This window comes from Lactuca virosa, chromosome 5 (assembly GCF_052849685.1).
Source record: "Lactuca virosa cultivar CGN04683 chromosome 5, Lactuca_virosa_CGN04683_v6, whole genome shotgun sequence".
Lineage (NCBI taxonomy): Eukaryota > Viridiplantae > Streptophyta > Magnoliopsida > Asterales > Asteraceae > Lactuca > Lactuca virosa.
The window spans coordinates 300,118,079-300,190,167 of record NC_136430.1 but is presented as its reverse complement, the minus strand read 5'-3'; the positions used below and the strand labels follow the sequence as shown (position 1 = coordinate 300,190,167).

The window sequence follows — 72,089 nt, the reverse complement described above, 5'->3', positions numbered from 1 at the left end:
CAGATATCAAGGGAACACTGGTAGAGCACATTGGACTGCGGTAAAGAACATTCTTAAGTACCTGCGGATGACTAAGGACTGGTTTCTTATCCTCGGTGGGAGTAATGACTTGAGAGTGCGAGGGTATAGTGACGCCAGTTTTCAGACCGACCGGGATAATTTCCGCTCGCAGTCGGGTTGGGTCTTTACCTTGAATGGAGGATCAGTGACATGGAAAAGTTCCAAGCAGGAGACTGTAGCTAATTTAATGTGCGAATCAGAGTACATAGCAGCGAGTGAAGCGTCGGAGGAGGCAATATGGATAAAGAACTTCATCGGAGACCTTGGAGTTGTACCTGCCATAAAGGAGCCTATGGAAATTTTCTGTGATAACGAAGGTGCAGTTGCCTTAACCAAGGAACCGAGGGATCACGACAGATCCAGGCATATCGACAGAAAATATAATTTCATTAGACATCGGGTAGAAGAGGGAATCCTCGTAGTGAAGAGGGTATCGTCAGAGGATAACCCAGCAGATCCCCTTACGAAGGGACTGAGTAGGGTTAAGCACTTGCGGCACGCTAGGAGCATTGGACTGAACGACGATATTAGTTTTAGTGATTAGATAGCTTTTAGAAACTTATAATAGATAATTGTAATTAACATTTGATGATTAAATAAAGGATTTTATTTATAAGTAAAGTTATTGTCTTGTGTTAATTATTTACTATTGTTTTATTTTGCATGTTTTGACTTCCTAAATAATAAGATTATTTAAACTATCCACAGTCGATCATACGTTGTAAGTAAGTATGAATGAAGACTGTCATGAATTGGCGTGTAGGTTGTCTAAGTGTTTAGACATGGAAAAGGTTTGTTGCAACGTTCATGAGTGCTCCTAAAATAAGATTTGAGTATTGGATTAAACCCACACTCACATGAATCACTTCATGGAATTTAATCACAAGTGATTGTGAGATGATAATATCATATAGTCTTTAAACCTAGATATAGGAGTTGTTGTTTACGAGTCGGTTGTGCATTGATAATGCGTAAATGCATTAGTAACTTGATGTTATAAAACGCATTGTTGTGTACGATTTGATGAGTAAATAGTGCAAGCATATAAGTCGAAGTTTATCTGTTCCTTTTATCCTACGAGGTTAGAAGCGATATCTTGGGCCCCTCGATGATTTTGTTTTGACTTATATGTCGGGCCCGGTCAGGACTGAATTGATGTGTTCAATTAAGTTCTATGTCAGACAAATCAGGGATCGAGAAACAAACTGCTGGAAAATAAGTATGACTATGTTCCATGTTATTGTCCAAACGATATCTTGAGAACGGAGGACTATACGATCCCTTATCTAAAGGACGTGTCAGAGTTCGACAGCGGCTTTTGAGAGCTACGATTACTAATCGGATTTTGAAGTCGTACTTGCATTTATAGTTATTAGACTTATCCAAGTGAGAGACTGTTGGATTAGGTGTCTAAGCCCATAACTATATTTGGTATGTACTTGACCTGATTGTATCATGGTCCTTTTAAGTTGCCTTCACCAAAGCAACTTACCTGGAAGAATAATTGAGATAGAGGATAAAAGTGATTTATTAATATATTATATGAATAATATATTAAAAGAGAAATCATATTATTTAATTAACATTGGTCAAGAATTAATTTAGAATTAATTTTGTGGTCAAAAGAGGCTAATTGAATTAAGGGGACTGAAGTTGTAATTATAAGATAATTGCAATATGGGCTGAGGAACCCTAAAGAAGGGATGGATGAATTCTATGGGGAAGCCCACATAGAAATCATCCATATGGGCCTTCTGGAAGGATCCTGTGGACTGCTTAAGGCCTAAGCAATCTAATTAGCGTTTTGACTGAAACCCTAGCAGCTCACCTATATAAAGATCCCTTGGCTTCATGTTTTCGGCTAACACAACCCTAGAAGGATTCCAAGAACCGAAAATAGCCTCTCCCCCCTCTCTCTCTAATATTCTCCAATTGCTTTGGTGTTTATGATCTATTAGAGGCATCACATTTGAGGTGCTAGGTTCTCAAAAAGCTCAAGGATCTCCAAGCTACAATTGAAAGGTAACATTCTTACCTGTTTATTTATGTTGATTTCGACTTTTTGTATGCTAGAGTTAGGGTTTATAAGCTTTGGATGATTATTGCATGTACAATTAGAAAAACTAGATCCAAAGATTTAGGGTTTGCATGTGCACCATAGGATTGATGTTTTGCTCATAACCCAACATCAGGTGTGTCAGAACTCAAACCGAGGAAATGGTAAACCCTTTTTCAAAAGAAACCAAAAGTTAAAGTTTCCTTGAAAACGATTTTCGTAACTAAAAAAAGGGAGAGTGCAATGTGCGTAATCGGCCGAGCTCAAGTAAGTGTTCCCAATGTATTAGCCATGTTATAGTTATGTTTGTAAATTGATGTTGAATTGATTATTTGTTAAGTGTATGCTTTCAAAGTTGTATATGTCTAGGATTGAATAGCCCTAGAATGATGGATTATGCCTTATACATGTTACTTGTTTGGTTGTGGTTTAGGGTAGAAGCTTTATTTGACAGTCTATGTGATTTATGTGTATAACATGCATGCATAGGGCAACCTGCTATGATTAACTTAAGTTTCTGGTTCGGTAAGGATTGAGAAATCCTAAAATAGTCTGGGATTTGATTTTATGTTGTATTCTATGGGTATTTTGTTTGGGTGAATTAGAGGTATCAAGTATGACCTTGGGGAAGGTACACGTAGGTGTGGAAGGTAGTATTAGCCCATACTACTGAAAGCACAGGACTTGTACCCGAAACAAGGACATACCAGGAAGCTCTAAGGAGTCTGGTAAGGAGGAATCCCCTCGAACTTCCTTATCAATATATATTATGTGGTATTTTTTAGTTGAGGATGGTGATGATCACGCGAGGTTCGGGTTCATGATCAGGATTAGGATCAGGTTCAGGCTCTGGTGCAGAGTCCATTGATGAGAGGTTGCACGAGCTCATCGCAGCTGAGCTTACTCGTGGCATCCTTGACGCTACCCCGGTGATCTTTGGTACCGTCAAGGAGGGAATCATGGAGATCATGAAGGAGCGGCTCAGGTCTTTTCGAGCCGAGATTGCTGCAGGTCAGGTTGGGCCTGAGCTCCCTCGTTCTGGGAGTTCAAGGCATGTGGGGCGCCTGAGTTCTTTGGGGTCATGGACCCCATTACTAGTCGATGCTGGGTGGCAGACATGGAGAATGCCCAACACACGAGCTTTTGCCCCGAGGTGGCAAAGGTGGGGTTCGCATCTTGTATGTTGAGGGACCGGGCACGAGACTGGTGGGAGGACGTTACCCGCGAGGTGGGATCAGCGGGTGTGGTTGAGATGACTTAGGAGGAGTTTGTGAAGAGGTTTGATCAGGAGTTTGCACCGGCCATTGAGGTGCAGCGTTTGATGAGAGAGTTCCAGGATCTGTAACAGACTATAGAGACTTTGGCGGAGATCACCGCCAAGTTTCAGGAAAGGGCACTATTGGTTCCGCAGTACGCTGCAGATGAGGAGATAAAGAAGACAAGGTATCATTCCATGCTGAGGGATGATATCCGTTAGTTTGTGAGCTCTTCAGGGTGCAAGAACCTGAATGACATGGTGGAGAAGGCCCAGGAACGGGAAATCGAGTTGGAGCTCCGGACGAAGCGGAAGTCGGAGTAGATTCGGGCAGCAGTGGGTCAGGCTAAGAAGCTTAAGACCTCCGATCCTCCCAGCAGGGGCCAGCAGGGCCGTGGCTGATGTGCCAAGTGTAGCAAGTCGTACAGTGGAGCCTGTCGGGTGGCAGGCTCGACATGTTATGCTTGTGGCCAGCCAGGCCACATGAGTAGGGATTGCCCCCAAGAAGGGCTTGATTTGTTTTCACTGCAACCAGACCGGCCATAAAAAGGCCGATTGTCCGATGTTGACAGGAGGAGCACTGGCGGCGCCTGCACTCGCCACAATGAGGATTACTGATGGCCGCCCGGTTAAGGCGGAGGCTCCTGCAATGAAGAGTCGCGCATTTCAGCTGACCACTAAAGAGGCCCGAGCAACACCAGATGTCATGTCTGGTATGTAATCTATTTATGTCTGATTTATTTTATTATTATGCTTATGTTGTTATGATCTTATATAGGGACCTTTTTGGTCGATGGATTGTCGGCTCATTTTCTTTTTGATTCGGGGGCTACCCGATCATTTGTATCTTTTGCGCTCAGCAAGAAGTTTCAAGATGCTCTGGGGACCTTGGATTCCCCACTCGAGGTGGAGATTGCGGATGACCGTACCGTGAGCACTGCGAGGGTATTTTGGGGGAATGTTCTGAATTTGTTCGGCGAGAGGTTTCCTATTGATTTGGTCCCGATTCCTTTGATAGGATTGAAAGTAATCATCGGGATGGACTGGTTGGGGCCCAATTGGGCCATGATAGATTGTGAGCGTCAACTGGTGAGAGTTCAAAACCCAAGTGGGGGAGAACTGGTAATCCATAGAGAGAGAGCCTCACATGGGCCAACCCTCTGTTCGGCTGCGAGGGCTAGGAGACTCCTTCAGCAGGGTTGTTTTGGGTTTTTGGCTTATGTCTCGGATACGAGGGTGGAGTCCACGTCAGAGATGAGCATGGTACCTATTGTGCGAGATTTTCCAAATGTATTTCTAGAGGAGTTGCCTGGGGTGCCTCCCGAGAGGAAGGTGGAGTTCTGTATTGATTTGATGCCTGGTGCGACTCCGATAGCCAAGGCCTCGTATCGTCTCTCCGCCTGAGCTGCAGGAGTTGTCTACGCAGCTCCAGGAGCTACTAGACAGGGGATTTATTCGCCCGAGTAGTTCCCCGTGGGGAGCATCTATCCTGTTCGTGAAAAAGAAGTATGGGTCACACAGGATGTGGATTGATTATTGGGAGCTGAACAAGCTAACGGTGAAGAACCGTTATCCACTTCCGAGGATTGATGACTTATTTGATCAGCTTCAGGATGCGTCTTGGTTTTCCAAGATTGATCTTCGGTCAGGGTATCATCAGATGAGGATCAGGGATGAGGATATACGAAAGACGGAATTCAGAACTCGTTATGATCATTACGAGTTTGTGGTATGCCATTTGGGCTAACCAATGCTCCAACAACGTTCATGGATCTCATGAATCAGGTTTGCAGGTCGATGCTAGATCGGTCTGTGATCGTTTTCATTGATGATATTATGGTCTATTCTAAGACCAAGGAGCAGCACGAGCAACATTTGAGGAAGGTGTTGGAGTCCTTGAGGAGGGAGAGGCTATATGCCAAATTATCCAAATGCGAGTTTTGGTTGCGTGGGGTGCAATTTATGGGGTACATCATCAACCAAGAGGGTATCTTGGTAGATCCGGCCAAGATTGAGGCGGTAATGCATTGGGAGGTTCCGAAGAACGTATCCGAGATCTGGAGTTTCTAGGATCTAGCAGGGTACTATCGGAGATTTATCCAGGATTTCTCCAAGATTGTTGTACCTTTGACTCGTTTGACCAATAAGAGTGTGACCTTTCTGTGGGGTCCAGATCAGCAATTGGCATTCGAGACCTTGAGATAGAAATTATGTGAGGCCCCAATTCTAGCCATACCAGAGGGGGCATGTGATTGCTTACGCCTCGAGGCAGCTGAAGCCTCATGAGGCGAATTACCCCACTCACGACTTGGAATTGGGGGCAGTGGTGTTTGACCTCAAGATTTGGAGGCATTATTTATATAGAGTTTGATGCACCATCTTCACTGATCACAAGAGTTTGAAGTATTTGATGGATCAACAGAATATGAATATGCGGCATAGGAGATGGTTAGATGTCGTGAAAGATGATAACTGCGAGATTTTGTATCATCCCGGGAAGGCCAATGTGGTGACCGATGCTTTGAGCCATAAAACGACAAGTGCTCCGATCCAAGATTTTTGCTTGAGGATGACGGTCACCTCACCTTTGATGGATATGATCAAGGGGGCATAGGTGGAGGGATTGAAAAAAGGATAATAGGAAGACTGAGCGAATTCGGGGGCAGATTCCATTGTTTGTTCGAGATGGTCAGGGATTATTGACTTAGTGTGGCAGGATTTGGGTTCCAACATTTGGGGGCGTGAAGAAAAAGATCTTGGATGAGGAGAATAAGTCTAAGTTTTCTATCCATCCGGGGGCCACAAAGATGTATCGAGACCTGAGATCGAGCTATTGGTGGCCCAGCAAGAAGCGGAAAGTTGTTTGGTTTGTTGAGCAGTGTTTGACCTGCAGGAAGGTCAAAGCCAAGCATCAGAGGCCTCACGGAAAGGTTCAACCGTTACCCATCCCCATGTGGAAATGAGAGGAGATCACCATGGACTTTATCACGAAGCAACCTAGGACGACACAAGATGTTGATTCCATTTGGGTTATTGTGGACATGTTGATCAAGAGTTCTCATTTTATTCCGATCTCCGAGAGTATCTCCGCCGATAAATTAGCAGATATTTATGTGCGGGAGGTGGTGGTTAGGCACAGAGTGCCGGTATCTGTGGTCTTGGACCGCGATGTTCGATTCACCTCCATATTTTGGAGGAAGTTTCACGAGGAGTTGGGTACTCAGTTGCGCTTCAGCACTGCTTACCACCCCCATACTGATGGTCAGAGCGAGCGAACAATCCAGACGCTCGAGGATATGCTTCAGGCATGCGTATTAGACTTCGAAGGGAGTTGGGATACTTATCTTCCACTAGCATAGTTCTCATACAACAAAAGTTATCATGCTAGTATTGACCGACCCCCGTTTGAGATGTTGTATGGTCGGAGGTGTAGGACTCCAGTTTGTTGGGGGAGGTTGGACATCGAGTCATGGGAAGCACCGAAGTGGTGCTTAAGACCACTGAATTGATTCAGCAAGTGCAGGATAGACTACGGATTGCGCAGAGCCGTCAGAAAAGCTATGATGACCGACGCCGATCAGATCTCGAATTTCAGGTGGGAGATTTTGTGTTGCTAAAGGTGTCACCTTGGAAAGGTGTCATTCGGTTTCGGAAGAGGGGCAAGTTGGGTCCCCGATTCATTGGTTTATTCAGGATTTCTGCCCGAGTTGGCAGGGTTGCTTATCGGTTGGATCTTCCAGATGAGCTCAGTCAAATCCACAACACCTTCCACGTGTCCCAGCTGCAGAAGTGTGTATCCGATGAGGTTGCGGTTATTTCATTGGATGATATTCAGGTGGATGAGAGCCTGAACTACTTTAAGAAGCCCATTGCAGTTTTGGATAGAAAAACTAAAGCTCTACGGAACAAAGTGGTGAAGCTAGTAAAGGTGCAATGGTAGCACCGGAAGGGCTCCGAATGGACTTGGGAGCCGGAGGACGAGATGCGAGAGCATTACCCAGATCTATTTGCAACAACGGACTTAGAGGACGAAGTCTAATCTAAGTGGGGGATATTTGTAACGATCGAAGTTGAGGTAATTACTTTTTCCCATTGAATGAAGTTTTATTTGCAAAAAAGCCCTACGTATGTTAGGCGTACATAGGCGTACGCTTAGCGTACTGGGGGAAAGCTGGTCGCGGGCATGAACCACATACGTGGGGTGTACGTGGCTCAGGACTAAAACCCTAATCTTAGGGCAAGACCCCTATTTAAACACTTTTATGTTGCTTGGACCTTACCCTAGTAAACTTCCATAACCTTTTATCGTCCCAAAATCCCTAGATTCTCATGAGAGTGTACTCCTTGAGCATAAAAGTGTTTTGGTGGCCATTTTTAGTGGGTTTCAAGAAGAAGAAGGTGGTAACCAATCCTTGGATCTTATTGACCTTCTAGATCCTGCATCTAGTTCATCTTGAAGAACTTCTGGAGGTAAAAAGTCATAACCTTGCCATCTCTTTTGCTAGTTTGAGTTAGGGTTTTGTTATGAAGTCCATTTTTGGTTCTTGGACCCTCTTTTGTGAGTTGAGCAACTCCAGAGACTAGGATTGTTAGATATAAGCTCATTGAGCATGCTCGATGCATAAAGATGCCATCTTGAAGGTTGTATTAAGACCATGCATGAATTTAAGGTCTCAAAAGTGGTCTTAATGGTAGAAATGAAGTATTGGGGACCCATATGGCATGCAAGGGCATAAAGTTGCTAACATTATATCCTAGGACATCTTAATAGACTCGGATGTGAAGTTAGACGTTGAGATCTCAAGCATTAAGCACTTAATAGACTTTTATGCATGGATTGTTTGTACGTTGGGCGTAAAGTTCCGTACGCAGCGCGTACGGCCAAAGGGTTGAGTACGCTAAGCGTACTGATGTGGTACGTTGGGCGTACACACCATAGAAGAGTTGGGCTTCATTGGGCTTGCAAGCTTATTGGGCCCTATTCAGCCTTGGGCCTGGTCCCATTCAGAGTTATTGGACTTTGTTCTAGTTTGGGGCATTGATGTCATGATTGGGCCTTATTGGGTGATGTGGCATTGATGTCATGGTTTCCTGATCTAATTATAAAAGGAGGATACGATCCATATATTCAACCGAAGCTCATAAAGTAAGTGATTCCCATTATGCCCATATGGTTATGTATTTGTGTTATGGATAGATAAACATGCTAGAATATAGGCTAAGCATCTATTTTGGAATTGCATGCTATAATTGTCTAATTGTATAGATTCCTCTTATACCTTTCATGTGTTGTTTGCAGTATGTGATATGGAATCTTTTTTTGGTATTATTGAATTGTTAATCGAATGTCATTAGGGTTGTACATAATTAGAATCTGATAAACTTAGAATTTCTGATTCGACCTTATTACATGTTCCTTGTTTGGTTGTGGTTTTAAGGTAGAGACACTTATTCGAATGTATATCGTATTCTAGATTGTGCATGGATGTGCATTCGTGGGACATTTCGGTGATGTTAGTAGAGGTCTATTTGATTTGCAGATATGTGGGGAGGGAAGAATCCTAAAGAGAGTCTAGGAAGTGTAGTATCATGCATATGGTTAGACGTATGCATGCGTGTCATGCGTTTAGTGGATTGATGCGAAGTGACGTGGGAGTCTTGGAACAATCCTTAGAGCAGGTATGGATATGTGTGGAAGTTAGTATTGAGCCCGTACTACCGAAATCATTATATCCATACTTGGGTCAAGTATAGGAGTACCAAGAAACTTGTAGGTGGGTATGCATAGTGTTGGTTAGCACTGTGCATTGATTTTGATATGTTCATGTTACCTTTCAGATTTAGGATGTTGACTTTTTATGATGGAGGTTCAGATATAAGTGAGAGGGATATCTATGACATCATCGTTGCAGAGGTTTCGAGGTTAATGCTAGAGGATTAACCTGGTATGCTTGAACAATTATACATCTTTTTTTACTTCATTATCCATTTTTAAAGTTCATTTTATTTCTTGACAAAATTGAAAAAATTGTCATTGTGGTTTGTTGAAATTTACCACTTTGGTCCAAAAAGTATTGGACTAACATACTGGTACAAAATAACATTTTTATTGTGGTTTTGGTCCCTATAAAAATTAAATGATTAATTTGCTCTTATTATTTGTTTTTCCTTTTCTTTTCATCATTTCACCATTTTTTTAATTAAAAAAAATCACACTTACCTACCCACCCCTTTGTCCTATCAATGACCCAATGTCTCACACAAATAAGGACCAACTTTTCCATCGTCTTCTGCACCTCTCTTCCTAATCGTGAACAACCAATGTTAGAGATTACAACCACTACTGGAGATCATATCCATCAGGTCGAACCACCTTTGCTACCAACAATGTCCAACCCAAAGTTAGTTAGGTTTTTTCGGTGATAAAGGAGAGAGAAAACGAAGGAACAAATATAAAGTTTTCAAAATTTGTACCTAGATCCGCCACGATATTTATCAGTAACCTAATAAAGTCGTCATCTTAATCAGCTACCCTAACTTCGTCGTTATCTTCATCGATGGAGGCTCAGACCAATTGGAAGTTTATTGGAGGCTCACACTTGGAAAGACGAAGATGATTCCGAACGAGTTGTAGCCACCATTGAAAACTAAAGTGGAATAAGGGGAGAGACGTCTTGGTGATAAGTGCTCAGGAGAAGAAAGTCTAATGACACAGGAATTTTGGTGACGGTGGAGACCGGGTGATGACAAAGGCTAAATATATGGTTTGTAGGTTTAGTGTTTTAGTATTATTTGATATATATATATATATATATATATATATATATATATATATATATATATAGAGAGAGAGAGAGAGAGAGAGATATAGATAGAGAGAGATTAACTTATTTGAGTTTTGTTTTAAATATTCATGAAATAGAATTATGGATATTGTTTTGAATTTGGTTCTACTCTGGTTTCAAGATATCTATCTTGTTCATCCTTGTTTGTATGTGTATGGATCAGGAAGAGAGAGATGGGGGAGTTTTACGGTAGTTCTTGAGTTTGAGTTGCAAATATGGAACCATCTTGATTGTTTTTGTTATTCAGATATGAAAAAAATATGTTTGTGCTCATCAGATCAGATGGCGGTGGCAATATTGATCGTTGGTTGGTGGCGGTGAGTCTCTTAAAGATGAACATTATAAGAAAGAGAAAGGGGAAGAGGATGGGTGGGTTTTTTTTAATAGTTTATGCAATAAAAAGAAAATAGAAAAACAAAATAAAAAGGTTAAATGAGTTTTTTTTTTTTTTTTTTTTTTTTTTTTAAATAGATCAAAACTGCATTAGAATTACTGTTTTGAATCATTGTTATTCAAAAATATTTTGGATCAAAATGACGACTTTCGATAATCTATAGGAACATTTTTGCAATTTTATCTTCTTTCTTCCTAAAAGGCTAAAACTCACATTATACAATTAAACCGGTCGTTTTCTACGATTTCCAAATTCATTACTTTCTTCACTCTCCAAATTCACGCACACTCTCCGCCAGAAATACAGGTAGCTACGTCACTTTGAATATCTCTTGAAATTCACAGATCTGTTTAAACTCTCGTTACAGATCACACGACTATAATGCTGTGTAGAGATGTGGAATCTAGCATATCATTTTGGTTGTGTTTGCAATAGCAAGTTTGTTTCTTTGGATTAATTTTGTCGGCAGTACTATGAGTTACGCATTTCCATAGATTTTTGTTCGTGTATTTCACTCACTACTCAAGTTTTCTAGGGTTTTACTTTTGCAGCATAAGAGATGTTGTTAGTGATTGAATTAGGACTGTAATTTGACATCTTATACTTATTAGTCTCGCTCCTCGTCTATTCTTAGCTACCTGATCTCCGACGCTCCTTTCTTTTCCCGGTGTTCCAATGATCTTGTCTTCCCTGTCTCCGGCGTTCTCACACAGATGAGATGTCGCCCTGAATACGTCCCAACAGCTGCTTCTCCCTGCTCCCCTCTCCTTCTCCATCGGCAACGATCTTCTGTCTTTTTTCCTTTAGGTTTGTTCTTTATTTTGATTTGAATTTTGTTTGGGTTTAGTTGTGAATGATTTGGTGTTTGATTTTGATTTTGATTTTTGTTTAGGTTTACGTGTGAATTGATTTTATTTTGGTTGTGATATCATATGTATCTGTTTGACGTCTGCAAATTTTAGATGTATGTGTTCAATTGCTACTGTTTTCGTTCAACTGCATTGCCTCCTCTCGATTTTCCTTTTTCCCCTGATTTTAGTAACCGAAATCATATGTGTTTGTTGCCTGCTGTCACTGCAATGGAATATCTGTTCATTTGCTGCCTAGGTGTTCATAATTATTCAATTGCTACTGCTCATAGCAGGAAATACACATTGTGTTCATATAGAAATAAACAGTGGGTTTTTAACATTTTTGATTCACTGTTTATCTCACATTCTCATTGCAGATTTAGATGACAAATGATGTGGAAAACCCACAAAAAGATCCCCTCCCTCCTCCACCTGTCATTGAATCAAAAAACTGGTATGATTACGATACTTTCCTCCATCAAGTTTCAGTATACGGTATAGCTGTTGGATACTGCTTATCTGCTTCTTTACTCTCCATCATCAACAAATGGGCAGTTATGAAGTTCCCTTACCCTGGTGCCCTAACTGCTTTACAATACTTCACAAGTGCATCCGGTGTATTCCTTTTCGGGTCCCTCAACTTTCTCCAACATGACCGATTAGACCTTCAAACAATGTGGCGTTTCCTTCCAGCTGCCATTATATTCTATCTTTCCCTCTTCACAAACAGTGAACTCCTCCTTCATGCAAATGTTGACACCTTCATTGTATTTCGTTCAGCAGTTCCCATCTTTGTTGCCATTGGAGAAACCCTTTACCTCCACCAACCATGGCCTTCACTCAAGACATGGCTTTCACTTTCCACCATTTTTGCAGGGAGTCTACTTTATGTCATCACAGATTACCAATTTACCCTCATGGCATATAGCTGGGCTTTAGCATATCTTATAAGCATGTCGATAGATTTTGTCTACATAAAACATGTGGTGATGACAATCGGTTTGAACACATGGGGTCTTGTTCTTTACAATAATCTTGAAGCTTTGTTACTTTTCCCATTGGAGTTGTTAATAATGGGGGAATTGAAGAAGATAAAACATGAAATCAAAGAGGAGACAGATTGGTATTCTTTTGAGGTGATTTTGCCAGTGGGTTTATCGTGTTTGTTTGGTTTGGCAATTTCTTTTTTTGGATTTTCTTGTAGAAGGGCAATTTCGGCAACGGGTTTTACTGTTCTTGGGATTGTGAATAAGCTTTTAACTGTGGTGATTAATTTGATGATTTGGGATAAACATTCGAGTTTGATTGGGACAATTGGGCTTTTGATTTGTATGTTTGGTGGGGTTATGTATCAACAGTCTACTAGCAAAAACCCTAATTCCAAAACTTCTTCTGATGTTAAACAAGTTGTTGTACAAGAAGAAGATGAGCAACAAAAATTGCTTGAAATGCAAAATGTCACGACTTCAGAGGAAGCAAAATGAGATACATGTGTTGTATACTGGGAAATTGTTACTTTACTTACAATATTGTAGAATAGGTCAAAGATTCATTTTTTTTTATTTTTATTATCAAAGGAGGACATCGTATTTGGTTATGCACATTAAGATTTATCAAGTACCAAATGTTTGGTATCATTTTGTTAGAAATAGTTCTTTGTTTCTTGTATAATTTGCATTTGTACACTATTTCTGTGCTTTATAAACCTAGTTCTACTACATGCTTTAAGAACATAATAGATATGTTGGTTTTGGTTGCTTTTTTTACTTAACATGAACTGTTTCTTTTTGATGCAATGATTTTTTCGGAATATAAGGATAAAATGGTCATTTAGTCTCATTCAAACAGTTTTCGGTCTAAAAGAATAAAGTAAACTGGCTTTATGTTTACACCACTTTACTCGTATGGTTTGTTTCTTTTGTTTGAACGAATAAAATGTTGAATGGATGAATGATATAAATCGTTTTGTATGGATATGGATAAGGAACTTTCTTTGGACCGGTTTGAATGAGAATAAATTACTATTATACACTCCAAACATATAAATGTGATTTTCTTGCAAGCATTACGATTTTCTTGCAAGCATTACTATAGTGTAAAGTAGACGTTTGAATACATAAAGGCTCCATTATTCGCTTACTTCATCAAGACATACTTTATGTATTTAAATAAAAAAGAAACATTTGTATACAAAAGATGAAGTTGGATGGATTTTGTTTATTTTGACTTGGTAGATGAAATAAAGTCGAGAGTAAAATGGTCGTTTACTCATGTTCGTTAATTTTGACTTGGTAGATGAAATAAAAGCAATGGTAAAATGGTTATTTACTAATGTTCAGATAGTTCATTCCGTGTTAAAAGGAAACAAACTTTATTTATGTATACAACATTAGATCCATATACATCACTTACCCATTTAATGAGAAAATATATATTCTTAATCTTGTAAGTAGCTATAAATGAGTGTTTCTTTTTAGTTTGACACATAAATACACCACCAAAATCCTAAACTAATAACAAGATAGAAAAAAATAATAATAATAATAACACAAGATAATTTGATTGATAAGTAATTTGTTGGTCAATCTTTTAGTAAAACACTTATTCAGTGCACCATTGCAAATCAGATTTGGAGGCGGGTTAGTCTTTGGCTTGATTTGGATATCCCTGTTTTTTTCTCTATGAGAGACATGATGGACTGGATCGATGCGAGGCCGAATGTTAGGCAACAACGGGCACTTGTTGACTCGATTTTTTCTGTGGTCATTTGGGTGCTTTGGACGTTCCGTAACGGTATTTTGTTTGGTAGTAATAAGCCTAGAAAGGATAGAATTTTTGATTCCATTGTTGATATTTCGTTTCGGTGGTTTTCGTCCCGTAACTCTAAGACTATGATTAATTGGAGTTTGTGGCTTCAAAATCCTACTCAGTCTTAATGGTCGGTATTTCTAGCGTCTTGCTAGTTTTCTTTTAATTTAATTGGTTGCCGCCGTTCAAAAAAAATATTTTAGTAAAACACATACATTAAATGTAAAAATATGAAGAAAATGTTCATGACCTTTTATATGGTTTTTATTATTATAAAGATTGGACCAATAGACCATTTAAATAGTATCTAAATTGAGAATTTTACTCCACGAGAAATGGAACAAAAAGCTGTTGAATTGGCCTATTTCTTGCGTGTACCAATTGAAGTATTTTAAGAAATGAGCCGCTTTCTCAGCAGGAGGGCAAAAACGCAAGAATGCTCTTTTTCCATAACATAACTTAATTGAGGTTTCTTCAGAACATTCATTCGAGTCAAAGCAGACATATATGGAACAAGTATAAAAAAAACTATTTTGGGATCTTTTAGATGTATCGATTTAGATGTATCGAAATATACATAACTCAATTCAATAAAAAAATAAGAAACAAATCGAAATATCTCATAATCAACCATTTAGAAATAAGGAAATTCCACCCTTTTTAACTATAATACATTTTCTACAAGTATATTTCTTTAGCAATAATAACAAACACTATGGAACAAATAAAGTTATGTTAGCAAAATGTAAGTATATTGCTATAATAGGTAAAAAAAAGTTCGTTGTTATTATAAGTAAAATGTAAGGTACATTTCAGTTATCTATAAAAAAAAATTATAAAAGGAGAATTTACACTTTCCGTATGTTGCGATTCTCTCCAATTTGTGTGCAAGTATATTCATTTCTTTGTATATTATTGAATTCTATTTCAGTTTTCTTTCTGTTAAAACTTATTTTCATTGTAGTTTAAAAAATCTACCCAATTATATATATCATTACAATTTCACTTTTCCCCATTTTTAGGACATTATATGTTAAAAATTGGCAAATTATATATATTTTAGGCAAGTTTGCAGTTTAATTGCTATTGCTTATTTTGTCCAATCAAACATTAAAATGGTTAATTTGGAAATTTAAAAGTGAAACACGAAAACCTATCCAAAAAGGTTAATTTGGAAAATTACCAGTGAAACTTGGTCAAAATGATTAATTTGAAAAAAAAAGGTTATGATTTAATTGCAACAACGTAATATTATTAATGGTTAAACCGGCCAAAATATAATGTTTTCTTTTCCTGTAATTTTCCCTTGAAAAGTTTACACAGTAATGTTATGATCCTCAAACTTCTCATACTTTACACGTACATTCAATCGTGCCCTCAAAGTGTTGTAGAAAAGGTTCTACATTCTTATGTTATCAGTCTAATTCCACAACGGAGTGCAATATAAATGAAAAACCTGAAAATTTACTATTCAAAGAAATTATGAAATTATGTTAACATGGTCTTGAAATGTAATAAAAATATACTAAATAACGGTAATCACTTTTATTAACCTATAAATAAATATGCAACACAGGTAATTAGAGTCTGGTAAAATGTTTGTAAAAAGATAACATGGAATTGTGGAATCAGGTCTTTTGATTACAACTCTAATCATCCTATACTCTATAGACTACTAAATACAATTGCAGGGGACTAATATGAAACTTGCAAATTTTCTATTTTGCAATGCCTTGTAAAACATTATTACTAATGTTCAATGTCTTTAGCAATTTGTCTCCAAGTTTATAATCACATAACAAATTCAATGTTTACAAGAGTCTAAATCTTTTTTTCACGCTAGTATTTGTGCATAAACTAAACAGAAGGTCTGATCAAATTCAAATTCAAAAGCTAAAACTCCCTCTGTCATATCTTTTCACAATTAACACTTTCTGATAGAACCTTAAACAACCCATCATATAGGTTAATACATTCTGGCTATTCAATGTATTGAAATCAAAATCCAATTTTATGATAATATGGTATAAACAGAGCCAAAGACGAGATAAGAAGTAACAAAAAGTGAAACACGTTTTTCACATATGATGGAGCTTGAAAAATTATCATGCAACATGTTGGGGTAGTGTTTATGCGTGCGACCCTAAACAACCTGCAATGGCTCCACGGCAAACCCTAAACACCCATCGCCAACAAAAATTGAATAGAGCAAAAAGAAATATAATGTTGATGGTGTTCATATATTTTATATTTGCAACTTTTAACGTACATTAGACCTATATATTTTGTTTCTTATGATTTCTATAAATATATTTTATAACACAAAATCAAATTTGATGTTCCTCCTTAATTACAATCTTTATTATTTTCATAAATAACAAAATGAATTCTAAGTTACAAATTTTATTATTTTCATAATTAATAAAATGAATAATCGTACATATATTGCACAAAAAACTAACATAAAATTCAATATTGATATTATTTTGAACCGTACGTGAGATCTTTTAGCAATATATATTATAATATTATGTAGATATTAATTAGTAGTATATCATTTTCTAAACAATAAAGTTATATCCAAGTTTAGAGTATAAACTATAAAGAAAACAAAAACAATTATCTTAAGTGGGAAAAGTAAAATTTTGATGTATATAATTCTTAACCTAATCGAGATACACACGTACATTTAAAAAAAAAGTTTTTATTAGTTGAAATATTATATTGGAAAATCTACTGAAAAATCTTTATGTTTAGACTTTATAATCGATTTAGTATTAAACGATTTAGTCATTATGTATAAGGAAACGATTCACTACTTCTTTGTGTGGTTTATTGTCTTTAGCCGAAAGGGTTTGATAGGTCGATGTCTTGTTAAAAGTATAACATATAAAGTATTTGAACAAAATTCATGTCGTAGTTATATTATGAAATGTGAATAGTTGCTAATCCATTAAAACTGAACATTATTTCTTATTGGTTATTTATGGAGCATGTGTGTGTAATTGACACATAAATTTGAGAGGTAAGAAGAAAATGATGTGAGACTTGTGGTTGTGGCTTGTTGGCGGAACGTATATGGTTAACCGACACATTAACATTAAGACCATAACATAATCAAGGGGTCACATGGGTTTTGCATGGTTGATTCAATTCGCCATTTTATTTGTGAGACCTTGGTATCCCATATATATATATATATATATATATATATATATATATATATATATATATATATATATATATATATATATATATATAGAGAGAGAGAGAGAGAGAGAGATTGAAATTGATATATAGTTTTATCTACCTAAAATAATTTTGTGATATTTCATAATTCAAATCTAAAATATGGGTGCTAGCTTTAATATAAGTTGGATAGAGATTTTTTTAAAAATAACTTATAGCAATTTCATACATTTAATAATTCTTTTTTGATAAGTTACCCACATGTAACTTATCAAAAACTATTTATTTCACCTTATTTAAGAATTGATCAATATGCCCTTTAACCTAATAAAAACCTTACCTTAATACTTAGGGGTGTGAATGAGACGAGCCAACTTACGAGAAACTTGAGACCGACTCGAAAAATACTCAAAGTCCACTTGACTTTAATCGAACTCGAGCTACCCGAGTATCTTGTCGAACCAAGCTTAAGTAATAAAATACTCGAATTGTAAAGCTCACAAACTTAATTAGATTTAAAAAAAATTACATTTATACACTTGTATATATTTATTTAAAGAAGATATGGAATATCCTAGAAGGTTTTACACTTCCCTAGATCGAAAGACTTTAATCATATTTCATATTTGGGTTAGTGTCATTTTAACTAGGGTTGGCAAAATTGTACCACGGAAAACCAACCAACATGTTACCAACCGAACCAAGAAACTTGGTAGCCAATACATTTGGTAGCCAACATGTTTGGTTGGTAGTACCGTACCAGTTAATCAATGTTGGTACGGTAATGGTACAAAAATTTGAATACCATGGTAATACCGTACCAGCCAATTCATTTATTATATATATATATATATATATATATATATATATGAAATCGTATATTTCAACTATTAATTGTGTTTAGTGTTTACAGTTTTAATAACATTATATTAGTCATTTGATTGTATTAGTCAACAGTTATTACCACGTTAAAGCACAAAATTAAAACGTTACTTTAGCATTACTTTAGTATAATTCTTTTGTAAACAAAAAGAACTACGTAACTAATTTCTATACTAAACATCAAAATCCCGATGTCTTCGCTTTAGTAGAATTCTTTTGTAAACAAAAAGAACTACATAACTAATTTCTATACTAAACATCAAAATCCCGATGTCTGTGCTTATTTTTAAATCTTACAATAGAAAATTAAAAAAAGTTGGTATATACCATTACCAATTTGTACCAACCAAACATGTTGGTAGCCAAATAAATTGGTACCAAGTATACTCGGTACGGTACCGGTAGAAATTTTTTTATACCAATTATAGTTGGTACGGTACACGATTTAGAGAAAAATAAATTGGTACCGTACCAATTCCACCCCTAATTTTAACCCTACAAATCTTTTTCATTTGTTTTAAAAGACCGCACAATTGTTGTTGTTGGTTTTTTTTTGTACTTTAGGGCAATGAAGTCGATTTTTTTCATGCTAAAATTATCATTATTCTCCATTTGAAGGGGTCACCCGGTAATCTCATAGCTAGTCAACATATTTGACTTTTGCCTGCCATTCGACCTTTACATCTATCATCATCATCTTTATACCCAACAAATTGTTTATGTTTGAAACCATTCAACTCATTGGCAAAATACCCAACATCCATCTTTGTCCCCATACATTTCTTTATATTCGTTAACAAATTCATATCTTTAAAACTCTTTGAAGGATAATATTGTGAGAACAAGAGAAAGATCATGTGATTTGTAAGCAAATGGCTATAAGGTAACAGTGTTGGATGGTGCAAGGTGAAGATGATGAAGGTGGATAAATGGTAAGGGTGATTGATGGTGGTATAAGACTACGACTATCTGTTATACATTAAACGGGCCACAAACCACATCCACCTCCACCTAGACATCACGAACCACAAAGAAACTCCGGTATACATATCACGACCACGAAGAGAGAGAGAGAGAGAGAGAGAGAGCGAGAGAGAGAGAGAGACCCTCTCTCTCATTGGTCGTTGTCTTTCGTCTTTCCCACCATGAACCACCACGAAAACGCCCGACCATAATAGGCCGAGGTGGTGTGCACAGACAACGCTCGTGGCCACATAGACCATGAGCCTGGGTATACTAGAAGGCATAATAAGGAAGGATGGGGTCTTAAAACTTGTTAGACCGGAGAGTATGGGAGGGAAGCTTCCCTCACTTTTTGTGGGCCATACCCCAATTTCCCTCACTTTTCTTTCCCTCACCTAAAACTCAAGGAATTGGTGGAAAGCCCTTCCCTCACTTTTTTTTATTAAATAAAATTAATTTTTTTTTATGATTTATAATTTTTAAATTAATACTAAACATAAAATTTAATTAAAAATAAAAAGCATTTCATTAATTAAAATAAAAATTACATTAAACCTAATATTTAAATAAGTAGAAAAATAATTAATATCCTAATTTTATATAAACCAAAATATGTCATTCGGAATCATCGTCTTCGTCATCGCCCCTCATCGTCCTCGTCATCGCTTTGATCGTCTTCATCATTCTCCCCAATGTCACTTTCGTTGTCGGAATCTTCACTCTCGACGAACATATCAGAATCCTTGTCTGATTCGTCAAACAAATCATCGTGAGGAAACTCTAACGGGGGCTGAATATGAGCCCTATAAATGTGCTCCACCAAATCAGCACGAAGGGCGTGATGAATGTCACGATTGTGTACTTCTCTTCTATTCACCCTATACTCTTGTGTACCAACGGCTACTCCTTCGACATTTGGCAAAACTTCATTTTCGTTGTACCGGCATATCACTCTTCCTTCGTCTTCAAGAATTATATTATGCAATATGATACATGCATACATTACGTGCTGTAACCTTTTCACCTCATATGACCTTGCCCCGACCGTTAGTACTTGCCAACGTCTCTTAAGTACACCAAATGTTCGCTCCACATCCTTCTTAGCTGACTCTTGCGCCTCTTTAAACTTTTTCATTTTCGGGTCGTTAGGACATGTAAACGATTTCACAAAAACAGACAAGGTAGGATATATACCGTCAGTAAGATAGTATCCACGCTTATATGCTACCCCATTTGCTTGAAAAGGTTCGTCGTGCGACTTTCCAAGGTAGATATCGTTGAATACCGACGACTGGTCTAGCACATTGATGTCATTGTTTGCACCAGCTGGACCAAATAATGCATGTCATATCCAAAGATCATGTGATGTGATAGCCTCTAGAATGATCGTCGACTCTTTGTGGTCGCCTCTCATGTACTGACCACGCCATGCGTTGGGGCATAATGACCAACTCCAATGCATGCAATCGATACTACCAAGCATTCCAGGGAATCCATGCTTGCCTTCATGCACCGTGTACAATTGGTGAATATCGTTGATAGTTGGTTTGCGCAAATATCGTTGCCCATAAACCAAACAGATCGCTTTGCAGAACTTGTACACACAGTCCCGCACGGTACGCTCTGACATCCTAAAATACTCGTCCCATTTATCTGCGCCCATATCGTATGCTAGCTGACGAATTGCAACCGTGTATTTTTGAACGGGAGAGAAACCTTTTATCCGCCTTGCATCCATTTTCCATTGGAAATATGGAAAGCGGCCTTCCAAATCGCCAACAATACATAAGAATAGTTCCTTCCTCATCCGGAACCGACGTCGAAACTTTACAGCGTAGATGGCGTTATCTGCAAAATAATCTTGTATAAGGCGATCGTGTCCGGCTTGGTGATTTTTACGCAACCGCGGCTTTCTTGGCTTAGATCGTGTACGTGATGTTTCGCCTAGTCGGTTTTGATAGTATGCAACCGTTTTCGCCATGACGGAATCGATAAACTTAGCCTCCTCTACAGCCGTCGAATCGGATGATGAAGATGATGACATTTTGAATAATATTTTTTGGAGAGAAGTTTATGGTATGGGTTAAAAAAATGGTTGGATGTTGCGGTATTTATAGTTTAAAAGGAAAAAAAAACAATTTATATATATTAACAGCTATATAGCCGTTGGAATGGAATCAAACCCGTTGCAATAAAAAAAATAATAATAATAAAAAAATAAACGGACCAATCATGTGAGGAGTGAGAACGCGGGATCCCTACCCCCACCCTCTTCCTGCGCCTACCTTCTCGCACCCACGGTGCGGTGTTCCCCTGTACGGGAAACGTCCTGCACCGTCTCCCCGCACTCATACCGTCCGGCCTTATAGCAAGTAAAGTGACCTTGTTAACAAGTGACTTTAAGCCCTTAAAAATTTACAAACGTTCTAAAAAAACCTTGAAATTTTTGTAGGGTTTGAATAACATTTACCGTTCATATTTCCCATCCATCATCTCCCACCCAAGCCGTCACGTACTACTCACGCCTTAAATCCCTAATCGCCATCGGTCCACCACACTCCAGCACCCCAACTCGCCGGTCTCCGCCGCTCAAAACAGTCCCTTCCATCCTCCATTTCTGTTTGACCAAGAGGAAGAAGCGTAGAAGCAAGCACCAAGCAGTGCACAACGGATTTCGACTTTCAAGAGGTTTTTTTCTACTGTGTGTAGTTCCGACTTCCGACTTCTTTTCCATTCCTTTTGCTACTGTATTTAGTTTGTACTTCTACTTCTACCTTATGATTTGTTATTTTCCAATCTTTTTTTTTCCTATTGCGTCAGTTCCTACTTCTACTATATGACCAAAGACATTTCTTGGTTAAAATTGAGTTTTGATTAATGAAAAGCGAAGTATCTTGGTTGTGTTAGTGTATATGTGAAGGAACATGTACTAGTTTGATGCCCATGTATGCTACAAGCCTACAACATTGTGATAACCATCTGGTTATCAAGATTCAAGAATGACAAATAGTTTGTGATACGAGTTGGGATGGTTGCCCTTGCAGACAAGCTATTTGATCAAATGCCTGAAAGGGATGTATATAATACTTTCTTAATATGCATGTTTTCACTGATTGATTTTAATATACATGTTTTAACTTTGAACTTTTGAATTTTGATGTTGGTAACTTGGGAATGAACAATTTTAATTCCAGGTAAACATTTTCTTTTGTTTTTGGTGGATTACATAACTTTGGAGTTCCATTTCATTGATTTAAGCTCGACTTAATCCATGCACAAATAACATGGTTGCTTATCAGCTTGTATTGCGTCTAAATCATGCAATTAGTCCTGATTAAGTTGAGATGTTATTGTAGTTACATGATAAAGTTTATTGCTGTGAAGAGAATTGATTTTAGCTGCTGTTTTTGTGGGGTTTTGAAGCATTCTGCAATGTTGGATGAAAGCAAATTTGATGTGCATTTGAAGTTGTGGGCACTTCGAATCCCTAGAGAGTTCTGCAAGGTTGCAACTAAGCTTCTTAATGGGTATGATATTTTGTTAATTTTTTTGAATCTTGCTTCGTTTGATCACCCATATGTCCCTTGTTTTTACACCCAAATTCCATAGAAATCTTTTGCATTTCCAGTTGTCAAAGTCATGAACTTGAGTAGCTATATACTTACATATATATATATATATATATATATATATATATATATATATATATATATCACCATATGAAGACTGTTTGTCCATGTAATTTGCAGAACTCTTAGGATCTAATTGGATCTACTCTTGTTAATTCACAAGCAACTTTGAGTCTATGAGTCCTTGTGAGGAAGAATTTGGTTGTATTATGTCAATTCTCATGAAGTGTTGAAATTTGATCTTGATATTTAGTATCATGTAGACTTTCACATCATATCATTTATCATTTTTGTTCTTTATATATGTAGACATATGCTTGATAGACCACGTATCAAGCCCATCACTGAAGACCCAACTAGTGAAAAAACGCGTTATGTTATATTATCTGAAAGGGTTCAAAATCCAGGTAAGAAATTCAATATTACTCTTATTAAAGTAGTAATCTTTGCATGTTATGTTAGTTTGCACTCATTGCCTTGTAAGTTGTAATAATGTTGATGCATCTCATTAATGAATGAACATCTTGTCCTTTCTTTTTGCATAATCTTGCAAGTTTTTATTGTTTTTTCTTGTTATATATTGAGATTCATATTTTGTAATTGTGGCTTTTTGGAGCAGATCTGTCAGATATTCCAACCAAGAATCTTGATGAGTTAAAGAAACTATGCAAGATTGAAACAGTTCCATACTCACTGACACTTGGATATTCATACTGGGGTGCAGGTGACTTTTTCTTGAAATTTACACTCAAAATTGTTATCTTTAAGCAAAAAAAAAAATTTATATTTATTAAATGAGTGTTGTTCTATTACAGACCATGTGCTGAAGCAGATTCTACCTTCTGGACTTGAGGTCCCTTCATCTTTTGAAACAATAGTTAAGTATTTTTTCTTTATGTCTTTAAATTTCTATTTAGCCTTACTCTCTAACTCTAATGGGAATTCAAAATTGCATAAAATACAAGTAAATTGCTATTTCTTGGATCTATTATTTGGAATTAATTGTATTGGATGAATGAATTGAGCTGAATTTATTTATCATTTTCAGGTCACATTGCTCATCTGAATATACCAGATGAACTCCTTCCATACAAGGATGTAATTGCAAAGGTCATCTATGATGTATGTATGACATGTCTCAAACTTCCATTACATTTTTAGGGTTTTTCTATACAAATCATCAAAGATGCTGTTATATTACTACTATTCTGTCACTTTTAATCATTTATTTTCCAACTTAACAACAGAAAAACTATCCCAGAATCCAGACAGTTGTCAACAAAGTGGGCAGCATTGCAAACGAATTCCGGGTCCCACAATTTGAAATTTTGGCGGGAAAACACGAAATGTCTACAGAGGTGAAACAATATGGAGCAACTTTCAAGATGGATTATGGATTGGTGTATTGGAATTCAAGACTTGAGCATGAACACATAAGATTGGTGAATAAGTTTGAGAAAGGAGAAATCATATGTGACATGTTTGCTGGAATTGGTCCTTTTGCTATTCCTTCTGCTCAAAAAGGATGCTTGGTGTATGCAAATGATCTGAATCCAGACAGTGTTCGTTATCTCAAAATTAATGCAGATGTCAACAAGGTTAATCACACTCTTCGTGCTTATAATTTGGATGCAAGAATTTTCATCTCTAAATTGATGCAAGTGTTGCCTGTTGATGATGATATGAAAAAACCAGAATCAGAATCTGAGAAAAGGAATGGAGGTATGTTGTGTTTGCTTAAATTTAAATTTATAATTTATTAATTTGATATTCATTCCTGGAATTGGAAACAAAGAGGGGGATATGAACAAAGAATCAAATATAGTCACTTCTGAAAGCTGTATAGAAGGTATGATGATGTTTTCATTGAAACTTTTCAGTAGTGAATTTGTCATTTCTGTGTAAAAGACGTAAATACCCTTGTAATCTTTCATGCTGAAGCTCATGTAGCTGTGAAGACAAAAGGAAGCAAAAATAAAAGAATGAAAACTTTGTTGACTTTTACTGATAAATCATGGGAACATATTGATCATGTGATAATGAACCTTCCTGCTTCTGCTTTACAGTTTCTAGGTAAATATGGATTCTGTAAATTTATCTTTTCATTCATGTTAAATGAAAATGAAAATGAAAATTTAATTATATTTGTCTCAGATGTATTTAGAGGACTTATACAGATGAAATATTGGAAAGGATCTCTTCCATGGATTCATTGCTATTGCTTCATTCGATCAAATGAGACTCAAGAATCAGTGGTTTCAGTAAGCTTTATTATATATTCATTTCTTTCTATCACAACATTCTTTTCTAATTTTAATTATAGTTTGACCCATTTTGACTAATTACCAAACTTTGCAGGAGGCAGAATCTCTCTTGAATGCTAAGATACACGACCCCTTATTTCATCGAGTCAGAGATGTTGCTCCAAATAAGGTAAATTCCAAATATAAACTCTTATACAAAATTTCAACACTTCATTTTTTTTTTCTTTTAAAGATAAAGTGCTATCTCAATAATTTGTTTAAAAAGAGTAACAACTCAATCTTTTATCTTCACTTTCTCCATTAAGACGTTCTTTCTGCATTAAGTAGAAAAAAGATAGCTTACCAGATTAAGTCATGTCTTGCAGGCGATGTATTGTTTGAGCTTTCGATTGCCCGAAGAAGCATGCATCAATGAAGTTTCTTGATTTAAATATTGTAACTTTTTTACATTGTTATTTGGATGATAATTAATTATCCATAACTTTTTTTTTGTGTGTTTTAGGATAAGAGTTTTCGATAAAGTATAATACTCTTCTTTTTCGCGATGGTCTATTAAAAACCTTAAAAACAGACACGATAACAAAGATCAAAAAACAAGTAAAAGAACAATTAGAATTCCACCATTGAAATTGAAAGATGCAATCATAAACTTTAGGGGTAAAGAATATCCTCTTGACTGGAATTGCATCATATAGTCATATTAGTATATACGTATTGCTTTATGCTTTTTCTTCAAGTGGGTACAAAATTCAAAAAGACAATTTTTTTATTGGAGCACACACCTAGAAAATATAACAAATAGTCATAAAATAACATGTGTTTTATCTTTATTTGTATTATATTTTATGTTTATGTTTTTTGTACATATCTACTCCTATAATCCGGAAAAGAAAGTCTCATTATGGTCATGTATTAACATTTAGATTTCCATTAATTCATAGTCCATGAGAAAAAGACAAATAACCAAAAATTAAGCCATGATCATGAGTGCGTAGTTTATGTCAAAATCTTCTATTGGTCACAAGCTATTGCTAAAAAACAAAAAATTATAAACATGCAGTCATATTTTTCGGATTTATGGGTATATTTGGTAAAACTAGGCAACTAGGTGTAAGTTGTAAAATTTTTAAATAGTTACAAAATGATGTAAACTAGACATGTTTGGAAAGTAAAATAATTAGGTATGTAGAAAAAAAATGATGATTTAAATGGAAGAAATCTAAAAAACGTTATTGATTTTTATAAACTTATCCTGAAATAAAGTTGAAAAGGTTAAAAGCAAACAAATGAGAGGACAGGAATGAAAAATATATAACACGTAGATTCAGGCTGGAAAGCTTAATGAAAACATGTTTGGGGTAATCTTCTTTTTTCCCTTTTTTGCCCCTTGTTAAAAAGATAGAGTCAACTTTTCTTCTTCCCTATCTTCATTTCACAACTTTCTTGTGTTGACCCTTTTTGGTGAACATTAGGACCCATACATATATATGGTGTCATGGTAACGTAAAACTTTTAATAAATGATGTCTAAGTTTATATTTTAGATATGTGATTTTCCTACTTTTAAAAAATACAATGGTGAAATATGTGTATTTTTGGTATGTTGGTTTTGGATGAACCCTATCCGTAGAATCAATAAAAGTTCATCAATCGAAGTCAAATACTTTACTCTTGTTTTCGATAAAGTTGAATGTATAATTGTATTGTCTATTTTCACTTTTGTATAAGAATTGTTACGTAATTAGGGATACTTAATATTCTAGTAGTTTTATAGAAGATGTTGTTTGATATGCTTCTTATTTTGTTTTGTAAGAGATGGAGTCAGACTCTTTTTAGATTTATAATGTTTTATATCACATTTAACTCGGTTTTGGCTCATTTGAAATGCCTCTTACCCTTTCGGATTCAAGGTTGAGCCTTACTAAGAGGTTGTTTGATAGTTGGTGTTTGAGTCTGACCTGATTGAGTTAATGAATGTCTGACCGAGTAACTCAACCCTAAATTTGACCGGATAACAGACATTTCAGAGGAACCAAAGACCGAGTCAAAGACTCTTAAGTGTGATATCAAACAATATGAATCTAACTGAGTCAGATTCAATCTCTTACCAGATCCAACAAGATGAGTAAGAGACATATCAAACAAACCCCAATATTTATTTTGATGTGATTAATAACTATCAAAGAGCCCTTGTTTTTTAGTAACTTGATTTCAAATCAAAAAGTAAGGATATTTAGGTAATTTATAGAATCTTTGTTAACTAACTATACATTTTGTGAAATGTGTTTATTTGGTTGTAAAAAGAGTAACAAATTGTTTATTGGACAGTTAAATTAATTATTGCAACTTTCCGAAACAACCCTTTTTACCTATTGAAGTTGACTAGAGATTTAACGGGGCAAATCGGATAAAACCAGCGGACGTGTATTAACTAATAATAGCATATGGTCGTTTAAATAATTTTATTAAAAAAAAAAGTTGTTAGCGTAGCAGTATACTTTTTGTAATTACATAATATTAGAAAAATGTTTGGGGACAGGACAATCAATCTATTTTAATTCGCATCAAGAATCTTCCCGTTTTAAAGCATTACCATGAGGGAATTAAATCATAAAATTTTGAAGGAACAACCTAATTGAATTAAAAAGGTAACATAATGAATAGTTATATTTATGGTTAGTTCGAATAAATAAAATAAAATAAACTTATTTTTATGTGTAATTAGAAGATATAAACTAAATTGATAAATACAAAAAAGCGTTATTTTATCAGATAAATCACATTAAGGTATATCTTTAAATAAATAATATATACACATATATCATGTTGTTTAAATATATACGTTGTATTTTAGACAATAAAAAAAATAATGATAAATAAAATAAAAATTAAATACCATGATATCTTAAAATGAAGTTATAAGAAAAGTATTTTTAATTATTTTTCGAAAATAAAAAACAAAATATTTTAATTTCACTTTTTTAAAAGTTCTAAACATATTATTAAAAGTTATCTAAATAAAAAAAAAATATATATATATATAATTGTAATATATTATTTCATTTTTTTAGTGACTCAAAAAAATTATTGAAGCTATAATCAGACCATAAGAAAAAATATCGTTAGGAAAGTGTGTGTGTGTATGTGTGAGAGAGAGAGGGATGTTAATGACGTGTGTATATTAGAGATAGCAACGGGCCTCGGGGAATACAGAGGACCCCAATCTTCATCTCCATCCCCGGATCCTTATTACAATCCACATCATCAGCCTCATTCTCATCGAAAATATAAATGAATCTTCATCTCTACCCTCAAAGGGGAACGGGGATCCCAAGAGGGGAATCGGAGATTTTATTTTTAGTTTAATATGAAAACTTATAAGTAAGAAAAAACTCTAAATTTTAATTTTACCAGCATAAGTTTAAACATTTTACAAAAAATAAAAATATTCATAGATTGCATAAAAACTATAAATAAACTTTCTACCAAATTTAAATACATACATGGAAAATTAAGTAGAAAAAAATTTACCATAGTTTTAGACCATAAAACTATGGTAAATTTCTTTTTCATCAAAAACATTTCATTTTTTGCAAAACATAGTTTTAGACCATAAAACATTTTAAAGCATTTTCAAGAAAAACTCTTTTCATACACATCATAAATATTATTTCATATTTTATCATTTCATTTCTTTTCATTACAATTCAAAAGACATCTTTCTAAATTTCTTTCTATTTTATCAAGGGCTGATTCCAGTATTAAACCGTTGCCAATTTTTATACTTAGGGTACCCCCAAGTCTAGACTAAGGTGGAAAGAACAAATCAATCCACTAAGGCATCGTGCTAACTAGGACATCTACTTCGCGAAGGGAAGGCGTCACCCCAGTAGATTCCTCTAGACCTCTTACGAGACATCATGGCCCGCACAGCTTTCATTCTTTCTTTACTTTCCAATTCTTGTCATTACTTTCGTTTCTTATCATTACTTTCCATGTTTTGCACATTTCATACTTTAGTATCACAATACTCATTTCAAAAGCAAGACATCTATACTTCAAACATGTTATCAAAACATTTTTTATTTCAAAAATGTTCTTTAATCTTAAAACATTTTTGCCTTCAAGGCATTCTTTCAAAACATTCTTTCCAAAAACATTTAACACTTTCTTTTCAAAACATTTCATATATCAACATTTCATTGTCATAAAATAATTTTGCCATGTACCCCAAAGTGGGAAAAATGTCAACACGTACTCACCTAATTCTCCAATGTAGATTAGCTAGTCATCTTCTAGTTCCTTTGCTTAGATCAACACGTCTCAAAAACCACCTATATCACATAAAGGTGAAGGTCAACAAAATGACCAAAATACCCTTCTAATATTTCTAACATTTAGATATTCCCCACAAGCTTATTTACTTCCCATTAGCTTATGTATAAAGTTTGAGGGCAATCGGAGGTCATTTACTAGGTTTTCTATGAAAACCATACACTTAATAGAACCTTTGACACGGCCCGTGTCAAAAAGACACGCCCACGTATCATGTTTGACACGCCCTCGTGTCACGACTGCAGGTCACTATTTTAGGTAGAATCTTGCTAAAAGCTTTGTAACTTGTTCCTTGGACTTCTAATGACCACCAAACTTTACAAAGTGGTTATTAAGGACTAAATGAAGGGTATCAACTTCTCAAATACTCAATTAGCCCCTATCCTCATGATGAATTAATAATTAAGACATTTAAATGTCATCAAAGCTATATGAAAACATAACATGACATCTAAGCACCCCCGTGAACAATTAAGCTCTTAATAACCAATGTACTCATTCAACATCATTGTAAACTTAATTGAATGTTGTTAATTACTTAAAAGCATAACTAAACTCATTGTAAAGTACCTAATCCAACCTTGGATTCATGAATTCCATTCCATATTCCCAAATTGCCCTTATTGCAAAACAATGACTAGGATACTTATAGATCAAGAGATCTTTCATGTTTATGTTCCAATTCCATCTCTAAAATGTCAATCCATATCCATGAATGTCATTCACCTCTTAGTTGTCAATCATCATGTAGTTATCCTTAGATTTTCCAAAATTCCCTTATGGCTAATTATTCCATAAATTCAACTATAGATTATTAAATCTTTCATGTTCTTGCACTCCAATCATATTGTTGGTATCAACTAATGCTTATGAGTATCATTTACTCATCAAATTCTCAATTACAAAGGATCCATTGATTTCATCATATTGTCCCTAAATCCTTTTCAATCCACGCCTATACATGATTCTACCATCATGGATGAGTTTGATCATTCAATTTGGAATTATTGTTGTCAAACGTCATCTAGGTCATAGAATCCAATCCCATTTCATTATCCATTGCAATATCCCCAATTTGGGTTTTATAGGGTTCATGGAGCTTTTTACCCAAATCATCAAATCCATCAATGAGATGATTGGATTGAGATTAGAACCATGGAAACCAATCAATGGAGGTTAGAAAACCAAAACCTAATCAATATATCCTTTAAATTTCGACATTGGGTTTTCCATAAACATTGAATTCGAAAAATGGAGCAAGAGGAAGAGATGTTATACCTTGTAAACCCTTGTTTCAATAACTCCTTGTTCCAATGCGTCAACACTTATTTGGTTTGTACCCTAGTTGTGAAGGAGGAATGACATCACCACTTTTGGGAGCTCTCAAGCTCAAATTTCCGTTCATATGGTTACACAAGTGAAGACTCCTCGTATTTCCCTCAATTTTACACATTTGATCCCTCTAGTTTTTCCCTTTTGGCTAAAATTCACCAAACCACAGTATTTGTGATTTGAACTTATGTTTTGACATAATAAGTCCTCCCACATCCACTATATAACTTTTATAGTCAATTTGATTAATTGAGTCAACCGTTTGGTCAACTCACTTTGCCAACTTGACACTTTTAGGCCTTTAACTTTTGAAAGGTTACTATCTTTGCTTTTAATTTTATAATCTCCCTTTATTTATTTACCTTATTAATTTAAGAACTCAGTCTTAAATTTTAGGATGTTATATATATATATATATATATATATATATATATATATATATATATATATATATGCGTGTGTATGTAGTGAAGTTCAATAAAGAACCATTATTAACAAGGAACCAAAGAACCAATCGTGAGCGTCAGAAATCATAATGATCAACAACCACGGGATTGGATGTACACTTGTACATTGGACGTACATACATTGGATTATACCATAAAACTCACATCTTTACCAAAAAAACCCACCTTTTTTTTGTTTAATTTTTTAAGCCACGTTTTTTATCGAAAAAAACCCCGAATATACCGTTGTCCACGAGTTTTCGTCCTTTTTCCATAGAGATCCATGTTGATATATAAAAAACAATTTTTTTTTCGAAAAAAAACTCACTTCGTTTTGTTGTTTTTTTTTAATATTTAAGTTTATTTTTACCCGAAAAACTAACTATACCAAAAATCTCATTTTTTGTCCTCTATTAATAAACATCAATATCAATTAAAAAAAAACTCAATTAGTTTAGATTCACACTGTGAATCTAAATTGTAAATATTTCAATTTTAACATTCACAATATGAATCTGACTTACTATTTCAACTTTTTGATCATTCACATATTAAGTGAAATTTACATATGAATCGAAATATATTTCTATGTAGTTTTATAATATTTTAACGTTTTGATTACTAGTAAATTAGTTTTATGCATATAATTTAGTTTTTAGAATTCACAATGTGAATCTGACTTACTATTATTCATATTGTAATATGAGTAGATTCATAATGTGAATTTGTACTGAAATTTTGATTTTTTTTTTAAACATCAATATGAATTTATGTTTAAAGTGTACCAAAAAATATGAATTTTGATATATTTTTTAACCTTTTTCGATAAAAAATAGACCTTGACTTTTCAAAAAACAAAGAAAGTGAAATGAGTTTTTTTTGAAAAAAAAAGTTCATTTTTTATATATATATCAATATGGATCTCTATGGAAAGAGGATGAAAAAGCATGAACAACGGTATACTCAGGTTTTTTCCTATAAAAAACATGGCCTAAAAAAAATTAAACTAAAAAAGGAAGTGAGTTTTGTTATAATCTGATGTATGTGCGTCCAGTGTAAAACTATACAACCCTTCTTTTTGTCGTTGATCCGACGCTTTGGATTGTTTACTTGGTTTCTTGATTAATAATATATATATATATATATATATATATATATATATATATATATGTTTAAATGTGGATGAACATCTATTGTGCGGACAATGTTATTTCTGTAAGAATAACTAAGAAAATATATTGTTTGGTAATGTGAATATGTTCAACCTCATATACTATTGTCATTATCACGCACTCTCACTAATTAAAACGTCTATAAGGGTATTATAGATTTTGTTTTATGATTCTCATTCTGTAAGAATGTTGTCAGAATGTGTTATTGATAATCGTATTTTGTAAGAATAAAAATAAGTGAAAAACAATACGTGAAGAAAGAAAATGAATAAGAATTAGTAACAATTAATGAGAATGAATGATAATGATGATAATTGTGTGAGGTTGAACGTATTAACATTACTAAACAACGTATTCTCTTAGTTATTATCATAAAATAGCATTGTCCACACACGTTCGCATAATAAATGTCATCTACATTTTAACCTAACCATATATATATATATATATATATATATATATATATATATATATATATATATATATATATATATATATATAGGTTAAGAAATATTAGTTGTTTAAAAAAATATTGAACAGAATATGATCGTAAATATGGTGATTCAAAATATTTATGATTAAAAAAAACTTTTGATTCAACTTGTTTATGATCCTTAGTTTGCTATGGTTTAAAAATATTTATACTTCAAAATTTTATAATCATTAATTATATATTTTATGATTAAAAATTAAATGATTCAAAATATATAATGATCCATAATTTTTTTTGAACAAAAACTTTATTTAATTGAATATATTATTGATCAATAATCATATGATTGAAAAATGATTTGATTCAAAATACTATAATTCAAAATAATTTGATTCAAAATTTTATGATCTAAAAATAATATGATTCAAAAAAGTATGAATGAAAAATATTATGATCCCCAATATTTTTCTTATTTAAAATTTTATAATTGTTAAATAATAAAAAACTTAAACCGATATTTAGTTAAAAAATCAAAAAAACAAAAACAAAAATAATCAAAAAATAAAAACAAAAATAAAAAAAAACACTATTACCTTCAAGTATGTAGTAACGGTGTTTATAAAAAAACAAAAAAAACAAATATTAATATTTAAAAAAAAACGAAAAAAACGAAAAAAAAAATTAAAAAAAACGAAAAAAATTTTAAAATGTTAAAACCGAGAATATATCTATTTATTTTTTTAACAAAAAAATATAAAAAAACATAAATAAATAATAAAACCCACTTAAATGACGTTTCATAGAAGTTCGCCCCACGTGATTAAATTCTCGAGTCCGTATTAGTTACCACAAACGTGGATCGAATGCGAACGCACACCGACCCAGTATTTGGGTTTGACGTGTGTGCCATTGACGAAATGGATGGTGGAGAATTGTCATAGCAGTCTTCAGCATGTTTTGAGTCCATACTGAAACCGAACCTTTTATATATATATATATATATATATATATATATATATATATATATATATATATATATATATATATATAGAGAGAGAGAGAGAGAGAGAGAGAGAGAGGTGGGTTCAATTGAGAAAATAAAAAAGGTTGAGAATGGGGGAATCATTCTCAGCTACTCATTTAATCTAAGCATAAAAAGACACGGTGACAAACTTGTAAATATGATAATAACCTTCAATCTCAAATACGTAACTGTATAGAAATAGATAACAGTTCAAACCCATTTCTAATCGATCGTTCATCATCCAAATTTCTCCTCCAACCTTCAACTATCATCCAGATTTCTTCAATTAAACAATCATCAACATCATCCAGTGTTAATCAATCATCGATCTTCGTCAATAACATGTTTATCAACACGATTCAATAGTTAACAACAAAAATTCGTTTTTGGTTCTTTTAATCCAACCTTCAATTCTGCTTGAATACGATCAAATCTTCAACATCTACGATTAATTATACTCCCAGCGTCATTAGATCAACATCATCGATAATCAACAAAAAATCCACTTCATATCATTCATTTAACATCGATTATCAAATAAAACTTTAAAATTGAGGTTAGAAAAAGATCAAATCGTTTTTTTTTTTTTGAAAAATTTCATATAATTTCTCTATCAATCTACTATTTTGTAATATTTAAATAGTCAAAGTATCATGTTTTTAACATTTTTAAAAAAGTTAAATTGTATGCACTCCAACTGTTTGATGAAATGCATAAACTAAATTACCACGTTATATTCATATATGAATATGTTTTCCCACCGGAATCAGTATATGATTATTAAAACAAAAAAAAAACAAATATGCAAGTCTGTATGTTATTCATATGTGAGTAACATATAAAAATTATATATATTTGTGAAAATACCTTGTAATATTCATATGTGAATATATTGTGTAATATTCATAAGTGAATATATCATCTAATATTCACAAGTGAATATACTATGTAATATTCACATGTGATATACCATGTAATATTATGTAATATTCAGATATGAAAATATTATCTAATATTCATAAGTGAATATACCATCTATTATTCACAAGTGAATATACTATATAATATTCACAAGTGAATGCATCGTCTAATATTTAAATATGAATATACTATGTTTATTATATGCTATATTCATATATGAATGATACTTAAATCGTAAAAGAAATTAATTATAGTTTTTATTCATAAGTGAATAACGAATGTACTGTAGTAAAAACCTGATTCATTTTTATTCACTTATGAATAACGATAGCTGAAAATATAAAAAAAAAATTATTTTATCTTAAAACTATATCAATATGAATGTCTATTTGTAGAGAATAAAAAATCATGAATTTTAGTATATTTAAAATCATTTTTCGATAAAAATAGCTTCTTAAAAATTAAAAGAAAAACGAAAAAACTATGTTTTTGTATATATTAAGGTAATGCTTAGCATAGTTTAGGAAACATGTTTTGTTCGAAAACACATGTCTATTTCTTTCCCATTTCCGCTGGTACGACGGAGGTTTTTGCGGCAAAAATAAATGAGTGGCTGAGAATGATTCCTCATTCTCAGCCTTTTTTCTCTCTCTCTCTCTCTCTCTCTCTCTCTATATATATATATATATATATATATATATATATATATATATATATATATATATATATATATATATATATATATATATATATATGATTTTAGCTTTAAAAATTCTAAGTGTCAAAAGTTTAGTGTGGGGGCGGGGTCCATATTTGTTTTCACACCGACCTTTTTTTTAGTCCAATAAATATTCAACAAATGCATTTCAAAGTGTACGTCAAAACTATGTAATGGAGACTTAATTCCGTATTAACTAAAACCAAAAAAAAAAAATCGCATAGTAAAAGAAAAAGATTAGGTGATGTAGGTGTGCACCTTATTGAAGTTAACTGATTGTATCGTAAAAAGACTTATACTCCAGTGGTATACGGTGTTTTTCTCTTTTTTTTGAGATTTATGGTTCAAGTCCTGCAGTGGATATATGTGAAATAATTTAAAAGTAGTTTAGTATAGTTTTCGTTTAAAAAAATATAACTGATTGAGGGTTTTGTTCAAAAAAATAATTTAGTATATTTGCCGTTTAAAAAAATAGATTGAGGGTTCAAGTCCTGCAGTGGACATAGGTGAAATAATTTAGGAGTAGTTTAGTGTATTTTCGTTTAAAAAAATATAACTAAATGTGGGTTTTGTTAAAAAAAATAATTTTGTATATATTCGTCGTTTAAAAAAATAGTTGATTGGGGGATTTTGTTCAAAAAAATAATTCTTTTTTCTCTTCACCATCCTCTTAATTTTGTAAGAATTTCTTTTCCATAAACAGGATCTATTCCATCAATAATTATTTATTTGTCACTTATTTCTAATAATGTTTTATTATTTCCTACGGGTATACTCCACCACTAGCACATTAGCCCGAGGGCTAAGTCCCAAGTGCTATATTCCTGATTGCGTCATGGATCGCCCAAAGTCCTCCAAATAGATGGACGAACCTAGAGATTAAGTCACGAAGTTCGGATTAATTAGCCACATGCACAACCATATAAATCAAGGAAAGGTTCAACTGTAATCGATATTATGACAAACCACGCTTGTTTGTCATACGAAAACAAACGACTCCATCCCGCTACATGAATTATGGTAAAGGAAAACACACCCAGAATCACAATAACCACGAACAAGTATTTGTAGAAACAGATAACATTGTCACACTAGACCATGTTTAAATTTATCACTTATAAATATATTTATTTATCCTAATTGATAATAATAAATTTATCACTTATAAATATATTACTTACACTTAGTTTAGTGTTCTTTGTGTGAGATCAAATGGGCTCATATAAAAAAAATCTTTGTTTTTTGCACACTAGACCAAGTTTAAGCACTTCTTGAAGCAATTTGCGAGTTTGTAAAATAAAGAGCCCATGATTCTAGCTTGTTAATTTCCCATAACCTTTAGATATCAGGGACACTAGTATTGTCATTGATGCTAGAAAACCACACGGGAACCAAAAGCAAGAATGTTATGATTAAACTCACACATATGGGTTCCCTCCCGATATAACTATGGAAGGACGATGGTGTTCAAATTAGGCGTGATTGCAGTGAAAGTACATGAACTCCTCAAATTCTATATACCATACAAAGTAGAAACATTCATCAGTGCGCCCATGCATTTTGTAACCAGATTTTAAAACCCTATGAGATAATATAAGGAGATAAAAGTCCAAGCCAAGATTGCTCAAAAGAGAAAAAAGTAGTTAACGACATATATCTCCAATTGGCAGTCCCAGTTGGGATTAACATATTAGTCGGCGTAGGGGAGGGATAAGAATGCTCCCTAAACGATATCAACATGTCTTCGTTTTTTTTAGGGGGGGGGGGGAGACAATCATGGTGTAGCCGTGTAGCTCAGCACAACTTGAACATCAATGCATCATGTAACACGATCTGATAGTAGCGAAGGGGTCAGTCTTGAGATAGAAACATAATCATTAATTTATAAGTAGAGATATTGGCCAAGGCATGGATACCCCATGAATAAGTTTTCTTGTATAGATCGCAAATACACTCATGGTAAAGAAAAATGAAGGGTCTTGGAGGATGTGTGTTGACTACACTAGTATGAATAAAACATATGGAAAATGACATACCAGGGTAATCATATTTATCGCTTTGTTCATATTTAGGTAACTTTTTTATTTTTGTACATATTTGACCATTTAACTTGTTATATGTGTTCACATCTTGCCATTATCACCAGCTATAGCAGGTGACAATGGTAATATGTGAACAAATTAACAAGTTAAATGGTCAAATGTGTATGAAAAAAGAAAGTTGCCTAAATGTGAACAAAACGAAAAGTTAATTACCCTGATAAATCATTTTTCCTACTTTTAATAGCGATTTTAATTTCATATTTGTTTGTATTATTATTTTTCAAACGTTACTTTTAAATATCCATAATTTCCTAAATATTAATTAAATATTGATCAATTTTAAACTTTACTTTGTAATTAATAAATATGTTTTTGTTTTGTGAAATATTTTATATAGCCTCTTATATATATATATATATATATATATATATATATATATATATATATATTGTCTTTAAGCATTACGATATTTTTAAAGTGAATAGTATCTAACAATAAATTTAAATTAATTAATTACATAAAAATAACTATGGAGGGTCTTTTAAAAAAAACATTACTTAGCAAATAAAAAAACAAAAAAAATCTATACAATGTAAATGTTTTAAAACTATTCCAACTTTTTAATACCTTTTAATTAGAAGTTTATTAACTATTAATTTTTTTAATACAACGTTTTAAATTAGCATTTAACGAAAGTATTTTAAAATGTTATAAAAAATTTTATACTATCATACAAAATCTGTGAAACACTTCAAAAATGTTGTAAAAGAAAGTTTAGAAATAAATATATGAAAGTTATAAAAAAATTGTATGAAAATGTAATTAAAAAAAAGTTAAATACTTGTAAGAAAAAATTAAAACAATTATAAAATATTTGGTTTAAAAGCACTTGTATTAAAATTATACGAAAAAAATGAAAAAAGTTAAAAAAAATATAAACAAAGATTTAAAAAATTGTATTAGAAAAACATTTAGGTAAAAAATCATAAAAGTGTTGTAAGAAATTATAAAAAATTTTAAGAAATTTATAAAAAAAATATTCACATTTAAACAATTTTCTTTTTTGGTACAGATTTGATCATTTAAATTGTTAAATGTGTTCACATATTACCATTGTCACCTGCTATAGTAGGTGACAATGGTAATATATGGACACTTTTAACAAGTTAAATGGTCAAATGTGTACAAAAATATTCAGGTGGAAAGTGATTTCTCGATTCGGACAAGGGATCTCATCAGATAATAAAAAGGATGAAGAGAAGACCGCATTTTACACCGTTCACGACATGTTATGTTACTAGAAAATCCCAAGGATTATCATCATATACGTACAAATAAAGATGATGAAGAGAAAACTCTGACATAAAAAAAAACGATCATCGAAAGTATACATGGTACATTGAAATATATTAAGAAAATTAAAAAAAAAACAATTAAACCCGAAAATGACGTTCACTTCAATAATCTTCAAATTTTGAGACTTGATTTTAATCTTCTAATATTATAAATAGATATGACCAAATAATTAGTTATAAAATATTGTTTGTAGGCATAATAAAAAAGGGAAATAACTTAAACAATCATTTTTTTCACATTTAGTGATTTTTTTTACATCATTTACCATTAAACTCTTATTTTATATTCAAATTATACTCTTACGATCGGTTTTAGTAGGTTAACGCCCAATTGACCTATACTATACATAACATCTACCTGACATAGCGATTGAGAAATTGAATTAAGAAAGTAACATTTGATCCCATTTTTATATAACATTGGCCATTAAACTCTTATTTTGTTTTCAAATTATACTACATACAAATTGTTTGGATCATCAGTAATACTCGTTGAAATGGGCTTTGGGTCTTAAAAGTATGGATGTTAATCAATAACATGACATGACAAAGATACACAATACAAAACATAATTAGGACGAATTGAAATTCAAATTCGTGTTTGTATCGTGTTCCTGTCAAGTGTAAAAAGCACGAGGTCATGTCGTGTTGTGTGTGTGTTCAAAATTCCACACAAAATTGACACGGTATTAACACATGTTTGTCGTATTTGTCATGTTTTGTAAAATTAATTATGAATTAAATAAGTTAAAGGTTTGTTTTATTTATTTTTTTCGTTTTTGACCTGTCGATTTTGTTATCGTGTTGTAATTGGATCATTTTCGTGTTAGTAAAACAAAATACGATATCATGTCGTGTGCTATATAAAAATTGTAGTGTCGTGTCGTGTCATCTAAAAACACGACATAACTCTCCGAATATAAAAAAATGACCGTTATCACGTTTGGGGGTTTCATCGTAGCAGTTGTGTTCTACAATTTGACGAGATGAAACCGACAATATGGTTTATTGCCGGTCATAAGAGTATAATTTGGGCACAAAATGAAAATTTAATGGTCAATGGTGTACAAAAATAAATCAAATGCGAACAAAAATGATGATTGGTTACCCTCTTAACTCATTTTTTCTCAATCTTATATATGTCATGTAGATGTCACATATATACCAATTTGACTTTAACCTACAACAATCGGTTGAAGAATATATCATAAGAATATAATCCCTATTCTAATAAATAAATAAGTTTATTCTCCTATTGACAAGTGTCATAATATTAGAACTCATTATTAATATTATGTGTAACATATCATGCCATTTGTCAACTTATTAATTATCCATTTCAAATTTCAAATTTTAAAATTTTCACTCTATCTATATTAAATTAATAATTGATTTTCCATTTTAAATTTCAAAATTTAAAGTTTTTCGCTTTAATTATATTAAATTAATAACATTAGAATTAAAAATAAAATAAAATTAATAGGGATTATAATGTGATATAACTTCACTTATTTATTTAAATCAACGACTATAATTTTATATAACTAAAAAAATATCTCTTAAGTAATAATTTATTTAAAATAATTGATTTATAATTTGATTTTTTAATATGAAAGTTTAATTAATTTTATAACCGTGGTTCTCACGGGTTATAAACTAGTTTAAACATAAAATAAGAGTTTAGAGTTTAATGGCCAATAATATTTCAAAAAACTAACCAAATATAAATCCTCATATAAATAATGGTCAATAATACTAAAAAACGATAACCAAATATAACAAAAAATAACAGTTTGATAAATCCTCGTAGCCTAAACAAATTTAACTTGTATATCTTGTTTCTCGATTGGTTATCGGTAATTATTATATATATATTAAAGTTATGAAAAATTTTAACAGTAAACTTCATTAGGAGTTGGCAGAATGGGTCCTTTGATTATGGTGGGGTTGCAATTGTTTTTTTTTTCTTTTAGGGTCATATTTTGACATTTTGTTATTTTATTACCTGCTTGAAGCTTCTAGCACCGCTTATCCCATCTAATATAATTCTTTCCTTCTTCCTTTCTCATCGCCGCTTTGTCTTCCCCTCTGGATGCTTCCCACCGCCTCTCCAAAACCCTCTACGTGTTATTCACTGCTCCCACCTCACTTTTTAACCGATCATATTGTTACAAAAATCCCTTCCCACCGCTTTCTCATTCGTTCTATTATCCACCACCTGCCTTCCAAAGGGGTACGACGATGACCAGGAAGACGAAGGTGGTCTGGCAAAGAGGGAGTGGACGTGGGGGTTCTCTGTCTATCGCCTCCGATTGTTTCCCTTTTCTCCGTCTGTCATACCCCTCAGATTGCTTCGATTTCAAAATCCAGACCCAAGTCACGTAGGGTTTTTTTTCCAATCGAAAGGTACGCAGCCCCTCACTGAGGCAAAGCCCACGAGGTTTTCACACTCAATTTACGTTTCTTATTTCATCATGTATCGTCGGTTTTTTCCCTTTTATTCACTTACTCCACCAACTCTTCTCACATCTTGCGTTTTCCGGTTTTTCTCATGCCCTAACTTTCGCTCTATAGGTCGATTATGGAAGATGCAATTTTGATTTTGAAGTTTTCGATTTTTTTTGAATGATAGATCAAATTGGGGAATTTTTTATCTTATCTGACCCTTGATTTATCGTTTCTCACATACTCTGGCGTATGAGAAGCGGAATCCAACCGCGGGCACCATCGCATCTTCTTCAACAACATGTAAAGGTATTTTTCTATCCCTATTAATGAAGTGTTCAATTACTAATGGTTGTTTCCAGTGTTGGTTCAGCAGGAAAACAAGTGACACAGGTTAAAATTTGAACTGATATTTCACCAATTTGAATTTAGGTACTTCAAATTGTAAATTTTATATGGATTATATAAAATTTAGAATTTTAACTTGGGCCATTTTAACTTTGGTCTTTATGTGATTCTGAAGATGGCTTGGCTGATTCGGTTAGCAAACAATATCTGTTCTTCAAAACTCACGTACGTGTTACCCTATTTGTTTGTTTAACATATAGATGAGTTTTTTTTACTATGAATACTAAGTGTTTGGTTAAATGTCTCAATGAACAAACAAAACTTAAAGTGTGCGTTCAGTTTGAAGTGGTATGTCATCGGTTGTGCACTTTATTGTGCACGTCTCATATTAAAATTAAGAGATTGTCTGTCCAAAATTTAATTTCACATCCAGGTATCTTCTTTTATGTTCCAGCTTGGTTACTAATTAATCACATCACATTCTCCTTTTAATGATGAAGCAAATCACTTATTAATGCACAGAAAGTTGCGTGCTGTGAGATGGGTTGGTGGTGTTGAATTAGAGCTTCTAGCAATAGCCACTGGTTTGTGTCTACTAATTATCGCATAACAACTGATTATTGTCTATTTTACCCTTTTGATATGATTTTGGTGTTTATTCTTTATTTTCAACAGGTGGAAGAATTGTCCCTAGGTTTCAGGAATTAACAGCAAAAAAGCTAGGCAAGGTATAATTTCTCATTTACTATTTTCATTGGTTGTAATCCTGAAAAATACATAATAAATGACTTTTTAAATTTTTTATTAAATTTATGGGCAGGCTGGTTTTGTTAGAGAGAAATCATTTGGCACCACAAAAGATCTGATGTTATATATTGAGCATTGTGCTAATTTTTTCGTAGGGGTAAGTTAACATTTTTTTAGGACTTGTATCTTTTTCTTTTTTAAGTGTTGTATAAATAAAGACTTTCTATTTTGGACTAACTGCATGAGGTCAGTTATTAAGAATCTCCCACACAAAAAGCTTTTTACCAATGGAAAGGATAGCTTTTTAGGTCAATTATATCAACCACTTTCATTATACTAAATGGTCTTGTGAGTTTTGTATTTTGTACAATTGACCCGCTTTATTCAAGAATGTTCCATTTTACTCCCCTGGTTATGTTTAACCTTCAAAGCTTTATCATTTTTTTCCTGATTAAATGTTGTTGGATAGATAATCATAATTTTGTGATAAATTAGGTAACAAGATGATGATAGAGGAGACTAAACGCAGCATTCGTGATGCATTATTTATTTATTTATTTTTAATTGTTCTCATGCACTCATATATTAATCTTAGTAGGTGTGGTTCGGATGCTGTCACATCTACTAATTTTTTAGGAAGTATTGACTTATAGGTAATCTTTAAAAAAAAATTATCTAGGATCATACTTTTATATGAAAGAAAATGTTAAAAACTTAAAATTGATTTTAATGACTTGCAAGAGTTTAAAGATTTTAACTAAAAACATTGTATTATGAAAGGAAATACATGTAGCACTTTTTTTTAAAGTGGGACAAGGACTATTCTTTCGATCTCCCATCTGTGCAAAAGGACGAAAATGCCCTCAGGCCTCATCGTCAAATGGTAAAATTGCTTTACTAAACTAATATGATTATATTAATGTCTTTTTTTTGCAGAAAATTGGTGCAGACCCGATCAAAATACACCAACAGATCCTAAAACTCATCGCACATTTTACTTTCTTCGAGTCTTTTATTTTTATTTTTTTGTATTAAAATTGCATTTTATGAAGTGAAGCTTAGGAACAGTAAAGTTGCACCCGATATGTCTATTCCACCCCTTCTACTTACATTCCTAAATTCTGACCAGGGTAGTGTTCCTAGGTTGGTTACTTCACCCGGGTTGGGTTATGACGTTGATGAGATTTTATATCTTGCCACTACTCATCATGCAACATAATTCTTGATTCCTGCTGTTTGATTTAGGATTTAGGATATGAGGATTGGTAGGTTTTTGTTTACGAATTAGCTATGTTTAGTAACTACTCCCTTCGTCCCAATATTATTGTCCACAGACAAAAAACACACATATTAAGAAAAGCATTAATTACCACTAACTTTATTTAATAAAATGACAGTTTTGTCCTTACTTTGTATTTAATGTTCCATTAAATGCTTAGTTGGTTAAGTAATAATGATGGGGTATTTTGGTAAAAATGTTATTTATTTTTAGAAGTGGACTATTATTTTGGGACAAACCAAAAAGGAAAGATGGACTATAATTTTGGGAGGGGGGAGTATGTTTTATTTCTTAATGTAGACAAGGGTAAAATGGTCTTATCTTTGGAATAAACGGAAATATTAAGATCCCATTTGGAATGTTAATTCTTACAGCTTGAGAAAGTCACTGAAGCTAAAAAAACAAGCACAAAAACATTTACTTCGGGTAAAGAAGAAGGAAAGAGCTTCATCCATCACAAACATCCATCGGTTTTTGTTCCGACATTATCTCCACCGGTTGAAGTGATGCTCCGTGCACTTGAGGTATGGATAGTTATCAGCTTTTAAATAACAATGTACTTTTATTGCTTTGTTTATAATGGATTTGTACATTCATTTATTATCTATCTGAAACATTAACGTACTTACATGTCTGTACAAAAACAACAATGTAGTCTAAATTTTGCTACAATGTACTTAATTTTCCCTAAAAAAAATTTGTTTTTGCTGCAGTTATTTCTGCCACGTGGGGTTCAAGTTGAGAATACCATCAAAGTTTCTAATATTCAATACCTTCAGTTAGATTCTATTTGTGGTCAACAAACACGTTTCACTTAGCTTTAATTTAAAAAAATGGCAATTAGGGAAAATGGTCCCAAAAGTTTTGTTTTGTTTTGTTTTTTTAAATAACATATTCTTGATGGATAAGGGTAGATATTGTAATCTTTTTAGTATGCACAATTGCATCCAAAAAAATGTCAATACGATAATAATAGAAAATATGTTTTCTTTTCTTCAGGTGGCTTTATTCAAGTTATGAGGAATGTGATTTCGACTAAAAATGTTTTTACTATCAGCCAAAAGCGTTAAATGCAAAAAATAGCAACGCACACTAATTTATTTGTTTACTTTCATTTGTTACATTAGGACATTGTACTATATTCAATCTATCCAGTTGCTAACTATTTGAATGACACTATAGCATCCTACTTTCGTGAGCTACCAAACATCAACAAAAACATCTGACCCGTGCAACGCACGGGCCTCATTTCTAGTTAGAATTAAAATCATAAATCAAACCCAACCAAAGAATCAAACATATTTCTAGTTCAGTTGGTCAAACAACAAATCATAAAAGGAACAATATTTCGATTAAACTAAATAACCTTTTTCCACTGGATTTATTATTATTACCAGGTGTGAGACCCATGTATTACATGAGTTTATTTAAAAAAAAAAAACAATACAAAATTCTAAACATTTGAAAAGTATGAATTTATAAGAAAAGTGAGAAAATATTGAATTATAATAATTAAAGTATTTTTTTTCTCTTTTAAATTTAAACAAATAATTTAGATAAATAAATAAAGAAAATTAATGAATCTTTAATTTGGTAATTTTGAAATTAGAAAGAAAGTTCATTAATGAAATTGATATGTATTTATTATTGAATATAAATACTATCTACAATTTAATAAAATGAAAAAACCATAAAATGACATGTGGAATAAAAATTAATTTAAAATAACCACAAAAATTACGTGTTTCAAAATAAATGAAAATGAGACATATGGCAAAAAGATCTTTATTTATTAGGGAGGATTATATATTATTATTATTATTATTATTTACTAGTTAGAGCTTATAAACCTTCAATCAACTAATTCTCTATTCTCAAAATTTCAAACAGTATTTTCACATCTTAACATTAGAGTCTTCAAAATATTCATTCAAACAAACCCGAAAAACTGATTATTACTTTTTCCAACAAAAAAAAACGATTATTGCTTTAATAAGTTTTTGATTTTTGAAAAAAATAAAAATAAAAAAAACTGTTTAACAATAATAAGTGAATAAATAGATATAACGTTTATTACATTTATATTGAAATAAAGAGAAAAAGACAATTATCCTCTTATGGAGTGTGACTGCACACAAAATTGCATGGCATCCTGATCCTGCTACATAACTGAATAACAGATTCAAAAAAGAACCGAATCTTTTACTATTTTCATCTCTCCTTCACACACACAAACACACACACAATCTCCTCCAATTTCCTCCGATTTCCTCAAAACCCAAAAGAATCAACAAATAAATCAACAATCCATCACCGAAATCCCCCAAAGAAATGATCAGAATTCCGTTAAAGCCATGCCAATCGATCATCACAATCATGCTCTGTATCTCGACAGCATTCATGGCGATTGTCACTGGTTCTGATCCCAATTCGAATATCGGCGTGGGAATCAACTGGGGTACCATGACCAGCCACCAGTTGCCGGCGGATAAGGTGGTGGAAATGATGAGAGAGAATGGGTTCAAGAAGGTGAAGCTCTTTGAACCAGAAAAAAGGATCATGGAAGCCCTAATTGGATCAGAGATTGAGGTGATGGTAGCGATCCCTAATTTCATGCTGTTGGATATGAGTCAAGATCCAAGCTATGCTGATTATTGGGTTGATGCTAATATTACTAGTTATGCTTATCCTGGTGGTGTCGATATCAAGTAAGCAACAACAATTTTGTGATTTCTCCTATTGAAATAATTCCAATTTCGTATTGAAACACCTTCGATTTCATGATTATAGTTCGTTTTTTCGCGCTCTAGTTCTTCCTGATTGTTTGCTGCTGTAAATGTTTAGTTTTTTCAAACACCGATCATACATTCGAGGGTAAATACGTAATTTCATGTTGATTCTTTCGTAAATTTCAGGTATGTTGCAGTCGGAAACGAGCCATTTCTCAAAGCATACAATGCTACATATCTCCAAATCACATTACCGGCGTTAAAAAATGTCCAAAATGCCCTTACCCGGGCCGGTTTCGGTAACCAAATCAAAGCCACCGTCCCATTGAACGCCGACATCTACGAGTCGCCGGAATCAAATCCAGTCCCGTCGGCCGGCGACTTCCGTTCAGAAATCAAAGACAAAACCATTGAAATCATCCAATTTCTTTATTCCAACGACGCCCCTTTCACAGTCAATATTTACCCCTTCCTTAGTCTCTATGGCAACGCTTATTTCCCCATGGATTTTGCGTTCTTCGATGGCTCAAATAAGCCCCTGAAAGACGGAAATTATCTCTACACCAATGTCTTCGATGCAAACTACGACACATTAGTCGCTTCCTTAACAAAAGCCGGATACCCGGAGATGAAAATCATCGTCGGAGAAATCGGGTGGCCCACCGACGGCGACATCAACGCAAACGCAAAAAATGCAAAAAGATTCAACCAAGGTGTGATTAGACATGTGTTAAGCTCAAAAGGTACACCAGTCCGAAAAGGACCACTCGAAATTTATCTCTTCAGTTTGTTAGATGAAAACAAGAAAAGCATAGCTCCGGGATCATTTGAGACACATTGGGGGATTTTCGAATACGATGGAAAACCCAAATACGAACTGGATTTAACGGGATCGAAGAAGAACAAAGGGTTAGCTCCGGTTGTCGGAGTTCAATACATGAGCCGGAGGTGGTGCGTGTTGAATCCACGTGTGAAGGAACTGGATGGATTGGCTAAAGAGATTGACTACGCTTGTAGCTTATCGGATTGTACGTCTTTAGGTTATGGATCTTCGTGCAATCGGTTGAATTTAGCGGGAAATGCTTCTTATGCTTTTAATATGTACTATCAACTTCAAGGTCAGAATGATTGGGATTGTGACTTTTCTGGGTTGTCGATTGTTACTGGGGAGGATCCATCGGTGGGGGAGTGTCGGTTTCCGGTGATGATTGCTTTTGGGTCTTCGGTGGTGGTTCACCGGAAAATTTTCAAGGTTTTGTTGGGTGTACTTGAAGCTTGCATTGTGTTCTTGCTTCTTGTTTCTTAGCATTTTCATTTTTGGATCATAGATTTTTAGATTGTAATATAACTGAAACGAATACGAATGAGTAATCCATCATTTTTATCTTCAGGCTAATACGACAGAAAAAAAAAAAAATACTTTATTAGATGTTATTTGATTATTTAATATAATGGTAGTTTGCAATTCGTGATTGATATTTATAAATTTTTGTTAACTGGTTTTATTTCTTGTTAGAAGATGAAAATATTTTTTTGGCATTTTTTTAGGGTATTATACATGCGAATGGAGGACAAAAAACAAATAAAGTTTCAAATAAAGTTATATAAGCAATTGTGTACTTTTTTAAAAGTATTGTTTTCTATCTGGCTAATGCTATTTTGAAAACTTAAAAGAAATTAGAAAGAAAACAAAACCATTGATAATGGCTAATGATACCATAATTGCACGGAAAGTATTATCTAGATTTAGTTAAATACTTAAATTATATATGTGTTGTAGGACATACTTTTGAGATTTTTTCTTTTGATGATTTATATTGTAAATTTATGATACAAACTAGATAGTTACTTGGTTACAGTTAATGCTTATATGTACTGATTTGCGTTAAATTTACAACCATGTAGATATGGACCATATGGTAACAATTATTAGTGATGGATAATAAATAATTAAATGCATTAAGACGGTATTTTACATTTGAAAATTTAAATATTTTCATATTTTTTATGTCTACTATCTTTCTATCTATTTTAAATTATGACAAATATTATTTAATTTAATTTAATTTAAATTTGATTGGGATGTTAAATTTGTATATTTGTCATCATTTTTAATAGGTAGGAAGAAAAATTAAAACAAAAAATAGAAAAATATTTAATTTCTCTTTGCATTTTTACTGGAGTTTTGTATCGTAAATTTATGTAAGATTTGTTAAATTCATTATGCTGGAAGATTTTAATAAAAAAAATATAGTAACGCTAGAAAAGTACAAAGAATCAAAATTGCTTCCGAAGACATTTTCAGAAGACAAAAAACTTAAAAAAAAAACTTTTTGATATCTTTTTTCTGGAAGAGAAAAAAAACAACTTACAAGTTTGGAATACATTTTTTAAGTTAATCTTAATGTGATATTTCTTTTTTTCACCATAGACATAAAAAAAGACATAAGAAATTTCACCTCTTCCGAAACAAACATCACCTAAATCCAGTGCATATTATACTTTATCTTTTAACCATTGAAATAATGTTTGTTTATTTAACTACTAAAAGTTTGTTTTTAATAAAAACACCATAAAGGTTTTCCGGCAATAATTGCAAATAACCATAAGAAGAATTGTTTCTTGGTTAAAGTTGTTCTTTTGAAACAATTCAAAGTTTCTATAATTCATAGAAAAATCATATGTTAAACCGAACAAAATCCAAATGTGTTTACAGAATTTATGCATTGTTAGTAAAAAATATCTAAACTAAAATTATTTTTATAAGATTTTAGTCAAATTAGAAAAAAATATTAGTTTTGAGATTTAAGCATCTAGGCAGTTAACCCCTTGTATAAAATCATATCTTTATAAATCCTCTCGACTGAAAATAGATTTTTCATTAATTATCCTCATCTTTTTGGAACATGTTAACTATTTCATCTAATTTGTTGTTTGTAACCAAACACCATATTTGAGATTACTAATATTTTTATAAACTATATAGTTATAAAAAATAAATGACTTAAAATATTTATATTAGTATTTAAAAATTTAGATTAATTATTCAAAAAATAACATAAAATCAAATAATATATAAGGTAAATAAAACGAAAATGTTAACAAAAATTTGGAAGATACAACAATAGATAACTAAGTAGTTAAAAAATATTAAAAATTGATGAACCATAACAAAATAAGTTATATATTCCAATGATATTAAATAATTTTAGTTGGTTGATAAAGAGTCATAACTTATATAACTTTTATTGGAATAGAGGTGTACATAGGTCCGATAATATGTAGAGCTGACAATGGGTCGACCTGGGTTGGGTTCGGGTTCAACCCATTTATTAATTGGGTTGAATATTTCAACCAAACCTAACATTTTTATTTAAATTGATGGATATTTCCAACCCAATCCAACCTTTCAGATAAATGAGTTGTCATCGGGTTGACCCGTTTATGTAATTCCCAACTCAACCTATTATATAAATGGGTCAATCCATTTAAAATAAAAAAGTAAATAAAATAACTAAAGATTACACCACTTAAATTAGTTTCAAACTTAACTAAACTTTCAAAGGATAATAAAAGCATAAGCTTAATTCATAAATACAAAGAAATTGTACAAATAAGATTAAAGATATGTAATTTCGAAGTGATTTTGAAAAGTGACTAGTGTTATAGGTGCAAAGAAAAAATATAAAAATTATGAATGCATTTTAAAAAACAAATAAATAAGAATACAACATTTAAATTTATAAATTAATATTTAGATTAATATATGATAATATTTAAATAATTATTGAATTAAATATATATTAAAGTTAAATGGGTTGGTGGGTTGAAAATGGGTTGATAACTTTTACCCAACCCAACCTATTTAATTAAATGGGTTAGACGGGTTGACCCATTTAACCTAAATGGGTTGAAAATCTCAACCCAACCTGCTAATTTTGGGGTTGGGTTGGTGAGTTTGGTCGATTTTTGCCAGCTCTAATAATATCTTATCCTATTCATATAAAATCCAAAAATAAACAACCTAGTTTTTATCGACATATTGATCGGATTTATCCTTATCTATCTCAATCGTTGGAGGAATAACGAGTGCAACTTCTTCTTTATGCATGTATTGCTCGCATGATTCTAGAAGGTTGCATTCAAGCAAAAGACAAAGTTATATCATTTCCATATCATTCAATTAATCATTCATCCTTCAAGCAAACACACTTCTATTAATGTGGTGGTAAGTCTTGACCTTCATTTCGATATTGACCTACCACTAAGAGAAAAAACATATTCCAAAAGTATCATATAAGCTTAGACAATTACTAAATCATGGGTCATGGTGGCTAGAATTAGAAATTGATGTTCCTTATCATTCCACCGAGCTAAAAAAAAACTAATTCTTCAACACTCATGCAGACCAAAAAGATTGAGGTCATGTAATTCCTCAATTCGCTATTTGAGATGAAAGTTCATTGTCATTTACTAGCATCATTTAATAAAATATTATATAGTAGAATATTTGTATCCCGGTCACAGAAACCACTAGATGACTCCCCTGAAGTCTCCATCCACATATGATCAATTATTTGTTATGTTGAACATATCAATTATTTGTTATTTTGTTGACCATATTTGATGGAATATATATGAAATAACTTTTGAAAAATATCATTGGAAATAACAACTTGATTTTGAGTATAACAACTTGATTTTGGGTAAAATTATATTCTTTTTTCTTAAATCTAAGTTGTTGGGATTTGTTTATCTAAAGTTTGTATGCCGCAAACATTTATAGTAAGTTCTAAAGTGATATCATAACTAAATCCGGAGGTAACTCCCGTAATAAATATTTTAAATTTGTGTTTCATTTGGTTAATCATATAAAAAAGGAACATGTCATACTGCAACTCTTATTCCTTTAAATTTTTGTCATCGAGTAGATTTTATTGAGAATGGCCTATATAAATTGGAACCGGAATTGCATTACCGGATTATAATGCAATAGTTGAAAGCTATTGTGACTTTTTAAATCGTTTTTAGCTTCCAACGGTAATATTCCAAATCTGGATTTTAATCGGATAAAAGTTCGGGAGTAAAATCCGATTTCAGTTTTCTGGGGTTGTTGTCCAAACCCGACTTGATAAAATATCGCTTGATTCGGATATATCTTATAAACGGATTTGAGGATATAATTTCGGATAGCCACAAAACCGATTCGGTTTGTGAACCACTGGTTTTGGGTAATTATTTCGGGTCGAAAAGGAGACCCGTAACGCATGATCGCCCGATCCATCTCAACATTCAAATACACACAGTTTCTTCTCGGTTTCCATCTCGACAGATCTACGTTCACATAAATTCATTGTTCTCTCTTGAAGATCTGAACAATTCAGATCATCTAGAGTTTTGATTCGATTCAATGCATAGTCAAACATCCAAAAGATGCATATTCTAATATTAGTTTTATTTTAATTTCGATTGGATATAGAATTTTCGAGTACTCTATGATTTCATCATGCCCCCTGAAATCACTCAGCTAGTTTAGGATTTTTAGGATCAAATTCCCCCTTTTCTTCGATCCAATATAAATACACATTATTATACGATGAATGTGAAATCCTCGCAAGGTTCGTCGTATAGAGATCGGGCGCAGGAGTTTTCTAGCATAGCTGAGAGGCTAAGAAAGTCGTTACCATCTCTAAATGCGTCGGAGAGTGCGAATAACGGGGGTGTTGGGGTTTCTACCAAAGCTGAGGGGCCGAGATCAAAGGTTGCAATCCAGACGGAATTCAACAAAAGGGCTTCCAAAATTGGATATGGAATTCATCAGACGTCGCAGAAGCTAGCGAAACTTGCAAAATGTGAGTTATTAATCAATATATTGGGAAATTTGTATGCACGTGTGCTTTAGCTTCGTATGAACATGCATTATACGAATTAGAACTCTTAAGGAAATATTAATGTCTAAAAATATCAACAGAGAAAGTTTGCATTTACTATTGGTGCTTGACATGTTCATAGATTAAGCTTCCCAGATGCCTTAATGTTGCTCCTTATTTGATCAGAATCTGTGATGTTGCATTTGCTTTTAAATTTGCAATGAAAAGTGATTTTGGAAACTGGAAACCCTATCTCTCTCACAAATCCATACTATGTGTATTGGCATTTGTGTTATGTAAGGAGATAGAGTTTCTACATGCATCATTGATTGTGTAAGATCAACAAATTAGATCACCCCTTATAAATATTTTCAAGTAATTAATCAGACTTGATAAAATCTAAATTAATACAACTACATTGATATTTCTTACATGTAAAACCCTAAATCCTTTTGTTTTTCCAGTGGCAAAAAGGACCTCTGTCTTCGATGATCCAACAATGGAGATTCAAGAATTAACAGGTGTGATCAAGCAGGACATAACTGCACTGAATGCAGCTGTGGTGGATTTGCAATTAGTTTGCAATTCACAAAATGAAAGCCAAAGCATTTCAAGTGACACAACTACACATTCAACTACAGTTGTTGATAATCTCAAGAATCGTCTCATGGGTGCCACAAAGGAATTCAAGGAAGTTCTTACAATGAGGACAGAGGTGTAATTTTGTTTCATTACACATCCAAGAATCTAAGGTCCCATTTGTTAATAGGACAAAATTTGCAACGTTTTTTCCCCACCCAAAAGACTTAAATGCCCTTGTCCCATGTGACAAACGTGGCCTAACAACCCATGTTTTTTTTAAGAATCTTTCTTTATGTGGCTTATATTTGTCATGTTTGTGATCTTTTTGAGTGCAGAATTTGAAGGTTCATGAAAATAGAAGACAGTTATTTTCTGCAAGTGCTACAAAAGAGCCTGTAAATCCATTTGCACGCCAACGTCCATTGGCTAACAAATCAACAACTAATTCCTCAAATACCCCTCCTCCTTGGGTTACCAACTTCTCAACTTCATCTCCACTATTCCCCAGGTAAATGATTTTTTTAAAAAAATATTTTAGAAAATAACTGCAGACTTGGGAAATGTAAAGAAAAAGTAAATGAGGGTGAATTTGTAAAAAGTTTAGACATAATGAGAAAAGCCTCATTTTCCTGACTTTTTCTATTAAGTCATTCTTTCTATATCAAGTCAAAAGTTGGATTTAATAATTTGATAAATAACATACCCTTGATTCTGTTTTAACATTCCAGGAAACAGGGAGATGGAGAATCTCAACCATTGTTACAACAGCAACAAAGTCAAAGTCAAGAAATGGTTCCATTACAGGATAATAGTTACATGCAGAGTAGAGCTGAGGCTCTTCACAATGTTGAGTCAACAATTCATGAATTGGGCAACATTTTTACACAATTGGCAAACATGGTTTCTCAACAAGGGGAGCTTGCAATTAGGTACCTTTTTTTTTCATTAAATAATGTCTGAATAAATGAAGGAAAATTACAAAATGAGAGTAAATCCGTAAAAGGTTAAGAACTTAATGGGGATAGCTCAAAAGAAACACAGAATACATAGCTTACATTTGAACAAATTACTCTTTCATATTATGTGTTTCCATTTTGGTATTATTAATAAATGAAAATTGAATAATGTGATAGGATTGATGAAAATATGGAGGATACACTAGCAAATGTAGAAGGAGCACAAGGGCAATTAATGAGGTACTTGAATGGTATATCATCAAACAGGTGGCTAATGATAAAGATATTCTTCGTATTAATTGTATTTCTTATGATTTTCCTATTTTTTGTGGCCTAACAATATCAATGTCTCTCTCAGTTTTCATCTATAACAACAAATTAATCAGCCTATTTTTTTTTTTTCCAAAAATTCATGACAATAAATACAACTATTTCCATTAAAATACAAATTAATCAGCCTATACAAATACTTTGAAAATTTTACCTTTTTGTTTGAAAATATTATAAAGCTTTTATTTAGTTGTGTGATCTACAATATTGTTAATGTCTCTAGGACCCAACAAGTACAAGTGGTCTTTATAACATATTTGAATTCATTTAAAAAAGTCGTGCTAAATCTTCTCATTTTGTGTCTAAAAAACTTTTAGAAAACAACTTTTCATTTTCAGTATTTTATATTTCTATGGAAAATTCATATGTTTCTTCTTTAAAAGGAGTTCCTTACTTTGATGTGCATCACATTTCTCGTTTGAGAAACTTGTTTATGATTCGTCTTCAATCTATTAATTCTCACATTCTAAAGATCATTTTTATTGGTACCCATGAACCTAAAGCTTCTTGTTAAAAAGGATAATGAATCATGATCCAAAATCTCATAGATCAAATAGAATTAAGGTGATAAATACCTGGTAGAACTTGTCTCAAATTAGAATCATGATTTGTTGGGGTGACAATTCTCGACACGACACACAAATAAACGAGTTTTCTGACCCTTCAACCTCCATAACTCGATGGGTTAGTACTTGGGTTTGCAGGTCAACCAGCCAACCCGATATTATATCATGGTTAATAAAACATTTTTTCTTATATTTCTTCTGTTCTTTTCTTAGCTTTGGCGTATTTTCATTTGTCCTAAATCTTGAATACAACTTCATGTTATATGTCTCATTCTTTCTCTCTAATTAATGATGTGAGTTTGAAGCCATAAAATACTAAATAAACGAGGTATGTAATATGATTTCTGATTAAAAATTTCAGACTTTTCAGTGTGTTTTATGGAATTTTGATGTGTGTATCAGTTTATTTTTTTGGAATTCGGATGTGTAAATTTGTTTATTTTTTCTGGAATTTTCCCTGATTATGATCAACGAACATGATTTTGACATGTGAGGCTGTGAACTTGTACTCGTGAACCCGTATAATTAAACGGGTTTGGCGGTCTTGTGCCGGGTTGGCTTATCTGGGTTAGGTTTGAACAATACGACATGATTATTTATATGGGTCTTGTTATGGTTGAGTTTTCTAACTCACGACCCACCATCCCGAACACGGCAAAATCGTTACCCTTAATAATTTGTGGTAACATATCCTATTTAGTATATGTTGCTATCAAAAGCTGTAGAAATGTCAAATCTATTTTTCAAGTCTCGACATATATCTATTATATATATATATATATATATATATATATATATATATATATATATATATATATATATATATATATAAAAAGAACAAGGTGATTGGTGATGAGAAAAAAGGTGGGACGATGATTGTCGAAAAAGTAAACCAGATGTAGATGCAGAATTGCCTTAGGGCTTCTATGATTGTCAAATAAGTAAACCAAATGTAAATGTAGAGCATTGCCTTAGGGATTTTATGTTTATAATGATCGTTTCATCATTATACTTCACTCGTACATTTATAAGGTTACATATGTCTTCTTTATTTTCCCCACTAACAATACATGAAGCATAGTCGATCATCTTCTTTCTCGGAATCAAACTAATCCTCTATTCAGCCACCAATATGGTCCACATAAAGAGATATTTCACCATTTGTTTCCTAAACATAAAGAACGAAACATGCATAGTCCCATCATTTGCAATAGGCTGAATCCTAAACAACAAGGATTTACCTGGCTCATAATAATAATGTTTCTTAAAGTCTTCTTGCATGAAACGTTTCGAGCCTGGTAATACACGTACCAACAAAATCATGATCATTAAAAGTAAATTTCACACCATGATTTAGGGGTGTACGCGGTGTGGTGCAATGTGGTTTTGAGTAAAAACCGCAAACCGCACCGCATATGCGATTTGAGAATTTTATAACCCGCAAACCGCACCGCGGAAATTTTAAACCGCATTATGTGGTGCGGTTTGTACGATTTGATTAGTTGTTCAATATTATGCGGTATGAGTTTTCCCACTTTATAAGTCTTACGGTGTAATTATTCCTTTTTAAACAATTACTAAAATAGTATGTTAGATAGTTTAAAATTAATTATTATTTATGTAAAAATAACTAATAAAAGTACATATAAGTATATAAAGTTATTTTGTAATCGTACAGAAAACGTTTTCATCACACTCTGTATATTTAATTTAAAAAGTGAATAAATTAAGTTGTGAGTTTAATGCATAGCTTAGTTGTAAAGTGTTCAAGGTTCATAGAGATAGTTCAATTCATTAGCTTGCAAGAGGAACGTAATGAATTATGAACATAAAATAAATATTTATGTATATATAATGCGGTGCAGTTTGAACCACGATTTTATAAATATAAACCACAAACCGTACCACATAATGCGGTTTACAAAAATTACAAACTGCAAACTGCACCGCGAACATTCAAAACCGCATTATGTGGTGTGATGCGGTGTGAGCGGTTTATGTGGTTTGATGCACACCCCTACCATGATTATAAGAGAATGGATGTCAAAGAAATATCCCTTGACAATTTAGTTCCATTATAGGAAAAAGTCAATCATGGTTCGAGATCAACATTGCTTATGCTAGGCTACTTCTTGAGTTTCTTCACCAGATAACTTCAAAACCCTAGTTAATGAAAACGAATAGACAACCTTTAAAACATGAGGATATCACATTTAATGATACATGGAATTACTTACATGGCCTTCAAAATATATTTGTCTAACTTATTTAAATGTCTATTCATCTAAGACATCGGCTCGACCCTCACATGTCTAAAAGTGTTGTAACTGACATCAATTAGTTAACATTAATGACCAATTGCACAAAAAAAGTTTGAAGACCAAACTGAGACGTATCACAAAGTTGATTGTACTACATTGTCATTTTCCCAAGAAATTTCAATGTGAAGCGCAACCAACATGAATTTAGCATTAAACAAAATATTGATAAATATATAAGTTATCGACCATTACAAAAGAAGTAGCATACATCTAGAACCTTGAGACCTTACATCCTTATCAATCTAGGACATATTAGTGGATCTATCCTACTAATGAAGGGGCATTTCGAACAAGACCGATTAAACTAAACCTTATTTAGTTTGGTTATTGTTAATCTAAAAATTCTTAATAACCTTATTAACCGAACCAAATAAAATAAAATCCAATTAAACCGACCAAATAAAATCCAATAACATTATTCTTAAAAACCTGCTTAACTACACAAAATGAACAACTTGACAAAAAGAGCCATATAACGAGGAAAAACATAATTTTCACTATATATCATATAAATTCAAGGGCGTAGCCACTTTGCTTCAAGGTAGGTCCTAGGACCTACCTATTTTTCTTAATAATAATACAAAGTATATATGCAAAATAATAGGGACCTGTATGACATCCCCATTTTCACGGCCAGAAAAGACCGGTTTAATTTATGCTTTTAAAATAATTTCAGAGTAATCTTTTGATTAAAAGAGTTGCGGAATTTGTTCCCAAAACGAAATATGATAAAATAAGATTTACCAAGGCATTTCTTAAAGAAATGTATTTTTATTATATAACAAAACTCGGGATGTCATGTTCCGATACAGACCAAAATCATAAACGGCACATTATAAGCCTTACAACAGTTATATACACTACACGCCTATAATCAAAATATCTTGATAAGTCGTTCAACTTATGCTCTCGCGCCACTACCTGTAATACAAAGAAAACTGAGTGGGTCAGGCTTGGGAGCCTAGTGAGCATATAGGGTTTTCAACCCACAATAAATAAATTTATTAATTTCATCAAACAACAATAACCCGATTACCCATTCCCGTTATCATCACTTTACGTCCCTAAAAACAACTATCACAAGGGACCTAGTTTAAGGATTTTCATCGGGGCGACAACACTACTTTGGAGGTTTCCCAGCAATTTATGTCAAATAAGGCAACCATGTGGGGGATGAGGTACAACAAATGAACACTCAAGCTTATTAACACCTACAGGTTGCGAGCCTGCCAGCGTTCCACATGACTATCTAGAAAAGTCTGTGGTCGTCATCCATACTCCGCTAAATGACCGGATCATAATAACATCGAGGTCTCTCATCATTTTATTTCATCACACCTCAACTATCTACCCATGTTTTACCCAACATATTTGTAGATAAAAATACATATACAGTTTAATTTATTTAAAAATCTGTATAAATCATTCATTTATCATCCATCTCAAATAAATAAACAATATATAATCACATAGCACATATTTTATATAAAATACTTCATATCTATGTGTAAGATGAAAGTGACTATACACTCACTTGATTTAACATAATCGGGCAACACTTCGTTTCCTAAAACGATCGTTTTCGATGAAACCGGGAGCTTTAATGAAAAACCGGGCCCTGCGAGGGTGGGGCTTCAAAACCGAAAAGATAAATTTTTTTCGGGTCTTCGGGCGCACTTCGGAACGTATTTCGGGTGTTGGAAATGATCTCGGGGCTTCGAGGGAAGTCGAAATAGTTAAAATATGAGTTTAGGGGTGAAAAATGGCAAAATCCCAAAATTACTCGGAAAGTCTCGCATCCCTCCCTTTTATAGGGTGGAGGCAGGTTGTAACGCCAGTGTTTCTAAGATAAGCATTAATGATAATGTAATAGTCTAGGTCAACCTTTGTAACTCATTTTGAAGAAATAAAGAGGAATTATGTGATTATTATGTGAATTATGTGTTTTATGCTTAATTATTAGGATTTAATTAATTAATAATAAAAATAAGCATAAAAAATAAATATTAGATAAAGCTGATATCTATTAAGAAAGTTGTAGTGGTCGTGACAAGGATTCCGGATATATAAAGAATAGCGAAATCCGAGTTATAACGAATAAGTTATGACATGTCGAAGTTCCGCGACAAAACCGGCACGGTGCCGAATGACGTAAAAATTGACTTTTTGATAAACTACTTTTTAGCCTTAGTGATCTAAATGAAAGTCGTAGTGTTCGTTAAACCAAGAGTATGCATAAAAGAACGCCCAAATCTGACTTCGTATGAGGAAGTTATGATTTTTCTAAGTTTCAGCTTAGCAGTAGACAGCTAAAAAAACTTGAAATTTAGATCGAGTGAGTTTTAGCCGACACAACCTAAACGAGAATCGAAGATCTCGTCAATAGTAGTACAACGGTAAAAAGACAGACGAAAACGGACGTCGGATGAAGAAGTTATGAATTTTTAACGGATTTCCTGTCCCGGTCTGTTAAAAATAATAATATTAAAATAAATTCAAAATTAGCCGACGAAGTCTAAACGAAAGTTGTAGAGCGTAATTTTACCTACGCGTGCATATAAAGAACGTCAAAAACGGAGCTCGTATGCGAAAGTTATGGATTTTAGAAGTTTGGGGCACAAAAATCGAGAAAAATCCCAAAATCCGAGGAATTTCGCATGGTCAGACTTCGGCCACGTCACCCTCGTCCGGATCTCGCCCCGTTTCCGCCCCGTGTTTCGATCTGATGAGTCATCCGAGCAGCTGGCAGCGCGTGTCACACTCCCTCGCATCTGAAGCGCTGGTCCAACCGCGGAGCGACGCGTGCCCTCCTTGCGTGTCCGAGCTTCGCAGGCACGCCACCTCTCCACCCCTCGCACCCTAGACCTCAGTCCAATCAGAAGCCGCCACATGGAGCCTCCCATACGAGTCGCGTGTTCCCTTATCTTCCCCCTCGGTCCGAAGCCTCCCCCTATAAATAGAAGGGTGCGAGACCTCCTGGGGATAATTTGGAAAATTGTCATTTTACACCCCTAAACCCATATTTCTTCCATTCCAACTTCCCCCAAAGCCCCGATATTATACCAAACACCCAAAATACGTCCCGAAGTACCCGAAGACCCGGAAAAATTTATCTTTTCGGTTTTGAAGCCCAACCCTCGCAAAGCCCGGTTTCTCAAAAAAACTTCTGGTTTTATTAGAAACGATTGTTTTAGGAAACGAAGTGCTGCCCGATTATCGTTAAATCAAGTGAGTGTATAGTCACTTTCATCTTACACATAGATATGAAGTATTTTATATAAAATACGTGCTATGTGATTATATATTGTTTATTTATTTGAGATGGATGATAAATGAATGATTTATACAGATTTTTAAATAAATTAAACGGTATATGTATTTTTATTTACAAATATGTTGGGTAAAACATGGGTAGATAGTTGATGTGTGATGAAATAAAATGATGAGAGGCTTCGATGTTATTGTGATCCAGTTATCTAGCGGAGTATGGATGACGACCACAGACTTTTCTAGACAGTCCAGTAGAACGCTGGCAGGCTCGCAATCTGTAGGTGTTAATGAGCTTGGGTGTTCATTTGCTGTACTCCATCCCCCACATGGTTGCCTTATTTGACATAAATTGTTGGGAAACCCCCAAAGCAGTGTTGTCGCCCCGATGAAAATCCTTAGACTAGGTCCTTTGTGATAGTTGTTTTTAGGGACGTAAAGTGATGATAACGGGAATGGGTAATCGGGTTATTGTTGTTTGATGAAATTAATAAATTTATTTATTGTGGGTTGAAAACCCTATGTGCTCACCAGGCTCCCAAGCCTGACCCACTCAGTTTTCTTTGTATTACAGGTAGTGGCGCGAGAGCATAAGTTGAACGACTTATCAAGATATTTTGATTATAGGCATGTAGTGTATATAACTGTTGTAAGGCTTATAATGTGCCGTTTATGATTTTGGTATGTATCGGAACATGACATCTCGAGTTTTGTTATATAATAAAAATACATTTCTTTAAGAAATGCCTTGGTAAATCTTATTTTATCATATTTCGTTTTGGGAACAAATTCCGCAACTCTTTTAATCAAAAGATTACTCTGAAATTATTTTAAAAGCATAAATTAAACCGGTCTTTTCTGGCCGTGAAAATGGGGATGTCACACAGGTGGCGGGTGCGAGGCTCGGACGACAGGTGGCTCGGTTCGGACGGAGGCACGCGTCCGAGTTCGGAGGCTACAACGCGACACCACGCATCAGAAGTGGAGAGGGTCGCGGCTTCGTTCGAATCGGATAGCGACGCGTTTCGGATTCTCGGTTGCACAGCTCATCGACGTCGGACACGCGGCATGCTCGGAGCGAGGTGACGTGGCTGATCTTATCCATGCGAAAATTCTCAGAATTTGTTCCAAAATCTTCTAAAATCCATAACTTTCGCATACGAGCTTCTTTTTTGACGTTCTTTATATGCATGCGTAGGTAAAATTATGCTCTACAACTTTCGTTTAGACTCCGTCGGCTAATTTTGACTTTGTTTTTAATATTATTATTTTTAACAGACAGGGACAGGAAAATCCGTTAAAAATTCATAACTTCTTCATCCGACGTCCGTTTTCGTCTGTCCTTTTACCGTTGTACTACTATTGACGAGACCTTCGATTCTCATTTAGATTGTGTCGGCTAAAAATCACTCAATCTAAAATTTGAATTTTTAGTTGTCTGCTGCTAAGCTGAAACTTAGAAAAATCATAACTTCCTCATACGAAGTTAGATTTGGGCGTTCTTTTTATGCATACTCTCGGTTTAACAAACACTACGATTTTCATTTAGATCAGTAAGGCTAAAAAGTAGTTTATCAAAAACTCACTTTTTACGTCATTCGGCACCGTGCCGGTTTTGTCGCGGAACTTCGACAGGTCATAACTTCTTCGTTATAACTCGGATTTCGATATTCTTTATATATCCGGAATCCTTGTCACGACCACTACAACTTCCTTCATAGATATTGGGTTTATCTCATATTTATTTTCGACGCTTATTTTTATTCTTAATTAATTAAATCCTAATAATTAAGCATACAACACATAATTCACATAATACTCACATAATTCCTCTTTATTATTTCAAAATGAGTTACAAATGTTAACGTAGACTATTACGTCAATATTAATGCCTAGCCTAGAAACACGGGCGTTACAGGACCTATCTTATTAGTTTTAAAGGACCTACCTTAATGCATTATAATCTTTGGCAAAAAAAATTATCCGCCTATATTTTATGGAATAAGCTAATGCATCAATTCACTTTAAATTTATTCATTAGGCAATAACCCAATCCAATCGAAATTAAACAAAAAAAAAGCCTAATGAAACGTCGCCCGGAGAACGTGATCATTGATCGACATCTGAAAACGATGGACGCCTCATCACGTTCTCACTAGCCTAATCGATCAATCTCACATTCGGTCGTCCATACGACTCGACCTACCACCACTAATATGTTTTACTCTTTTTTTCATTTTATTTGTACAAAGAATCATGTGGTTTGTAGTTCTAGATTCGCCCTCCATATAATATAAACATTTTTGTAATTTACTCTAAAAGTTAATTGCCTTAGGTGTTGTTTGTTTTTTTGGAAAAAAACCTCTTCAGACCTCTTATTGCTGCGCGGCACAGCACACACGCATCACTTTTCATCTCGCAGCTGTTTGTTTTTCAGAAGTGTTCGGATTAAAAAACCTCTGCGCGTGTTCTTCTTGGCGCAGCACTTGTTTTGTCTCTTCCTACCTCTTCCAACCTCTTCTTCTTCTTTTTTTTGCTAAAAATGTGATTATATATTGCTGAAACATTTTTTTTTTTGTTTTTTTTGTTTATTCTTGTTGAATTTTTTCTTTTTTTTTATATTGAATAATAATAATAATTTATTGATGAAATATCATTATTTTATGCTAAAATATCTTTATTTTGTGTTAAAAATTCATTATTTTTTGCTGAAATATCATAAATTATTACCGAAATGTCATACATTATTAAATTTTTGGTATTAAAAAACTATTTTCGGATTATAAAATCAGTTTATTTTAATTTTTTAATATCTGCAGCAGCATACAGATGTTAAAAAAACAAACACGTTTCTTATTACAGTCTGCAGCCGTTTGGTCCAACTCTTCTACTATAAAGAATTACAGAGGCGGTCCGCAGACTTTATGGATTTTTGCTTCAAAAAAAACAAACATAACCCCTTAGTAACGTTCTTTTTACACACTCTTCTATTTATTTTGCAATTTTCCTATAGATGGATATCAGATGATGTAATCCTGGACGTTCATCACTTCATCTAAAGTAGACGGTCAAGATAAGCTCAAGATTTTAGAAAAAAATAAAAATAAAAATATAACTCTCAAAGATCATACTTCATAGTTCATAACTTCATACAGCAAAACACCAGCTCGCTCTCGCTCTCTCTCTCTCTCTCTCTCTTACCTAAAAACTCCCAAACACAAAAATCATCAAATTTTCGTAGAACCAGCTGATCGTCGTCCGAATCCTAATTCAACAATCAGTCGATATCCTTTCTTTCAATCGCCATCTTCTTCTACCTCTCGATCCGTTGCCATTGTCAAATTATCGAAAACCCTAATCATTTTCTTTAATATTTCGCAAAAGAAAAAAAAAACAATCAATCATCGTCGATTTGGGGGAGGAGGAAAAAAAGAGACCATCAATCTTTATTATTCCAGATTATAATCAATTTTAATCGATTTTTGATCTGGGTTTCCGATTCTAATTTTGTCGTATCGGAGTTTTGTTATTGGTGTTCTTGTGAAAAATCTTATTTTTCCTCATATCCCCAAGCGTAAAACGCAATCTTTTGATTTTATTCGGAACTTTAGTTTGCGGTTTAGTTTAATCGAATTAGATTTTCATTTTATTGATCCCCATTGCAAATCTTGTTTTTGCATAAACTAAATAATCTTTGCCAAATTTTAGGTTTGTGCATAGGTGTATACTGCGATTTGCATATAGAAGTTTGTTTTCGTATAAAAAGAACACAAAGCAAAACCCTGGGTCTTTTCGAGAACTTCGAAAATATTTGGAGTGCATTTCATATCGAGTTTCTGAAGAAAGATGGTCGGTGGTGGAAACAGAAAGGATGATCCGATAGCAATTAACAGCACGAACGTTTTTGCTGCTCTCGGAAGTCTAAAGAAGAAGAAGAAGTCTGATAAAGAGCAGGGTTCTTCGAAGAAGGGAAGTAGTTCAAAGAAGAAGCAGGATAAGGAGAGCAAAGCGGAGAAGGAGCAGGTTTTCTGGGCTCCGGCGCCGTTAACGGTGAAATCATGGGCGGATGTGGACGATGAAGATGATGATGATTACTATGCAACAACAGCTCCGCCTCCTGTTTGGGGCGCCGGTGCTGGAATGCAACAAGACAAGGTTAAAGGAAATGAGACCCCAGTTGAGGTGAGTTTTCATTCAAAAGTTGTACTTCATTTGCATCTAAATTTTGTATATTGTGCTATCGCTTTGATTTTTCATGAGAAATGTGGGATGATATTAGATGCTAATACTGATTCTCTTTGATTGGATGAGCTTATTGAAAGTGATTATCTGTTATTGAATAATGAGGACGAGATAGTGTTCAGATGTGCTTATTATGCCCATGAAGCTGTAATAGTTAGTTAGTTACTACCAATTTTGTTCTTTGATTATTTAAGGAAGTAATAGATAAAGTAAGACTTTAAATGTAATGATGATAATTAGTTTTTTGTACCTTGGATTCGAACCCTAAATAATCAGATAATCATAAGCAGCAGATTATAATGCAATGCATACATTTTAGGGCATGTAAATTAACTTTGTTTCTAAGTTATCGTTCCTTTTTCTTACATTATTTTGGGCGAATAATATTTAATTTCTTTATATCCGCGGATATTTGCATGGCTTATTGATCATAATATGCTTTTATAAACCATCATCTTCATAATAAATAATTAGGGTTTATACGCACGTGTCGTTTTATTAATGTCTCCTTTCTATTTTTCTTACTTATTGAATACCATTTTTCCTACTTTATTTGAATAAAACTTCCAAGTTCTAACAAATAGTGTATGGTTTTCAAAATACTATTGTTGCTAAAACAACACTTAATTCTACAAAACATGGTTTTTGTCAATAATTTGTGTGATTTTTTTATGCAGGAAAGTGAAAGTGAAGATGAAGGTGTTGATGAAATTGATGATGAGAATGATGAAGAAAACGATCATGAAGCAGAAAAAGAAGCTGTTGTTGAAAAGGCTGCTGAAAAAGAGGTTGTTGTGCCTAAAGACAATGACAGACAACTCTCCAAGAAGGAAATAAAGAAGAAAGAACTTGCTGAACTTGAAGCAGTTCTTGCAGAATTAGGCTTATCTGAAACCACTACCCAAGAAGATCCCCATAGTAAGTAACCTATTAACAATTTATATCTTCTTTAGAAACAAAAATCTTCCACATTTAAAAATGTCATTTCAAGTTTGAAAAAAAAATGAAAATACCATGCATCATCTGTTTTTCAGGTGGGACCCAAGAGAAGGTGGAGAAGCAAAATGGAGAAGAGGAGAAGAAAGACAAAAACGCCCCTAGTGGCGAGAGCAAAAGTTCAAAAAAGAAGAAGAAGAAAGACAAGTCTTCTAAAGAGACCAAAGAACAACAACAGGTCTCCAATGGGCCTGAGAATTCTGTGGCATCAGAAGAGAAGGTGGAAGGGTTATCTGGAGTTGATGTGAAAGAGAAGTTGAAGAAGGTGGCTGCTGCTAAAAAGAAGAAATCTTCTAACAAGGAAATGGATGCTGCCGCCAGAGCTGCCGCCAGTGAGGCGGCAGCAAGGACTGCCAGGCTGGCGGCTGCTAAGAAGAAGGAGAAGAACCACTATAACCAGCAGCCTGTGAGGTAAGTGTGGTGTGATATGATATGCTTTTAAGTGAGAGCATGGATCGTTAATAAACCTTTCGTTTTGAGATATGACTTTTTTTACATAGCGATATTTTTGGTTTTTGAATTTGGAAATTACTAGAGATTTTAGGGATTTTATCAGACTTTATTGGTAGTTTTTATTTTAAAGATTTATTCCTTGTGTAGAGAGTAGAAACACCTATGGATGTTCATGTTGCTAAATCTTGAATTTTGGTTCATGGATGCTTCTTTTTGAACCTATGTAGTTAATTGCATGCTATAGCGGTGCTACAATCGCTATTGGAATTAATTCAATTGTCGGGCTATTTCACATAAAGAAAAACGTTTTTAGGTCATTCCATTGAGTTAAAGTTTTTTTTTTTTTTTTTTGCCTAAACCAAAAAAATGATTTGTTATGGCCTGATCTAATTAGGAAAATATTCAATCAGTTCTTTTGTTTCCATATACCACGACACAATGTGTTTGTCTTCCTTCCCAAAGTCCCAAATTCTTGATCTTTCTAAATTATGTTTCTGAATTGACGAAGCTTCCCACTTCCACTCACTCATCACCTTAGCAAGTCTGATGACTTCCATTCAGACAATGTATGGGTTGTCTTGTCAATTGCGTTGAAGACTTGGAAGTGTTGTAGTATGATTAACTGTCACATTGTTTAATCATTTTATTTGCTAACTTTGAATGTGTTGAAGTATGATCAATTGTGTGACACTAACATTTATATGTTTATGATCTGTGAAGTATGATTAACTAATTATGTTGTTATGTTGTGGTGTGAAGTATGATTAACTATAAGTATGGAAGTATGAAGTATGATTAACTTATTAACCGGATTGGATTAAGCTTTGAAGTATGATTAACTTAGTGTCTTTTGTACTATGTTTTTCAAGTTAGACATATTATCATGTCTTCTCACCATACAACCAAATTGTATCATGTCGATAGTGGCAACCGGGTAAAGCCACAGGGTAAACAAGCAACATTGCAAAAATTATAAAACATAGTTTTTAAATTCTAACAAAAAAAACAAAATGGCAAAATCAAAAAAGCTAAGAACATCATGGTATAAGATCTCATTTTTTGTAAGACATAAAACACACATTTATTTATTTATTTATTTATTTTTGTAAAACATAGAAAAACCCTTTTTTTATTTTATTTTTGTAAACGTTGCAAAATACCAACTTTTAGAAAACATAAAAGAAACATCATAATATATTAATCAACAAACTTGAACAATTTGTTTGGATATTATAGATTTTCTTTTTTTGGTTTTTTTCACATGTAACTTTTAGAATTTGTCTAAAATTCAAAAATCTTGTAAGTGGTGATTTTTAAGGTCTGTCTGTCAGAAATAAGATAACTTATAACTTATAAGCAAACTTATTGTAATTAGCGTTTGGTAAAATCACTCAAATAACTTTTAAATTTATTTTTGGATAAACTATATTGAGATAACTTATTGTTAAGCAAGTTCATAAGTTAACTTATAGTTATTTTAGCAAGCCATGTTTAGGCTTCCAACCCACTTCTTTGCTCCTGACAACCAACCTAATCGGAATGTATCATTGGCGTATTTATCCAATTAACAAATTTGGGCTCCAACACTCGATACAAAGCAAAAACCCTTCCTCAAATGTTTAATATGATGTCGATGAATGATCCGATCAATGTTGGGTGGTATATAGACTCAACATCCACCTTTCATCTTCTTTCATCTTCATACAGATGCATGTATACTTCACTACACTAGCTTTAATTTATTTCTTCTTATGTATTTGTTAGGGATGGTTTTTTTTTTAAGGAGATGGTTAGGGATGGCTTAAAGATTCATGTAAGTAATTCGGGTGACTCTACTCTATCTAACTCCAATCTCATCATACATCACATCTTAAAAATGTTCTTGTAACTCCTTAAATTATCAAAAATATTATATTTATTGGGCATTTTACTCGAGCTAACAAATGTTCTATTGAATTTGATGAATTTGGTTTCTTTACGAAAGATTATTAGACCTGTCAACCCTTTATTCAATGTGAAAACACAAGTGATATTAATCCAGTCATTAATGCAATTTCTTTTATCTTTATGGCTTCGTCTATCTGACAGTAGCGTCTCAGTCACCCAACTCATCAAGTTTTACAATTTTTGCTTTCTAATAGTTTACTTCCTTATACAAACAAAAAATATCAAATTTATGTCATGCATGTAAATTAGGAAAACATGTTTGATTACCTTTTACTTTATTAAAATCTATGACACATTTCTTTTCAAATTATTCAATACAGTATGTGGACTTTTCCTTGCAAAGTGTTAGTTGAATAAAGTATTATGTCATTTTCTTGATCAGTTTTCGCACTTTATTTCACTTTCTTTGGGTATATCCTCTATTATTAAAACATTATGCGTTCTCAAAGTTCCTTTATTTTAGAGCATATGTTGAACTCAATTTCATAGTGAGATACATGCTTTTCAATGTCATAATAGTGGTGAATTCAACAACACTAAGGTCCTGTTTGATATACGTCTGACTGAGTTGGGTCAGACGTTTTTGGCTGACTCAGTCAGCAAAACGTGTTTGTTAAACATATTTTTGATGTCTGATTCGGTAAGAGACATCTGAGTGGAATAGATGAGTGGTATCTACTGACTGAGAAAGAAAGAGACAATTTCTAGAAGTGCCCTTGCCCTACGTTCCAAGTTTTAGCGCATCCATCTCTTTCAACCATCGACGACTTGAACCTCTGCCCCACCGATCGACGATTTCAGCCTCTGCACCCCAACCAGTCGATGATTTCTACTTCTTCTCACCAGGTATGACTTCTCCCTCTTTCCTCAATTGCGTTTTTTACAATTTTTTTGTTGTTTTTGTTCCGATTTTTTGCTGCATCTGTTCCGATTTGTTGCTAATTTGTTCATGTTTGTTGTTCCTAGTTGTTTATGTTTATTCCTGGTTGTTTTTTGGTCTATCTACAGTTATAAATCTGATATTATATTTGCTTATTTTGCTCTATTTGCTTTTTTGAAAGCAGGATATTTTTTTTGAAAGATAAATTGGTGCAGATTTTTTTTGAAAGACAAATTGGTGCAAAATTTTTATTTTTTTGAAAGAGAAATTGGTGCAGAATTTGCTAATATCATAATGTAATTGATGCATAATTTGTTATCTTGATCATTGACTACTTTGATTTGCTAGTCAGTTAGTTAATTGATTTGCTAATACTTCCTATATTTGTTGGATTCAAACTTAGAACATCATAGTTTTTGTAAAGGGAGATTGTTTATGTTGTTGAATTCATACATACATTTTCTTGTTGAGTTTGATCTTGATAAAGTAGTTGAATATTTACATTTTATATCACAATTTGTATGTTTTTATAATTATTCAACAACTTCATCCACCGGATAAAGCAGAAGGGTAAAATGGTCATTTCTCATCAATCAACACAGTCAGTCAGATGTACAATCAAACAACGTGGTTTCTTACTCGGTCAGAATTTATTACTCAGACAGACCTTTCCCAGTCAGCACTTTCTCAGTTAGCAACTATCAAACGGGGCCTAAGTTCCATCACCTTTGTGACGCAAATGACATTCAAATTCGTTTCTCATTCCCTCACACTTTCCAAAAAAGGAAATCCAAAAGAATGATATGGGTCATTAACAATACCATTTGCACACAAGCTCACCTTTCTTCGATCTGTTGGGTCGATGCATTACATATGTCAATCCATATTCTTAGCATTGTTCCTCTTACAACTCTCCAAAATGATTCTCTCCGCCATAAAATCTTCCAGAAACAACCTACACTCACTTACGTAACACCCTATAGTCTTGATAAAATGTGTAGTAATTGTAAAAGCGAGAGTATGCATATAAAGAATGCCTAAATCTGACTTTGTAGGAGGAAGTTATGACGTTTAAAAGTTTCAGCACAACAGCGTGCGACAAAGAAATGATAATTAAAATCGGACGATTGTTAGGTAAAACAATCTAAACGAGAGTTGAAGATCTCGTGAATAGGAGTCCGTCAATATAGAGACAGTCAAGAATGAATGTCGTATGAAAGAGTTATGATTTTTATACAGATTTTAACAATCTAAGCCAAAGTAAAATATAACTTTAAAAATAAAGTGAGAATTAGTTGATGGAGTCTAAATGAAAGTTTAGTACTCGTTGATAGCTACGCTTGATATAAAGAACGTCGAAAATAGAGCTCATATGAAGAAGTTACAGAATTTACAAAATTTACATTTAACGCGGCGCACAGAGAAGCACGATGTGTGCTTCTAGAAGCAGGGAGCATGGACCACATGGAGCTTGACATGTGGCACAATTCTGGAGAAACGACGTAGCAGGAGTGCGCGGAACGCTCCTTGAAAGATGCGACACGCGTCCCAAAATTCGCCTTTAAATAGCAACTCATGCCTCATTCTTCCTCACATAATTCTCTGAATTCTCTATGAATCGATTCTCCTATCGAGTTCAAATTTCCCCTAGATTTTTAAAAATAATTAGCGGAGCCCTGAGTCGTCGAAGGTTCCAACAAATAGAAGCTCTCAGATCGGAGTTCTGCTCGCGCCTTTTCCAGTTTTCGCTAGAAACTCTATGTAAGTTAGGCTACACTTACTATGCTTTAAGTGTAGCATATATTTATATTCATAGTTGTTGTTATGAATGTATAAATAAGATTTATCAGTAATTCCAGTTATAATACTTATTGATCTACTTACGAGAGAGGTGTTTAGAATGGACATGTTGGCTTGGTTGTTGGATTTCAGAAAGGCTATATGCTGAAATAGTCTTGCCTCCCAACTGTCCTGTTTGGTTGATCCTTATTTGATAAAACTCTCGGTATTCACTGGGATTAGTGAAAGATCTAGCTTTCATTACCAGATTGTCATAGATATTAATAAGTTATAGTATTACAAGTTAATACTTGTTAGTCGGGTTATTCGATAGTTGGATCGCCACTATGATCACCCAAATAACTGTCAATCGTCTGAATAATTGTCAGTGCGTTGGCCACCACTTTGGTCTTACCCAGGTGGTACAAGATCTCATAGTCATAATCCTTGACCACGTCAAGCCACCTCCTCTGCCTCATATTCAGGTTCAGTTGGTCCATAAGGTATCTCAAGCTCTTGTGGTTCGTATAGATGGTGCAACAGACCCCGTACAGATAATGTCTCCAAATCTTGAGGGGAAAAACCACAACCTCCAACTCCAAATCATGAGTAGGGTAGTTAGCCTCATGAGGCTTCAACTATTGTGACGCATAAGCAATCACTCTACCCCACTACATGAGTATCGCGGCCAACCCAATGATGGAAGCATCACAATACACCACCATATCCTCTACGCCCTCTGGAATGGTTAACATTGGAGCCCACACAGTTTCTGTCGTAAAGTCTCAAATGTCGCATGTTGCTTAGGCCCCCAAACAAAATCCACACCCTTCTTAGTCAGACGGGTGAGAGGAACAACAATCTTGGAGAAATCCTAGATGAATCTCTGATAATACCCAGCCAAACCTAGAAAACTCATGATCTCTGAGGGATTCGTCGAAACCTCCCACTGCATCACTGCCTCAATCTTGGCCGGATGGACCAATATCCCATTATGGTTGACGAGTTGACCCAAGAACTGAACCTCACGTAATCATAACTCACACTTGGAGAACTTGAAATATAGCCTTTCCCTCCTCATAACCCCTAGGAGCTCCTGTAAATGTTCCTCATGTTGCTCTTTGGTCTTGGAGTAAACCAATATATCATCGATGAATACAACAACAGACCGATCGAGCATCGATAAACACACCCTGATCATCAGATCCATGAACATTGCTGGTGCGTTGGTGAGCCCAAATGGCATCACCACAAACTTATAATGGCCATAATGAGTGCGAAAAGTTGTCTCTCTACATCATTCTCTCTAACTCTCATCTGGTAGTACCCTGACCTCAAATCAATCTTGGAGAACCAAGATGCACCCTACAGGTGATCAA

General features: G+C 33.6%; 6 protein-coding genes across 12 annotated transcripts; 5 read left to right on the top strand and 1 right to left on the bottom strand.

The window, feature by feature from the left end:
* The first annotated feature begins 10,818 nt into the window (after positions 1-10,818).
* Positions 10,819-13,110, top strand: LOC145116295 (GDP-mannose transporter GONST3-like). Of its 5 annotated transcripts, none has more exons than XM_079052645.1 (3): positions 10,899-10,916; positions 11,839-11,915; positions 12,017-13,110. In XM_079052645.1, the coding sequence occupies exons 2-3, from the start codon at positions 11,852-11,854 to the stop codon at positions 12,943-12,945; spliced, it is 993 nt and encodes a 330-aa protein (XP_078908771.1). In that variant the 5' UTR covers positions 10,899-10,916; positions 11,839-11,851; the 3' UTR covers positions 12,946-13,110. The 5 variants fall into 5 exon arrangements, with proteins under 5 accessions (XP_078908768.1, XP_078908771.1, XP_078908770.1 ...); XM_079052646.1 differs by lacking the exon at positions 10,899-10,916 and adding an exon at positions 11,094-11,417; XM_079052642.1 differs by having other exon boundaries at positions 10,819-10,916; positions 11,839-13,110.
* A 6,830-nt stretch (positions 13,111-19,940) lies between these two features.
* On the bottom strand, positions 19,941-21,347 carry LOC145112969 (uncharacterized). Its single transcript, XM_079049073.1, has 2 exons — positions 20,726-21,347; positions 19,941-20,629 (listed from the first exon to the last, which is right to left on the bottom strand). Exons 1-2 carry the CDS (start codon positions 21,345-21,347, stop codon positions 19,941-19,943), a joined length of 1,311 nt encoding a protein of 436 aa, XP_078905199.1.
* Positions 21,348-21,726: 379 nt separating this feature from the next.
* On the top strand, positions 21,727-25,736 carry LOC145117070 (S-adenosyl-L-methionine-dependent methyltransferases superfamily protein). 3 transcript variants are annotated; one of them, XM_079053378.1, is made up of 12 exons: positions 21,727-21,991; positions 22,727-22,830; positions 23,242-23,339; positions 23,552-23,656; positions 23,748-23,810; positions 23,981-24,054; positions 24,180-24,654; positions 24,728-24,781; positions 24,874-25,005; positions 25,087-25,193; positions 25,291-25,365; positions 25,562-25,736. In XM_079053378.1, exons 2-12 carry the CDS (start codon positions 22,736-22,738, stop codon positions 25,619-25,621), a joined length of 1,338 nt encoding a protein of 445 aa, XP_078909504.1. In that variant the 5' UTR covers positions 21,727-21,991; positions 22,727-22,735; the 3' UTR covers positions 25,622-25,736. The 3 variants fall into 3 exon arrangements, with proteins under 3 accessions (XP_078909504.1, XP_078909505.1, XP_078909503.1); XM_079053379.1 differs by having other exon boundaries at positions 21,727-22,004; XM_079053377.1 differs by lacking the exon at positions 21,727-21,991 and having other exon boundaries at positions 22,705-22,830; positions 24,883-25,005.
* Positions 25,737-45,921: 20,185 nt separating this feature from the next.
* LOC145111268 (O-Glycosyl hydrolases family 17 protein) lies at positions 45,922-47,911 on the top strand. The gene is made up of 2 exons (XM_079047563.1): positions 45,922-46,500; positions 46,708-47,911. The coding sequence occupies exons 1-2, from the start codon at positions 46,124-46,126 to the stop codon at positions 47,825-47,827; spliced, it is 1,497 nt and encodes a 498-aa protein (XP_078903689.1). The 5' UTR covers positions 45,922-46,123; the 3' UTR covers positions 47,828-47,911.
* A 3,925-nt stretch (positions 47,912-51,836) lies between these two features.
* Positions 51,837-54,319, top strand: LOC145117337 (syntaxin-32-like). The gene is made up of 5 exons (XM_079053635.1): positions 51,837-52,373; positions 52,856-53,106; positions 53,309-53,481; positions 53,702-53,902; positions 54,107-54,319. Exons 1-5 carry the CDS (start codon positions 52,118-52,120, stop codon positions 54,264-54,266), a joined length of 1,041 nt encoding a protein of 346 aa, XP_078909761.1. The 5' UTR covers positions 51,837-52,117; the 3' UTR covers positions 54,267-54,319.
* A 9,240-nt stretch (positions 54,320-63,559) lies between these two features.
* LOC145115800 (uncharacterized) lies at positions 63,560-66,310 on the top strand. Its single transcript, XM_079052154.1, has 3 exons — positions 63,560-64,595; positions 65,333-65,573; positions 65,690-66,310. Exons 1-3 carry the CDS (start codon positions 64,260-64,262, stop codon positions 66,064-66,066), a joined length of 954 nt encoding a protein of 317 aa, XP_078908280.1. The 5' UTR covers positions 63,560-64,259; the 3' UTR covers positions 66,067-66,310.
* Positions 66,311-72,089: the final 5,779 nt, after the last annotated feature.

Excerpts from the sequence above, each read along its gene's own strand:
- LOC145117070 (XM_079053378.1), top strand. The coding sequence starts at position 22,736 with ATGTTGGATGAAAGCAAATTTGATGTGCATTTGAAGTTGTGGGCACTT. Across the intron at positions 22,831-23,241 it reads GCAACTAAGCTTCTTAATGG|ACATATGCTTGATAGACCAC; the intron begins GTATGATATTTT and ends TTATATATGTAG. Across the intron at positions 23,340-23,551 it reads TGAAAGGGTTCAAAATCCAG|ATCTGTCAGATATTCCAACC; the intron begins GTAAGAAATTCA and ends TTTTTGGAGCAG.
- LOC145116295 (XM_079052642.1), top strand. The coding sequence starts at position 11,845 with ATGACAAATGATGTGGAAAACCCACAAAAAGATCCCCTCCCTCCTCCA.
- LOC145111268 (XM_079047563.1), top strand. The coding sequence starts at position 46,124 with ATGATCAGAATTCCGTTAAAGCCATGCCAATCGATCATCACAATCATG. Across the intron at positions 46,501-46,707 it reads CCTGGTGGTGTCGATATCAA|GTATGTTGCAGTCGGAAACG; the intron begins GTAAGCAACAAC and ends CGTAAATTTCAG.
- LOC145115800 (XM_079052154.1), top strand. The coding sequence starts at position 64,260 with ATGGTCGGTGGTGGAAACAGAAAGGATGATCCGATAGCAATTAACAGC. Across the intron at positions 64,596-65,332 it reads GAAATGAGACCCCAGTTGAG|GAAAGTGAAAGTGAAGATGA; the intron begins GTGAGTTTTCAT and ends TTTTTTATGCAG. Across the intron at positions 65,574-65,689 it reads TACCCAAGAAGATCCCCATA|GTGGGACCCAAGAGAAGGTG; the intron begins GTAAGTAACCTA and ends TCTGTTTTTCAG.
- LOC145117337 (XM_079053635.1), top strand. The coding sequence starts at position 52,118 with ATGAATGTGAAATCCTCGCAAGGTTCGTCGTATAGAGATCGGGCGCAG. Across the intron at positions 53,482-53,701 it reads TCATCTCCACTATTCCCCAG|GAAACAGGGAGATGGAGAAT; the intron begins GTAAATGATTTT and ends TTAACATTCCAG. Across the intron at positions 53,903-54,106 it reads CAAGGGGAGCTTGCAATTAG|GATTGATGAAAATATGGAGG; the intron begins GTACCTTTTTTT and ends ATAATGTGATAG.
- LOC145112969 (XM_079049073.1), bottom strand. The coding sequence starts at position 21,347 with ATGTCATCATCTTCATCATCCGATTCGACGGCTGTAGAGGAGGCTAAG. Across the intron at positions 20,630-20,725 it reads ATGCCCCAACGCATGGCGTG|CTGGTGCAAACAATGACATC; the intron begins GTCAGTACATGA and ends TATTTGGTCCAG.